The 72,089-nt window shown below is 38.6% G+C and overlaps 2 protein-coding genes across 2 annotated transcripts; both read right to left on the minus strand.

Moving 5' to 3' along the window:
- Positions 1–225: 225 nt before the first annotated feature.
- LOC119524250 (transcription initiation factor TFIID subunit 7-like) lies at positions 226–26,145 on the minus strand. The gene is made up of 13 exons (XM_037822888.1): positions 25,911–26,145; positions 15,031–15,098; positions 14,199–14,277; positions 12,332–12,465; positions 10,267–10,393; positions 9,962–10,017; positions 7,190–7,231; positions 6,298–6,370; positions 5,850–5,963; positions 5,203–5,427; positions 4,893–5,005; positions 3,316–3,375; positions 226–270 (listed from the first exon to the last, which is right to left on the minus strand). Exons 1-13 carry the CDS (start codon positions 26,143–26,145, stop codon positions 226–228), a joined length of 1,371 nt encoding a protein of 456 aa, XP_037678816.1.
- A 5,239-nt stretch (positions 26,146–31,384) lies between these two features.
- Positions 31,385–33,737, minus strand: LOC119524197 (E3 ubiquitin-protein ligase RNF14-like). Its single transcript, XM_037822838.1, is given in 2 exon segments — positions 31,385–32,868; positions 32,871–33,737. Coding segments are annotated over 2 exon segments (1,422 nt in total). The 5' UTR covers positions 33,406–33,737; the 3' UTR covers positions 31,385–31,981.
- Between the last annotated feature and the right edge of the window lie 38,352 nt (positions 33,738–72,089).

Below are 72,089 nucleotides of genomic sequence, written 5' to 3' on the forward strand. Positions count from 1 at the left end.
AAAGTCCCATGGTTGAATTGGGACTTAAGTCTACTACTTTTTACATCCTGCCCCTTTCTATATGACTACAAACTTTGAAGACATTATAACTAATAAAAACAGTTTAGAGAAACAAATACAATTGATTTGGCATAGGCAACTAAAGGATATAAACATGCACAATTTCATACAGTCTTCAGTCTGTGAGGTGAATCCAAGGTCTATGTGCCAGGCTGAAGGCTCTCCTCATTTCTCCATAAAATATTTCAATTGCTCCCTTAGTGAAATGAGCTGTAGGGAGAGGCAGAAAAGCATGAAAAATTCACCTGAAATCCTAAGTTCCATTACTTGATCTGGAATTTACTTATATGAACCAAAAAGAATGACTGTCATTTGGCATTTATAAGGTATCTTTCTCTTACAGTCTTCCACATTCAAGAATACATACAAGATGCTGCGGCAATGATGCTGTGCTTTATTATGTCAAAGTTATAAAAAGACACTTTAAAATTGGATATGCTTGCTGCTAAGAATTTGTGCTTCAGGGAAAAGTGTATAGAGATCACAACTCACTGTAGGGATAAAGGAGACGGAATCACTGTAGCCATGTGCTGAGTCAGGCGAGAAGGCAATTGGGATAGCCTCTTGTCCCATTCTTCCTAACCTTCCTAACCTCCTCATTCTTCTTGCCATGTCATAAGATACTTGGAAGCAGGGTCAGATTCTACTTATCTTTATGCTTTCTAAGTCAGAAGTCTTGAATCTTTAATGGCATAGGATTTTTTTTAAACTTGAAATGGTAAGGTGTCCAATAGCATCACGAGAGGCATACTACCTTTGGGACAAAGATTGTTTTTTACTATTATCCAATTTAGGTCACTCCATAACAGAATGGATTTTCATTCTGTTAAATGAAAGGAATGAAGCATTACAAAACAATCCTAAACTGCACATCACCTTCTAGACTGCTACAACTGCTACCTGCAGTAATTTAGAGGCTCTTCTCACAGTGATTCCTCACAGTGAACCAATGACTGCTCCAGTTCTTTCTCATCTGTGGGTTTTTCCCTCTTCCACTACCCCTAAAGGTAGGTTTTTCCCTGCATTGAGACTTCTTGCTGAACGGTCAATCGGCCTAACTTGTCTATCCCCACAGCCTCAATGACTATTTCTCTGCACTGGATTCTCTCTGATCTCCCATTTTCAAAGGTGCTTTCTACTCAACACTCCTCAAACTAAACTCAATGTCTTCCCTATCACTCTCCCCCCCAATAATCCACTTCCTGTCATCTTTATTTTAGTTATTGGTATACCATTTCCCAGATACTCTTCTTTATTTCCCTTCTTGCCCTATAAATCCAATCAATTGTTAAATTCTACTGATTCCTTCTATCTCTTTCATCTTCCTCTAGTCTCTCCTATACACTGCTGGCAGGGTAATGTTCCTGAGTTTCTCCCAAGATAAAAAGAAAAAAAAAAGCTTTGATGGATTATTATGACCTAAGCTCTTTAGCTTGGTGTGACCACTCTCAGCCTTTGTGCATGCTGTTTTCTGCATAGAATGCCCTTCTTTCCCTATCTTCTTATTAAAACCCTACCTATCTTTCAAGACTCCAAACACCATCTTCTCCATGAAGCTTTCCCTAATCACCACAGACAACACTCAACAGTGAGCTCTCATTCCTTTAAATATCCATCCCTCTCATGTATTTCTCCTCAGCTGAAAGCAAAGACTATGTCTAAGCATTTTGTAGCTCTCTGTAGAACCTAGCTTAAAGTAGGTACCCAATGAATCTATGTTGAATAAATTAGCTAACATAAAGAACTCTTAGGAGTGAATAAAGTTCATAGCTATATTTCTATGTTGAAAATAGCATTCCTCAATACTAACTACTTACATGGATGAAAACAAGATGCCTGGTGGGTACTAAAGCAATCTTTGCATTAACCATTCAACTTACTATTTATAAGAAGTATTTGAATGAGTGATTTGCTGATGGGAAGGGAATCTATAGAACATAAGGATTCCCCTGGCCTTGTAGCGATGGGGGTGGGGGAGAGTTCCTCTACCTTAAGAGCCCCATGCTAAGCTCATCCTCATAATACAACCTTTAGACTCTTTAAAAATTGTTACCTCTAACAGTATAAGGCTAGAGATAGCATAAATTTTCTATATTGCTGCTTGACCCTCATGTATTCCATATTGCCCTCTTCTCTTTTTACTCTTCACATTCTTGTGACTTTAAAAATATAGTTTTTCAAGTTAGAAATCTGTCATACATCCTTACCACTTCCTTCTCCTTTAACACCCAGTAAGAATCCATCACCAAGTCCCATCAATTCCACCTTCAAAATACAGTCTCTCATATATAGCAACATTATTCATAATAGCTAAAAAACAGACACGACCCAAATGCTCATCAACTATGAACAGTTAAACAAAATGTGGTATATCTATACATTGGAATATTATCCAGCCACAATAAGGAAAAAAGTACTGATACATGCTACAATATGGATGAACCTTGAAAACATTATGCTATGTGAAAGAAGCCAATCACAAAGACCGTATATTATATGATTCCATTTATATGAAATATCCTGAATAGGCAAAGTATATTAGTAGAACGCACAGGCTATGACTGGAAGGGATGGGGAGTTTTTTTTTGGAGGGGGGGGAGTGGTAGCTAAAGTGTATGGAGTTTCTTTCTGACGTAATGAAAATGACCTAAAATTGACTGTGGTGATGGCTGCTCAACTGTATATTTTAAATGGGTGAATTGAAAAAAGAAAAGAAATGTGTGAATTGTATGGTATGTGAATTTATATCTCAATAAAGCTGCTATAAAAATTTTAGCAGCCAAAAAATATGTCTATCTACATTGTCACCATCTTAGTCCAAGTTACCATTATCTCTTATTAGACTGCACACAGCCTCTTAATTGGTCTTGCTGCTTCTACACATGCCCCTCACCCCAAAATCTATTCTCCAGGTAATAATCAGGATAATTTTTTTAAAAAGTTTAAATTAGATGTGACTCTCCTGCTTAAAATTCTTTAAGGGTTTCCGATTGCACTTAAGACTAAAACTCATCCTCCTTATCATGGCCTGCAAGAAGCCATATGATCTAACCCCTGCCTACTTCTCCAACTTTATCTTAAGCCATTCCCTTCCTAGTTCTAAATACTCCAGAGGTCCTCAAAGGGGCCGAGTTTTTCCCAGTGTGGAACCGTGCATATGTTCCACCTGAGAGGCTTTTTATCTCACTCTTTGCCTGGGGTAGGGGGTTCTTTTTATCAAATGTTTTCTGATTGATTTGAAAACACACTTCTTACCTGCTCATTTTTTTCATTTTCCTGAAATTTAAGCTGCTCCAGCACAGACTGTAAATGATTCTGGAAAACAAATGTTTTAAATAATGAACGCTGAGACGCCGAAGAAAAGAGAACCAAAGGAAACAAATAATTTGGCAAATAATTTCATAAGTGGGAAAACTGTAAGCCACAACAAAAGAGTACTCTTTTTAAAGGATTTTGAGTATTAAAACTGCATCACTAACTATAGCTCCATCCTATTTGATTTTATACACTCTATAAAACAGTTTTTTCTTGCCCTAAAATAAAAAGTTGGATTGCCTTCATGTGACCTTTTTCTAGTTTAGCACAGATTCTTTGGCTGTGGTGGCCTATTAAAAGAGTTGTCTTGGACTTTGGTGCCGGCTCCTCCATTTCCCCTTGCTAGGGCAGAATATTACTATTCCTAACTAGTACAACATGCAACAACAACAATCATAATAATGCCATATATCTGTATCTTTCAAAGTATGTCTACATCTATTATCTCACCTTGGTTATCCTAAAAGATGACACCCTAAATAGGTATACTTCTGTGTAAAATTGCTCCTCTCCAATGATTATGGCTCTACAGAAATGAAATCTGGCAAGGAATTCTCCAGATGCTTCAGAATTCCCTTCATGGCCTAAACATACATTTTCCTTTAGTTGAAGCTTTTAAACATGTATTGATAAAATCAAAGCAAGTTATTTACTCTTGTTTAAGCATGTATCATAAAGTTTAAAAAATGAATCTAATTCTCTTTCACTGTAGTGAATACATTTTGATATAAATACTACTTCCTGTGGTCCTGGGAAAGTCACTTAACCTCTTTGAGTTTCAATTTCTTACCTATATGATCAGAATAGTGAAGTACCTATCCTTCATGGATTTGAAGATGAAATAAGATAATACATGTAAAATATTTAGCATAATTAAAGCTTAACAAAAATTGGATATTATTATGTCAATTCATCTGGTCCCTTCCTAAAAATGCTTATATAAGAGGATCAAAATTACTCAGATAAAAGGAAAGAAGGCTATCTTTTATTAGGTGTTTCTAAGAGGTTGTTTAGGTTCATGAATAAACAATATTGCTGCATAGAGATGACATGAGTGGAAACACAAAGATGGAATTTTGAAAGTGAGATATCAAAATTTCTTTATATGGGGATGGGGTAGAGATAGGGAATAGGGAGTTAAGGCTTAAAATGTACAGACTTCCTATTTGGAATGATGGAAATGTTTTGGTAACATGTTTTTGGTAATGATCGTGGTGATGATAGCACAACATTGTGAACGTAATTAACAACACTGAAACGTGTATCTGAATGTGGCTAAAAGCAGAAATGTTAGGTTGTATATATAGTAAAATAATAAAATTTTTAAAAAAATTCATGGTGAATTTTCAGTTAATTTTCAGTTAATTTTCAGTTAAGCCGTTAATAGTAAAATTATAAAAACGTGCTTTCCTCAATTGTGACAAATTGTAACATGATGCAAGGTGTTAATAGTAGTAAATATTAAATCTTCTCTAATAAAAAAAAAGATTTCTTTATATCAACCAAGAAGAACATACCTTAAGTGTCAGGTTTTCAACTTTCATGAGGAGACCTTCCTGTCTTTGTGCTTTTCTCTGAATCTCTCGGAGCTTCTTCTCTGTGTAATGAATCAGCTTCTGAATTTCCAGGACTAACAGAGATAGACAGAAACTTTATGTATCTAAATATAGCCTAAAATAGTGAAAGAGATCCAAATCAACTAAAACTCCACTACACATCTGAGCATTAACTTCTCAAACTTAGTCCTGCATCTAAAGCGTGATTAGAGTTAACTTTGAGCACTGCCACCCACCCTGTCCCACTCCTTTGTGTTTTCCTCTGATTTACCTTGCGAACTGGCTCCTTCTTGTGCCGTGAACTGGCTAGATTCCATGAACTTGGCCTGAAGTTCCCTTTCCAGATCCTCTTCAGAATCTTCTTTTTCCTCCTCCTCATTCTCTTCTTCCTCCTCTTCCTCATCCTCCTCTTCCTCTTCCTCGTCCTCATCATCTTCATCATCCTCATCACTGCTACTGCTAGAATCACTGAACATCTCCTGAAGCATAGCATATTCTGTTGATTTTAAACAAGAAGGTGAAACTATCCAAAGCTTTTCAGATGCTTCTTATAATTATACTACTTGCCTTCAAATTCACTGGGCAGTCAGTGAATTTTATAAATCATTTTTCTCACAGGAAGATTATTCCCTTCACAAAACAAGGACAGGAAATGTGAAACACTGTAATGTTCTTTGCATGTATTCAATGATAAAGGCATTTATAGAATCCAGGGGCCCATGGGAGGTTAGAATACTGGGGATGGATGAAAGATTAGAACACCAATCTAAAACCCCTAAAATACCGAAGGACCAGTAAGAGGGAAGACGGACAAAGACATTCTTTTTCTGTGATTGAAGTGTGAGTCCATGGAGAATGATCTTACACACAGTCAATACCTGTCATCTCTGAACTCCTGCTTTGCCTTTACTAATGTACCTGATGAGACATGACCCTGCTCATGGCCAATTATTCCTGGGGAGCTCTCAAAGCCTAGGATAGAGCCTTGACTTTCTATCTCCTTGGTTTCATCTTCAGCAATGACTTCCCATCCTGAAAGGAGGGTCAGTCAAGGAAAAGGTAGAAGGAAAAGAGAAGGCACAGTTGAAAGGGAAAAGGCTCTTTGGCTGGAAGTACTATTTAATTTAGTCCAACGTCAAGCCACTTGTATCTGGATTTCTAGTTTGAGAAGTGCCTTAAATTGAATTACACAACTAAATGAATATACATTACATGAATTTACTGCTCCTAGCTAAAAAGTAACATTTCCATAAATCTTAAGTTCCACACATCAAAACAGCACACAAATACCAGAAGTGAGGGCTTGTTGGCAGTTCTACATGGGGTGTAACAGAGTATACAGGAAAGGTTTGGTATAAAAGGATACGAATGCTGACAGCTTCGGCATCTGAACACAGCAGTCTCTTCACTTCCTTTTCCACGTCCGGAGAGTCAACATACTTAAACAAAGTGGGAGGCAAGTACCAGAAATATCATTTAACACTCTGTGCTCTGAAGGAATGCTCCTTTTCTTACATACAAATGAACTGAAATGATTAGATACCCATCCAACCAAGTTCCTACTTTAAGTAGAACTATTTGTGAAGGAATCTTTGTCTAGGGCCTGGATTTTTGTATGGTAAGCTTATTTTGTTCCAAGCAAACAAATTACTTGAGACATTTAATCTTTTCAGTGTGTAACTCTATGGTAAATACCTCTATCAGAGGTGTAACCTTTAAGCCTCAGTTATGAATTATTTGTCCTGAGTCATATTGGAAAAGAAGTATAATTTTTTATTAATTGTTTAGAAGTGATTTCACTTCCTCACATCTTTATTATTATAGATATTCCTACAAAAACTGGATCTTAGCTACATGTTCTCCCTTGAATCCAGTTTTAGATAATTATCTCCAAAGCAACCAATTTGTCATGCCATGAATAGAAACCAGGACGTTGAGGGAGAATACAAAATAGCAAACAACGAAAGTGAACCCCAGCCTCCAAGAAACAGCCTTTAAAATAAATATCAGAGAAAAAGGAAGATTAGAATACACTGGGTCACTGGCCAAATTGTATCTTTTCCCATAGGAGTTATCAGACATTAAACAACGAAGTCATTTTTCAGTGAACCAAATTCAGTGCATGTGTGTACAGGAGTGGGGGTGGGGGTAAGAGGTAAGAAGGAAGACTTGAAAGTAAACTTTATGATTCCTTTGAAACTAATGAGTTATGAAATAAAACACACTAAGGATAAACAACGAACTTATGGTTGCTCTACCTCAGCAAAGCTGATTTCTTCGATTTGTTTGAAATCAACGAGCTACGAAATAAAACACAACAAACAATGAAGTTATATTATGATTGCTTTACCTCAGTAAAGCTTAAGGAGCTCTACAAGTATTCTTAACTTAGTTTTACATTTAACAGGCACTCAATAAATGCTGTTGACTGACAGAGAACAAAAGCCAAGGCTACTGTATTCATGAATTGGAAGACCCAACACGGTAAAAACGTCAATTCTTCCCAAATTGATCTATAGGTATAATGTAATTCCTATCAAAATTCCAGAGAGGATTTTTTTGGGACATAGACAAGCTTATAGTAAAATGTATATGTAAAGGCACTGGCCCTAGAATAGCTAAAACAATCTTGATAAAGAAAAATAAAGTGGGAGGAATCAGTCTACCCAATTTCAAGACTTATTGTATAGCTACAGTGTGATATATTGGTGGAGAGATCAACACATAGATCAATGGAACAGAATAGAAGAACCCAGAAATAAACCACATAAATTTGCCCAACTGATTTTTGACAAAGGCACAAAAGAAATACAATACAGGAAGGATAGCCTTTTCAATAAATGGTGCTGGCGCAACTGGACATTCATAGGTAAAACAATGAATCTTGAACTAAACCTCACATCTTATATAAAAATTAACTCAAAATGGATCACAGACTGAGATGTAAAATGTAAAACTGTAACACTTTTACAAAAAACATAGGAGAATATTTGCAGGATCTAGGCTAGGCAAAGAGTTCTTAGACCTGACACCAAAAGCATGATTCATAAAGGGAAAAAATGATAAATTAGACCTCATCAAATTGAAGAACATTTCTGGCAGGCATGTAAAGTGGTATAGCCACTCTCCAAACAGTTTGGCAGTTTCTTATAAAACTAAACATGCATGCTCAGATGTGGCCCCCTCTCTTTAGCTAAGCCAACTTGGCAGATGTAATCACTGCCCTCCCCACTATGTGGGATCTGACACCCAGGGGAGTGAATCTCCTTGGCAACGTGGAATATGTCTCCTGGGGAGGAATGTAGACCCGGCATCGTGGGGATGGAGAACATCTTCTTGACCAAAAGGGGGAAATGAAATGAAATAAGCTTCAGTGGCAGAGAGATTCCAAAAGGAGCTGAGAAGTCACTCTGGTGGGCACTCTTACACACAGTATAGACAACCCTTTTTAGGTTTTAATGAATTGGGGTAGCTGATGGTAGATACCTTTAACTATCAAACCACAACACAGAACCCATGAATCTTGAAGATGATTGTATAAAAATGTAGCTTATGAGGGGTGACAATGGGATTGGGAAAGCCATAAGGACCACACTCCCCTTTGTCTAGTTTATGGATGGATGAGTAGAAAAATAGGGGAAGGAAACAAACAAACAAACAGACAAAGGCACCCAGTGTTCTTTTTTACTTTAATTGCTCTTTTTCACTTTAATTATTATTCTTGTTATTTTTGTGTGTGTGGTAATGAAGGTGTCAGGGATTGATTTTGGTGATGAATGTACAACTATGCAATGGTACTGTGAACAATCGCATGTACCATTTGTTTTGTATGACTGTGTGGTATGTGAATATATCTCAATAAAATGAATATTAAAAAAAAGAACAAACAAAAACAACAAAAAACTAAACTTGCAATTACCATACGACTCAGCAATTGCACTCCTAGAAATTTATCCCAGAGAAATGAAGCCTTAAGTTCACACAAAAACTTGTTTATAAAAGCTTTATTTGTAATAGTCATTACAAATAGAAATAACTCAGATATCCTTCAATAGGTGAATGGTTAAACAAACTGTGGAACATCCATACTATGGAACACAACTCAGCAATAAAAAGGAACAAACAATTGATACATGCAACAACTTGCATGGATCGTAAGGGAATGATGCTGAGTGAAAAAAGCCAATACCAAAATGTTACCATGTATGATTCCACTAATATAATATTCCTCAAATTAAAAAGTTGTAGAGATGGAAAACGGATTATTGATTGCCAGGGGTTAGAGACATAGAAGTAGGAGCGAGGTGAGTGTGGTTATAAAAAGACAACATGAGGGATTCTTGTGATGATAGACTGTTATTATCTTGACTGGTGGTGAATACATGAACCTGTGCTTGTGATAAATCATGTAGAACTAAATTTTTTGAGTGTAAGTCAAACTGAATAAGATTGGTGAATTGTATCAATGTCAATTCCCTGGTCATGATATGGTACTACAGTTTTATAAAATGTTAACTTGGGGAAAACTGGATAAAGGGTACCTGGGGACTCCTATTATTTCTTACAACTGCATGTAAATCCACAATTATCTAAAAAAAAAGTTTAATTTAAAAAAGTGAAAGCCAAGCCATAGTATCCCTGTAGTTTGCCCAATGTCCTACAAGTATGAGGTAAGGTTAGGAATGTAACCACAATTTCCAGTTCTTAGATTCTGGATTGGCTCACTTTTAAAACTAGATCTTGCAATTGGAAACTAAAAGCTTTAGCAAAAGTTTCAAATCAATGACACTTCCAGATTTCTAAGCAACAAGCCTATAACCTCAGGTCAGCTTTTGTTCACTGCTATATTCCGAACCACTAGCACACAGTGCCTGGCATTTAACTTGCACTCAATAAATGTTTATTAAACATTTATATTAAACATATAAATGAATGAATAAATTAATCCCCAACTGACTTTTTCCGTTTCCTTCCCACACATAATCCTCTTCCAATACATCCAGCAAAGACGCAAAGACTATGTAACCAACCTTTTTTGTTGTTTTCCGGAACCTTTTCTTTCTGACATTCTTAAGTGGTGGAGTAACTAAAATAAATATGACATGGTGAGATGTATATATGATTGATGGTAGTAACATATCTATCTGAATTTAATAAAAAGAAAGCTCATGCTGGTATAAGCCACTGGCTCAAGACATGACTCAATCCTCTAAAAGTGTTTGGGAGCCTAATGAACCAAACTCCCTTAGGAGGTAACAAGTTCCTGGTTCATCAGTAATTAGGAGTCAGCAGATACATGTAGTCAGCCAGAATGAACAAGGGACTGGTGACTTACTGCCATGCTTCCAGACATATTTCTTCTGTTTCTCCCGTTCATGTTTCCTGATTACATTAAGATCAGTCGAGGTAGCTGGTTCTTCCGGAGAAGAAGGGAGATCACTATCAGCAGTGCACAAAAGCATCTACATTTAACAAAGGCAAAAAAGTTGACTATGGCTCTGAATCTTGGGTTGGTAATGAATCAGGATCATTCCTACTACCAGAAATCCTGGGGCACAGAAGTTAAGGAGACTAATACTTGGCATTTCCAGAAAATCAAATCAAGTATTACATATTTTTTCTCTCTCTTTCTCTCTCAGTAAGGCAGCACTGCATATGGACTTCAAGGTGTTTTTTGTTTGTTTGTTTGTTTTAGCTGGAGTGTTTACCATCACTGAGGGAATATATTGAAAACAGGTATATCTTAGCATTTTGACTTAGAGAGGAAATAAGAAATAGCAAAAATTATGACTAAGAACCAATTTAAATATCCAGAGTTAACAACATACTGCTTTAGCAGAAAGTTCAGAAGACCCCAGCTGCTTACAGTTTTAAATTAATGAAAGACGTTATAAATAACAAATAGAGACTCTACAAGCTATTTGGATAAAATAAAGTAGTGATATACAGTTTGTTCAAATACCTTAATTACATGGAACTTTTAATAGGAAGTGAGACCTGGTAGGTTTGCATAGGTTAGCGTGAAATAGCAACACATCCCGAAGTAATTTGGACAGAGAATAAAAACATATATGCAGGGCTCCCCTGAGGAGCTGGGGGGAAATGCAGAGTGTTGGGCTTCCTCACCTGGATTGTTGCTGATATTCTCACAAACATTGAGGACTGGCAGTTTGATGTGCCGAGCCCTCTATCATGGGACTTGCCCTTATGAAACTTGTTATTGCAAAGGAGAGGCTAAACCTGCTTATAATTGTGCCTAAGACTTTCCCCGAGTACCTCTTTGTGGCTCAGATGTGGCCCTCTCTTTCTAGCTAAGCCAACTCAGGAGGTAACTCACTGCCCTCTCCCACTACGTGGGACCTGACTCCCAGGGGTGTAAATCTCCCTGGCAACGCAGGATATGACTCCCGGGGATGAACCTGGACCCAGCATTGTGGGATTGAGAACATCTTCTTGACCAAAAGGGAGATGCGAAATGAAATGAAATAAAGTTTCAGTGGCTGAGAGATTCCAAATGGAGCCAAGAGGTCACTCTGGTGGACATTCTTACGCACTATATAGATAACCCTTTTTTAGGTTTTAATGCACTGGAATAGCTAGAAGTAAATACCTGAAACTATCAAACTCCAACCCAGTAGCCTTGACTCTTGAAGATGTTTGTATAGCAATGTAGCTTACAAGGGGTGACAGTGTGATTGTGAGAGCCTTGTGGATCACACTTCCTTTATCCAGTGTATGGATGGATCAGTAGAAAAATGGGGACAAAAAAACTAAATGAAAAATAGGGTGTGGGGGGATGATTTGGGTGTTCTTTTTTACTTTTATTTTTTATTCTTGTTTTCACTTTTTCTGGTACAAGGAAAATGTTCAAAAATAGATTGGGGTGATGAATGCACAACTATATGATGGTACTGTGAACAATTAATTGTGCATTTTGGATGGTTGTATGGTATTTGAATGTATCTCAATAAAATTGAATTTAAAAAAAAATCACTTTGTAGTTACTTGTTAAAGAAAACTTTGTTTAGTCCTGACTTTATTATCTTGCTGTTTGACCTTGAACTAGTTATTTCACCTCTCTGGGCTTTATTTTATCTGAAAAATGTTCTATGTATTTCCTTGCATTTGTATTTATTTTTTAAAATCTTAAAATCAGATACTGTACAAATATTAAAGAATATGTATTTAAAATATAATAAAAGAAGAATAATGAAAAAAAGTAGTGAAAGATTAAGGATCAAACACCAAAGCAGAACATGATGTTTGATTCCTGATCTAGAAATTAGCAATGGCAAGCAGACATTCACCAAGTAGAAAGGAGCACTGAAGGAAAGAGAAAAGGAGGGAGAAAGGTACTCCTTGAAGGATGTGAGTTAGTAGATTAAAAAACTAGCCCATACCTGGGAAATATCTGCTGTTTTATAAAAGTTTTTTTTATCAAGAGTTTTCAGGCTTCCAATAACGCAAGGCAAATCAACCAGCTTAGCAGTTAGAGAGACATCTTCTACCTCAACAACTGCATGACGTCTATCAGCTGAAGAGAATTAAAGAAGATTAAAGTTACCATCTTCCCAATGAACTTTTAACCTTAACTAGGATTTGAGTAATGAAGACTTATGTGGGACAGACTAGTCTTTCAGTGAAACCTACTATTTCTCATAATGCCAGAATTGTGAACACAATTAGGAACTTGCCAGAGAAAAGAAGGCAGAGTATATGAAGCTCTCTTTTCCCAGTTTATGTCACTTGTTTAAAAGTAGCTAAATTTATTGTTAGTGATTGTGAACTAAATGCTGGTGAAGTGGTACATGTTTCACTCTCATCCTGAAAGGCAAATTCCATTCCTTTGAACTCATTCATTTTGACACTATTCAATCTGTCATTGTACATGTGTGTTTCAAAGGTTTCAGTGCAAATGGTGCTAATGAGTCCCAAGTTTTAATTTCTAGTTAGTGTCACAAAGATAAAATTCTATAAATAGCTATATACTTAACTCTGAATCCTTCCCAGATGTCTCAAAAACAAAAATGTCTTTGGACCCAAGAGGATTCAGGTGTAATCTAATACTAAGTGAAAAAAAGAAAGATGGAAAACTATGTTTGACATGATCCTTTTTATGTAAATGCATTTAAAATATATAAATGCTGGTATGCATAAAAGTTTTGTCCGTAAGGAAACAAAAGAAGAAAAGGTTGGAAGCAACCCAAGTGTCCATCAAAAGATGACTGGATAAAGAAAATGTGGTAGATAGATAAAGTGGAATGTTACTCAGCTATAAAAAGGAATGAAGTTTTAATACATGTGACAACATGGATGAACCTTGAAGACCTCATGCTGAGTTAAATAATCCAGACACAAAAAGGCAAATATTGTATATCACTGATATGAAATAACTAGAATTAGTAAATTCATAGAATCAAAAACTAGAATAGAGGTTACCAGGGGCCGGAGTGGGGGTAGGGAATGAGGAGTTAATGCTTAATTGGCACAGAATTTCTGTTTGGGGTGATGGAAAAGTTTTGGTAATAGATGGTGGCTAAATTGCATTGTGAATGTAATTAACTCCAATGAATTATATATTTGAATGCGGTTAAAAGGGAAAATTTTAGGTTGCATATATGTTACTAGAATTAAATTTTTTAAAAAAAATGACTGTACAACACAAAGAGTGAATCCTAATGTCAAAAAAAGATGAAGAAACAGGTAATATTAGTTACCTTTGGCATTGAGTTTGGGGCACTATGAGGGAGAAGAGTTTCATTTTTCTCCTTTTGAAACTTTTCTGTTTTATTTGAATTTTCTAACCATGAACTTGTATTATTTCAATATTTTAATGTCAATAGTGGTTAACTGAATGGTAGAATTTTTAAGGGCCATTTTTTGTTTTCTTCTTTACACACTTCTCTGTTTTTTTAAAAAAACTAATAAATATTATTTTAAATAAAGAAATGTCATATTTGTAAACAAAGAACAGTGCATTCATTTGTTCTTCCCTTAGACAGTAAAAAAATCACAAAGCTGGTATCTAGTAGGAGATAATCAGCAGTATTGAAAACCCCAGTTGACCCCTGAGTCCTTGAGTTCTTCCTTATACACTTCCTTAGACTCCCTCGAATGATATATGCCTCTCTGAACAGTGAGCTCATCAAGGCAGAGACTACATTCCATCCTTTTTCACATCCTTAGTACCTAGTGTAATGCCTGGCACACAGCAGTCCCTTAATAAGTTATTGTTCAATATATGGTGAATAGATATTAACTACTTACGATATAAGTCAATTCTTAGTTTATCCTTACTGGTGACATTTCCAGAATGTACTACTTTCCTGACAGAAGAAGCATATTCCTACAAAGGAGATAAATTGAAAAATCAGAAGGATGAATTGTCTACTTGACAGCTAATAGAACAGATATGTCAGAAGAAGGCCTTCCTTAAATTAAAAACTTTAAACTTCCCAAACCTTTATAATGATGCCATGTATCATGCACATTATATAAATCAGATTAGGATGAGATTGACTCTAATCTCGTTCTCTACAGTTAGTGGCTTCTCTAAGATCTACATTCCTGCCTCTCAGTTGTATTTTCAAGGAAATTGCTGAAGAGAACTGAGTATATTAACTAGGCCTAATTGGGGAAATACTTTTTTGAACCCTATTCCTAATATATTTTTTTAGATTACAAAATGCTTGAATACAGGTATCATTGTGAGAAGAGACCCTAACACAATGTCGAGATGAGCTTCAACAGTCTTGCATGGTGATGAATTTGTAGGAGACTCAGCACTGGTTCCCCGTGTTGTCCCTTTTGAGGTGTCAGAGAATTTCAGAAGAGTCTTAGCTCTCATTGTCTGTGGTAAGTGGCTGAATCCATCACTGTCTCAGCTGTTTGTCAGGAAATCAACCCACATAATCAGTGGAAAGAAGCACTTCCCAAAGAGAACACATTAGGATAGGACTGCCTGATAGAACATGATCCCTGGGAAACCAGTGTTTTGAGTTGTTATATAGCCTATCTTACATAGAAATGCTACAGAATCTAAGTAGAACTAATACTTAAGCACTGAAGACATTTGGGCTGACATGCAAGCGTTTCTTACCGGAGGCAGACGCAATATAAATTGGTTCTCAAGTTCGTGAAGAGGTTCATGTTGGTTTTCACTCATGTCTTGTTTTTGAGTTGATGAAAACAAACAAAAACAAAACCAAGTCACTAAAAATTTCTCTTGCTCCCTCTATTGACCACTGATGGTAGTGCTGGTTAAATTATACAGGACCTTGCTCAGTATCCTCACTGGAATATGTGTACAGCTCTGAAATACTTTATTTGACACAACTTGAGTATTTCTAAAAGTCACCTTATCGCCCGTCCAATATGTGCAGATTTTCCAAAACCAACCGGAATTAACATAACAATTCTTTTTAAATTAATAATTTATATCAAACGAGGCAAGAGCTATCATGAAACATGATTTCATTTTTTAAACGATATTATCAGACACTCAGGTAAAGGCCTACATTTCAATGACACAGGTAGTGGCTACCTTAGGTAAACTACATGATCTCTGCAGGGAAGAATGCTAAATGAAGATGGAAATCAACTTAGAAACCTCTGGCAGAAATGTTCCACACTGAGTTGAAGGAAACAAGAGCTTCATTTTCAATATTTCATTCACCTTAATGGATGGGTAGGAATTAAGCAGTGCATGGAAGAGAATGCAGATTTTTATGACTCTAAGGCCAGCATCAAGAGCCTCTGAGTTACTTTAGGGAAAAACTGGGAGTTCAGTTCTTATGGACAGATTATCTGTATAAGTGCACCTAACTTCATGCAATAAATGCGTCCTTGAAGGGTGACATAAGTAGAATTTAAAAGCTGATTTGATTTATTCATTACAAAATTTTCATGCATTTACTCTATGTGTCAGGTACTATATTGAGTGCATTCGGTCTATTTTTTCATTTAATCCTCATAATCACCATTTATTTGAAATACCCCTAAAAGTCATTTAAAGGAATCTCATAATGCATGCTTTTGTAAAGTGAATAATCTCCCTCAACCTTTATTTTTAATCTTATTTTCCATTTATTTGAAATGTATCTGTGGTGGCTTGCATTTAGGGTATTAGAGTTCGCACCTCTTCAATTGAAGATAATTTTCTTTCCACCTTTGAGAAATCTGACAAAGTTCTCTTACATTATACACCAAGTTACAAAATCCAGTTAATGTGCAGTCCCTAATACTCTGTAAACCATTAACTGGGCTTGGAGTTCTGAATTTGAATCTCATTTAAGAGCAACTGAGGCCCCCTCCCCCTGCCTTTTTTCAAACACATGCAAGTGGGTCTGGGACCTCAGGGTGAAATCACTCACTAGTTATGATTTCAGTCCCTTGGTTGGCTTTGGAAACAATCAGAAAGACAGAAAATACAGAAAGGTCAGCAGTTCACAGTAGCCTTTTCCCAGTGGAAAAGCAGACACTGGGAAAAGAGAGACTAAATGTCCGAGAAACTGAGGGGGTGGGGTGGGAATCACAATTGCATTTTTTGTGATAGTTATTACTTCTCTATTCACTTCATACAGAAACACCTATATAACCATTATATATAAACACAAAAAAAGAAATACAAACCTAAAAAAATGTTATTTAAAGTAAATTAAATAAAAATGCTGGGGCTGGGCACCTTGCCTAACGGAACAAACAATTAAACACCTAAAGCTGGGAGCAGAAACATTATTTGAAGAACTAGCTGCTAAGCAAGATTTTATCAGATCACTAGTAACTTTTAGATTTCTCAGCAGACTTAAGACTAGGGCATTTTGTTCATTGCAATTTCTTTTTGGCAACTCCTCTCTTATGTGAGAAAGAATGCAAGAACTGAAACTATTTCAAAGTATCCCTAATGAAACAAAAAACTGCCCTAATGAAACAAACAAAAAAAAAGGTCTGATGGGAGAGAAGTTGGACAACTTTGGATGAAATGAGTTTTATTTATTTATTTATTTTTTAATAATCATTTTATTGAGATACATTCGCATACCACGCAGTCATACAAAACAAATTGTACTTTCGATTGTTTACAGTACCATTACATAGTTGTACATTCATCACCTAAATAAATCCCTGACACCTTCATTAGCACACACACAAAAATAACAAGAATAATAATTAGAGTGAAAAAGAGCAATTGAAGTAAAAAAGAACACTGGGTACCTTTGTCTGTTTGTTTCCTTCCCCTACTTTTCTACACATCCATCCATAAACTAGACAAAGTGGAGTTTGGTCCTTATGGCTTTCCCAATCCCATTGTCACCCCTCATAAGTTACATTTTTATACAACTGTCTTCGAGATTCATGGGTTCTGGGTTGTAGTTTGATAGTTTCAGGTATCCACCACCAGCTACCCCAATTCTTTAGAACCTAAAAAGGGTTGTCTAAAGTGTGCGTAAGAGTGCCCACCAGAATGATCTCTCAGCTCCTTTTGGAATCTCTCTGCCACTGAAGCTTATTTCATTTCCTTTCCCATCCCTTTTTTGGTCAAGAAGATGTTCTCCGTCCCACGATGCCGGGTCTACATTCCCACGTTGCCAGGGAGATTCACTCCCCTGGGTGTCTGATCCCACGTAGCGGGGAGGGCAGTGATTTCACCTTTCAAGTTGGCTTAGCCAGAGAGAGGGCCACATCTGAGCAACAAAGAGGCATTCAGGAGGAGACTCTTAGGCACAAATATAGGGAGGCCTAGCCTCTCCTTTGCAGCAACCGTCTTCCCAAGGGTAAAACTTATGGTAGAGGGCTAACCCATCAAACCACCAGTCCCCTATGTCTGTGGTCATGTTAACAACCATGGAGGTGGGGTAGGCGAATACCCCTGCATTCTCCACAGGCTCCTCAAGGGGGCACTACATCTTTTTTTTTTCCTTGTTTTTCTTTCTTTTTTTTTTTTTTAACTTTCCCTTCTTTTTTAAATCAACTGTATGAAAAAAAAAGTTAAAAAGAAAACAAACATACAATAAAAGAACATTTCAAAGAGACCATAACAAGGGAGTAAGAAAAAGACAACTAACCTAAGATAACTGCTTAACTTCCAACATGTTCCTACTTTACCCCAGGAAAGTTACATAATATAGCAACATTTCTGTGAACTTGTTCCTACTATATCCATAAGAAATTAACAGACCATAGTCATTTCTGGGCATCCCCAGAACGTTAAATAGCTTATCTGTTCTTCTTGGATTATTGTTCCCCCTTCCTTAGTTGCTCTCTACTGCTAGTTCCCCTACATTCTACATTATAAACCATTCGTTTTACATTTTTCAAAGTTCACATTAGTGGTAGCATATAATATTTCTCTTTTTGTGCCTGGCTTATTTCACTCAGCATTATGTCTTCAAGGTTCATCCATGTTGTCATATGTTTCACCAGATCGTTCCTTCTTACTGCCGCGTAGTATTCCATCGTGTGTATATACCACATTTTATTTATCCACTCATCTGTTGAAGGACATTTGGGTTGTTTCCATCTCTTGGCAATTGTGAATAATGCTGCTATGAACATTGGCGTGCAGATATCTGTTCGTGTCACTGCTTTCCGATCTTCCGGGTATATACCGAGAAGTGCAATCGCTGGATCGAATGGTAGCTCTATATCTAGTTTTCTAAGGAACTGCCAGACTGATTTCCAGAGTGGCTGAACCATTATACAGTCCCACCAACAATGAATAAGAGTTCCAATTTCTCCACATCCCCTCCAGCATTTGTAGTTTCCTGTTTGTTTAATGGCAGCCATTCTAACCGGTGTTAGATGGTATCTCATTGTGGTCTTAATTTGCATCTAATAGCTAGTGAAGCTGAACATTTTTTCATGTGTTTCTTGGCCATTTGTATTTCCTCTTCAGAGAACTGTCTTTTCATATCTTTTGCCCATTTTATAATTGGGCTGTCTGTACTATTGTCATTGAGTTGTAGGATTTCTTTGTATATGCAAGATATCAGTCTTTTGTCAGATACATGGTTTCCAAAAATTTTTTCCCATTGAGTTGGCTGCCTCTTTACCTTTTTGAGAAATTCCTTTGAGGTGCAGAAACTTCTAAGCTTGAGGAGTTCCCATTTATCTATTTTTTCTTTTGTTGCTTGTGCTTTGGGTGTAAAGTCTAGGAAGTGGCCGCCTAATACAAGGTCTTGAAGATGTTTTCCTACATTATCTTCTAGGAGTTTTATGGTACTTTCTTTTATATTGAGATCTTTGGTCCATTTTGAGTTAATTTTTGTGTAGGGGGTGAGGTAGGGGTCCTCTTTCATTCTTTTGGATATGGATATCCAACTCTCCCAGCCCCATTTGTTGAAAAGACCATTATGACTCAGTTCAGTGACTTTGGGGGCCTTATCAAAGATCAGTCGGCCATAGATCTGAGGGTCTATCTCTGAATTCTCAATTCGATTCCATTGATCTATATGTCTATCTTTGTGCCAGTACCATGCTGTTTTGGCAACTGTGGCTTTATAATAAGCTTCAAAGTCAGGGAGTGTAAGTCCTCCCACTTCGTTTTTCTTTTTTAGAGTGTCTTTAGCAATTCGAGGCATCTTCCCTTTCCAAAGAAATTTGATAACTAGCTTTTCCAAGTCTGCAAAGTAGGTTGTTGGAATTTTGATTGGGATTGCATTGAATCTGTAGATGAGTTTGGGTAGAATTGACATCTTAATGACATTTAGTCTTCCTATCCAAGAACATGGAATATTTTTCCATCTTTTAAGGTCCCCTTCTATTTCTTTTAGTAGAGTTATGTAGTTTTCTTTGTATAGGTCTTTTACATCTTTGGTTAAGTTTATTCCTAGGTACTTGATTTTTTTAGTTGCTATTGAAAATAGTATCTTTTTCTTGAGTGTCTCTTCAGTTTGTTCATTTCTAGCATATAGAAACATTACTGACTTATGTGCATTAATCTTGTGTCCCGCTACTTTGCTAAATTTGTTTATTAGCTCTAGTAGGTGTATCGTTGATTTCCCAGGGTTTTCTAGATATAAGATCATATCATCTGCAAACAATGACAGTTTTACTTCTTCTTTTCCAATTTGGATGCCTTTTATTTCTTTGTCTTGCTGGATTGCCCTGGCTAGCACTTCCAGCACAATGTTGAATAACAGTGGTGACAGCGGTCATCCTTGTCTTGTTCCTGATCTTAGAGGGAAGGCTTTCAGTCTCTCACCATTGAGTACTATGCTGGCTGTGGGTTTTTCATATATGCTCTTTATCATGTTGAGGAAGTTTCCTTCAATTCCTACCTTTTGAAGTGTTTTTATCAAAAAGGGATGTTGGATTTTGTCAAATGCTTTTTCAGCATCTATTGAGATGATCAATTGATTTTTCCCTTTAGAGTTTTTAATGTGGTGTAATACATTGATTGTTTTTCTTATGTTGAACCATCCTTGCATGCCTGGAATGAACCCCACTTGGTCATGGTGTATGATTTTTTTAATGTGTCTTTGGATTCGATTTGCAAGTATTTTGTTGAGGATTTTTGCATCTATATTCATTAGGGAGATTGGCCGGTAGTTTTCCTTTTTTGTAGCATCTTTGCCTGGTTTTGGTATTAGATTGATGTTAGCTTCATAAAATGAGTTAGGTAGTGTTCCATTTTCTTCAATGTTTTGAAAGAGTTTGAGTAAGATTGGTGTCAGTTCTTTCTGGAAAGTTTGGTAGAATTCCCCTGTGAAGCCATCTGGCCCTGGGCATTTATTTGTGGGAAGATTTTGGATGACTGATTGGATCTCTTTGATTGTGATGGGTTGGTTGAGGTCTTCTATTTCTTCTCTGGTCAGTCTAGGTTGTTCATATGTTTCCAGGAAATTGTCCATTTCTTCTACATTATCCAGTTTGTTGCCATACAGTTGTTGATAATATCCTCTTATAATTTTTTTAATTTCTTCAGGATCTGCAGATATGTCACCCTTTTCATTCATTATTTTGTTTATATGTGTCTTCTCTCTTTTTGATTTTGTCAGTCTAGCTAGGGGCTTGTCAATCTTGTTGATCTTCTCAAAGAACCAACTTTTGGTGATATTTATCCTCTCTATTGTTTTTTTGTTCTCTATGTCATTTATTTCTGCTTTAATCCTTGTTATTTGTTTTCTTGTACTTGGTTTAGGATTGGTTTGCTGTTCATTTTCTAGCTTCTTCAGTTGATCCATTAGTTCTTTGATTTTGGCTCTTTCTTCCTTTTTAATATATGCGTTTAGTGCTATAAATTTCCCCCTTAGCACTGCTTTTGCTGCATCCCATAGGTTTTGGTATGTTGTGTTCTCATTTTCATTCGTCTCTATATATTTAGCAATTTCTCTTGCTATTTCTTCTTTAACCCACTGATTGTTTAGGAGTGTGTTGTTTAACCTCCAGGTATTTGTGAATTTTCTAAGTCTCTGATGGTTATTGACTTCTAATTGTATTCCATTGTGGTCCGAGAATGTGCTTTGAATAATCTCAATCTTTTTAAATTTATTGAGGCTTGTTTTATGTCCCAGCATATGATCTATTCTGGAGAAAGTTCCTTGAGCACTAGAAAAGTATGTGTATCCTGGTGATTTGGGATGTAATGTCCTGTATATGTCTGTTAAATCTAATTCATTTATCAGATTGTTTAGGTTTTCAATTTCCTTATTGGTCTTCTGTCTGGTTGATGTATTTATAGGAGAGAGTGATGTGTTGAAGTCTCCCACAATTATTGTGGAACATCAATTGCTTCCTTTAGTTTTGCCAGTGTTTCTCTCATGTATTTTGTGGCACCTTGATTGGGTGCATAGACATTTATGATTGTTATTTCTTCTTGCTGAATTGCCCCTTTTATTAGTATGTAGTGGCCTTCTTCGTCTCTCAAAACATCCCTGCATTTGAAGTCTATTTTATCTGAGATTAATATTGCTACACCTGCTTTCTTTTGGCTGTAGCTTGCATGAAATATTTTTTTCCATCCTTTCACTTTCAATTTATTTGTGTCCCTGTGTCTAAGATGAGTCTCTTGTATGCAACATATTGATGGTTCATTTTTTTTGATCCATTCTGCGAATCTATATCTTTTAATTGGGGAGTTTAATCCATTTACATTCAACGTTAAAACCGTGAAGGCATTTCTTGAATCGGCCGTCTTATCCTTTGGTTTATGATTGCCATATTTTTCCCTCTCTCTATTAATATCCTTTATTGTACCCATACCAAATCTCTTTAGTACTGAACCTTTCTCCAAGTCTCTCTGTCCTGTCTTTGTTTCTCTGTCTGTAGGGCTCCCTTTAGTATCTCCAGTAGGGCAGGTCTCTTGTTAGCAAATTCTCTCAGCATTTGTTTGTCTGTGAAAAATTTAAGCTCTCCCTCAAATTTGAAGGAGAGCTTTGCTGGATAAAGTATTCTTGGCTGGAAATTTTTCTCACTCAGAATTTTAAATATATCGTGCCACTGACTTCTTGCCTCCATGGTGGCTGCTGAGTAGTCACTACTTAGTCTTATGCTGTTTCCTTTGTATGTGGTGAATTGCTTTTCTCTTGCTGCTTTCAGAACTTGCTCCTTCTCTTCTGTTTGACAGTGTGATCAGTATATGTCTCGGAGTGGGTTTATTTGGATTTATTCTATTTGGAGTTCGCTGAGCATTTATGATTTGTGTATTTATGTTGTTTAGAAGATTTGGGAAGTTTTCCCCAACAATTTCTTTGAATACTCTTCCTAGACCTTTACCCTTTTCTTCCCCTTCTGGGACACCAATGAGTCTTATATTTGGACGTTTCATATTATCTATCATATCCCTGAGGTCCATTTCGATTTTTTCAATTTTTTCCCCATTCTTTCTTTTATGCTTTCATTTTCCATTCTGTCATCTTCCAGGTCACTGATTCGTTGTTCAACTTCCTCTAGTCTTGTACTATGAGTGTCCAGAATCTTTTTAATTTGGTCAACAGTTTCTTTAATTTCCATAAGATCATCCATTTTTTTATTTAGTCTTGCAATGTCTTCTTTATGCTCTTCTAGAGTCTTCTTGATTTCCTTCATATCCCGTACTATGGTCTCATTGTTCATCTTTAGTTCTTTGAGTAGCTGCTCTAGGTGCTGTGTCTCTTCTGGTCTTTTGATTTGGGTGCTTGGGCTTGGGTTATCCATATCGTCTGGTTTTTTCATATGCTTTATAATTTTCTGTCGTTTTTGGCCTCGTGGCATTTGCTGAACTTGATAGGGTTCTTTTAGGGTTTGTAGACCTATTGAAGTCCTTATCTCTAATTTATCAGATCTACAGCTTTGTGTAGTACACTTTCTCTAACTAACCAGCAGGTGGCGTCCACGAGCCACCTGTTCTCCACAAGCCAGTTCGCCCCGGTTTAGCCTTTTTGGTGAGTGGGGGAGTGAGTCTTGTGGGGCCCAATTGGTGTACCAAGCTTGTGTGTGTAGTTGGTGTTGCCTGCCCTGTTTGTGGGGCGTGTTTCTGGGCAGTCGGGGAGGGGGTGTGGCCCTAACAATCAAATCTCCCTGATGATCCTAGAGTTTTAAAGCTGCTGCAATAGTCTAATCCTTCAGTTCAGTCCTGCCACATTTGTCTCTGCCACTGACCCACAAGTCCTTGGTATTGGCGTATGGCTCCTGAGACTTGCAAGTGGGCCCCTCTTCCAGGCTGTGCATCCCGGGTCCTCTGTTGAGGGATGACTGTGCTATGTCACAGGTGAGTGCTGTCCCCCCAGGGCGGTTCTGGGCTGCTGGGCTGTGTAGGGAGGCTCCCAGTCTGCTGAAATGATGGCTGAATGGGGCTTTGTTAATTCACACTGCTCCACCTTCCCAACTCTGGGACAATCAGCTGAGGTTGCAGGGAAGGCTAATGTCCATGCCCAGTTTTGTGGTGTGTGCCTGTTATTTGAAGCACTTCCATCACACTGGGTTGTCTGGGGCAGCTCTGGGCTATGGGGCTGGTGATGGGCAGGAGTGTTTCCTGTCCACCAAGATGGTGGCTGTGAGCGGACATCCCCCTTTTCTTGGGAAGTTGTGGTGTTTAGTGAATTTTCTCAGCCACTGGATTATTGCCTTTAGTCTCAGAGCTCTCTTAGTTCTGCTCTTGACTTGAAGTGCCCAAATTGCAATTCTTTGAAGCTCTCTGTATTGGGCTTCTTAGAGTAATTGTTTTAGTAAAAGAAAAAAGGATTAAAAAAATAAAAAAAGGGCCCTCCTCAGAGATCTGATAGGTTATTGAAATGCTAATAGACAAAGCAACCAGGGCCATTAAGGAAAGGTCCACAGGGCAGAGAGATCAGCTTTTCTTCGGGATTTGCATATGCACCTCAAGGCCTGAGCTCCGCCCCTCCCCCCTCTGTGTTCACCAGAACTCCAAAAATCCTCTGCTTTTATTTTGGAGTTTTTCGTGTTATTTTTTTTTTTTTTTCTATGCCTGTCTCCTCTCTGCTGGGCTGGCTGCTCTCAGAGTCTCTGGTGTCTGGTCTCAGTCTATCTATGGTTGGAGTCTGGATCAGTAGAATGAGTTTCCGATAAGAGCAGCCACTGCAGTTCTCCCTTCTCCTTCCTGGAGCTGACAGCCCCTCCTCCCACGGGACTGAGCCTGGCAGGGAGGGGTGCGGGTCCCCTGGCCGCAAAAACCCACAGATTTCGCTGATCTCAGCAGTTCGACATTTTCATGAGTGTTGTATGAATTATGCCCGAAGACAGATTGCTCTGTGGTGTCCAGTTCACGCAGTTCCTGGCTTTTTACCTACTTTCCTGGAGGAGTAACTAAACTTACAGCTCACCAGTCTGCCATCTTGCCCCGCCTCCGAGTTTTATTTATTTTTAATTTGCTACCTGTATTTACCAAGAGAACTGGTTGCATCATATTTACTTTAAGCAAAGGCTTCCACTTTTTCCAGCAAGCGCTCTTTGATACCTATTTAAATTAAAAGGACCGCCTTCCCTCATTCAACCCTAGCTCCCCTGCGCTTTAGCAGAATAATAACTAGCGGGCTGGCGCGCGGCAGCATGGTCCAATCAAAATACCAAAGTTGGTATTTTCTCAAGTTCACAGCATCTGGCAGCGGTGTGGAGAGAATGACCACTCCATCCTTTTCCCGGGGGCATTAAACTTCCAAGGTTTTCCAGCTCCTAGGCTTTGATCCCATTTCCCTTGAAAACCTACCCTGGGGCCAAAGGGCCTGGACCTTTGTGCCTTCCTGCTGAGGCGGGCTGGAGAGGGGAACAGCCGGGCACCTTTGCCGAGCGCTGACCCGGTTCCCGGAGCCTTCCAGCCGAACCAACTCACCCGCTCCTCCGCTAACTAGCGCCGGGACCGGAAAGGGTGTGAGGACCCGGACCGCCTCTGCCCCGTGGGTTCCGGGCGGGGCGTGAGTGGGCCCCCGCGCAGGCCGGCGAGCGGGCGCTCGGCGAGTGGACTGCGCTGGACAGGTAGGAGACTCTGTGCTCGCCCGGCCCCGCCCACCCCGCCTCGGTGAATGCTCAACTCGGCAGCCAGGGCTGCAGTTGGCAGGCGGCTGCCCTGAGGCGCTCAGTCGGTTAGTCGCGTGCGAGGCGGGAAGGTTCGAAAGGGCGCCGAGCGGGAGGGACCTCGAGTAACAAGCCCAAGTTTCCACAACGCAATACGTTTCCACAGTGGCGACCTGTGAGGCGTCCAGACTATTTCCACCAGTATACAACGACACCTGTAAAAGGAGTGGCCCATTTGTTTGCCTCTTAAATCCGTTAGATTGGGCTGATTTTTCCCTTGGGCGAGGTGACCTAGCCTGGAGACAGATGCACCACACTAACTTATTAAATACCTAGTATCCGCGCAGAAACTACTCGCATGTAATTGCCACCCCCTCTCTCCCCTTAGCAGAGCCACTATTTTATATCTATTGGAGTGGAACACAAGTTAAGCCACTTATTTGCCCTAAAGATGGTCGCGGTTCAAATGCTAGCAGTTCCACTGTCCCAAAGAGGAGTCTTGGCTTGTGAAAAAAACTCGAAGCCACTTACTTTTCCCCTCTGGCAAGTTTTCCAGAGTAGTTTTGGCATCAGCTTGGGCACCGCAGTCGGCATCAGCTTGAGCTCCAGGGTCGGCAGGAATTTGGGATCCGTGGTCACTTCTAGTTTCGGCACCATGGGCATCAGAACTTTGGGCATCTTGGTAGCTTGTTACTTCTGATGTTGAAGCTGTTGGTGTTGAAATGTTTTCCGAGAGACTTGGGGGCTCTCCCTCAGGGAACTCCATGTTCCAACTCCTTGAGACAGTATAATGGCTTCCCGTTCAGTCATGTGATCTGGAGAGTTCTAGAACATTCATAAAAATGATGTCAAAGGTAACTTTGTTAAAGATATAGACATAATAATGGAGACATTACAGGTGCCAGTTAGAGATAGTAGTCGAGAATTCTCTTATTGCCTAAGGTCAAATAAGTTTAGATAAAACTTAATTCTAAAGAATAAATTGTGGATACGTGATTTTTTTTCCATTCAGGTATGCTACATTACCAGAGCTTGGTTCTCGACAAAATCGTTTTGGACCCTTTTGGAATCAGTCGATTCATTTTTATGAAATTGTGTGGTGGTGTCATAATACAAAATAGAACAATGAGATTTATATTGCATTGCCTGTAGAGTATTCTTGAAGACGGTTATATCAAAAAGAATCGTTTTATGAGCACTCAAAGAAAAAAATTCTATTTTCAGTAACTGAAACAGCTGAGCGATTTGTTTGTTTTCAATCATAAGGACAATGTGAATTCTGTACTTAACTTTCTTTCTGATGGTTGCTAGGAAGCTCAGGACCAAATTTGCAGTCCACTTCTAACTACTGTGATTCTTATGGGGATGTGTTGAACTTTGACCTATCTTATATAGTCATATCCTCTCCCACTTATTTACTTATTTTCCTCTTGTGTGGAACAAGATAACACTGAAAGCTGCTTGGAATTCTTTTTGGAAAAAAATCAGGTATAAACGTTAGGAATATAAAAATAGGTCTCTCGCAGAAATATCACAGCGCACTATGAGTGGAGAGGAAGGTGAGAAGCATAGTAACTCTTCACCTATAAATTCACTCATCCAAAAAATTTTAGTTGAGAATCTAATGTGCCAGATTTGATTTGAAACATTTTTAAATGCTTAAAATATAAGTGTTTCATAGGAATGACACAAAAATTACCCTTAGGAAATTTACAATCTAGTTAAACATACAGGCATACAGGGCTGTGATTTTCCCCTTTAATTATGACAAAGTCCAATTTCTCTCTCTTTTTCTTTTATTGCTTGTGTTTTTTATGTCATTTCTAAGAATCCATTGCCAAATCTAAGGTCATGGATATTTACTTCTATGTTTTCTTCTAAGAGTTTTATAGTTGTACTTATTACATTTAGGTCTTTGATACACTTTGAGTTAATTTTTGTGTATTGTGTGAGGAAAGAGGCCAACTTCATTCTTTCTAGTTTCAGTCTTTTTAAATTTATTGAGGCTTGTTTTGTTACCCAGCATATGATCTATTCTGGAAAAAGTTCTGTGAGCATTAGAGAAAAATGTGTAACCTGGTGTGCCAGTTTGAATGTGTTATGTCCCCCAGAAAAAGCCATATTCTTTGATGCAATCTTGTGGGGGGAGAGGTTTTAGTACTGATTAGATTGGAATCCTTTGAGTGTTTCCATGGAGATGTGCCCCACCCAACTGTGGGTGATGACTCTGATTGGGTAATTTCCATGGAGGTGAGTCTGAATTAAATTACTAGAGCACTATATAAGATCAACAGAAGGAGCAAGCTTGCTACAGCCAAGAGGGACACTTTGAAGAAAGCACAGGAGCTGCTGATGAGAGACAGTTTGAAGTCGACCATTGAAAGCAGACTCTTGCTCTGGAGAAGCTAAGAGGGGACAGATACCCCAAGTGCAACTAAGAGTGACATTTTTGAGGAACTGCAGCCTAGAGAGGAATGTCCTGGGAGAAAGCCATTTTGAAACCAGAACTCTGGAGCAGATGCCAGCCACATGCCTTCTCAGCTAACAGAGGTTTTCTGGACACCATTGGCCATCCTCCAGTGAAGGTACCCGATTGCTGATGTGCTACCTTGGACACTTTATGGCTGTAAGGCTGTAACTGTGTAACCAAATAAACCCCTGTATTAGTTAGGGTTCTCTAGGGAAACAGAATCAATGAGACGTGTCTCTGATTATCAAATTGTAAAAGTGACTCACGCAACTGTGGGTATGCATGAGTCCAAATTCTGTAGAGCAGTCAACAAACTGTCAACTCCAAGGAAGTTGTCCGATGAACTCCTCAGGAAATGAACCAGCAACTTCGACAAACTCCTCAGGAAATGCTTCACTGGGCAGCCGAAGAAGAAGTGAAGGTCCTCTATCTGTCTTGCTTATAAGTCTTCAACTGATTAATTGGATCAAATCCAGCCAATTGCATCCTTTCATTGTGGAAGGCATGCCCTTTGGTGAGTCATCAGTCACAGCTGCAGTCAATTGACTGATGATTTAATAAACCAGCCTGTTGGTTTATTAACCAGCCTCAAACGTCCTCACAGCAATTGTTAGGCCAGTGTTTGCTTGACCAGACAGCTGGGTCACCTGGCCAAGTTGACACATGAACCTAACCATCACAACCCCCTTTTATGAAAGCCAATCCATTTCTGGTGTTTTGAATTCTGGCAGAAGTGGCAAACTAGAACACCTGGTGATTTGGGATGGAATGTTCTATATATGTCTGTCAATTCAAATTCATTCATCACATTTTTCAGGTTTTCAGTTTCCTTATTGGTCTTCTGTATGGTTGGTCTATCTATAGGAGAGAGTGATGTATTGAAGTCTCCTACAATTATTGTAGAAACATCTATTGCTTCCTTCAGTTTTGCCAATTTTTTTCTCATGTACTTTGGGCCACCTTGATTGGGTACATAGACATTTACGATTGTTGTTTCTTCTTGTTGTACTGTCCCTTTTAATTGTGTATAGTATCCTTCTTTGTCTCTATGACATCCTTACGCTTAAAATATATTTTATCTGGGATTAATACTGCTACTCCTGCTTTCTTTTGACTGTAGCTTGCATGAAATATTTTTTCCATCTGTTCACTTTCAATTTCTTTTGTCTCTGGCTCTAAGATGAGTCTCTTGTAAGCAACATATTGATGGTTCATATTTTTTAATGCTTTCTGCCAATCTATATCTTTTAATTGGGGAGTTTAATCCATTCACTTTCAATGTTATTACTGTGAAGGCATATATTGAATCAGCCATCATATCCTTTTGTTTTTATTTGTCAGATATATTTTCCCTCTCTCTCTTTCTTTCTTTTAATGTACCCTTACTAAAGCTCTTTAGTTCTGAACCCTTATCCATACCTCTCTCTCTTTTCTTTGTTTCTCTGCCACTAGGGCTCACTTTAGTATCTCTTGTAGGGCAGGTCTCTTGTTAGCGAATTCTCTCAGCATTTGTTTGTCTGTGAAGATTTTAAGCTCTTCCTCAAATTTGAAGGAGAGCTTTGGTGGATAAAAAATACTTGGTTGGCAATTTTTCTCTTTCAGAATTTTAAATATGTCATATCACTGCCTTCTTGCCTCCATGGTGGCTGCTGAGTAGTCACTACTTAGTCCTATGTTGTTTCCCTTGTATGTGGTGAATTGCTTTTCTCTTGTGGCTTTCAGAACTTGCTCCTTCTCTTCAGCATTTGACAATCTGAGTAGAATATGTCTCAGAGTGGGTTTATTTAGATTTATTCTGTTTGGAGTTCATTGGGCCTCTATGATTTGCATATTTATATCATTTAGAAGGGCTGGGAAGTTTTCCTCAACAGTTTCTTTGAATACCCTTCCTAGACCTTTACCCTTCTCTTCCCCTTCTGGAACACCAATGATTCTTATATTTGTGTGCTTCATGTTGTCCATCATCTCCCTATGATCCATTTCAAATTTTCCATTTTTTCCTCCATTCATTCTTTTGTACTTTCACTCTCAGAACATTTTCTTGAAGTTTTCACCTACTCATTCTCAGAGTTCATCTAATCTGCTGCTATGTGTTTCCAAGATCTTTTTAATTGATCAAGTTTCTTTTATTTCCCTAGCTCATCTGTATTTTATTTATTCTTGCAAATTCTTCTTTATGCTCTTGTAGGGTCTTCTTCATGTTGTTCTTTATATCCTGAGCCATGGTCTTGTTGTTTGTGATTACTTCTTTGGTTAGTTCCTCCCAGTACTGTGTCCCCCCCCTTTTTTTTATTTGGGTGTTTGGGTTATACATAGCTTCTGGTTTCTTCCTATGCTTTAAAAGTTTCTGTTGTTTTTGGCCTCTTGGTTTTTGCTTATCTTGATAGGGTTCTTTAATATGCAGACTTATTTGAACAATTATCTGTAATTTGTCGGAGCCACAGCTTGGTGGAGTGCACTTTCCCTGATTTACCAGCAGGGTGCTCCCGAGCCACCTATTACCCTCAAGCCAGTTCTTGCTAACTTCATCTATATGGCAAGTGGGAGTCCAAACCTTGTGGAGGTCCAATCAGTGCGCCATATTTCTGTATGCAATAGGGACCTCCAGCCCTGAGGGTGGGGGCTGCGCCCTGAGAAGTTAGGCAGGGAAGACAGCTTTCAGACCCAAAACTCCCAGCCTTTTCTGGAGTCTTAAAGCTCTTGCATGAGTCCAACCCTTCAGTGCAGACTCCCCACAGTCTTTCTTTCTTTTTTTTTAATTATAAGACAGTTTTTTATTATTTTTATTTTTAAGATTAAGCATCCTCATTGACAATCCAGAAACACAACCCCTGCTGACTCTATGGATCAAAGCACATTCCCCACATGGTAAAAGCAATTCCCCAATTTTCAATGACAAGGTAGGAAAAAGGAACACATTCACAAGCTGCAGCTGAATTCCTCTGTTCTCTTTTCCAAAAAATTTTGCTACCAAGCCACTCATCAAACTGTAAGGAAAGACAGTTTTTCAAAAAGCCAACAAAAACCCAGAAACAAGATCTAGGTATCAAGCCAAAATTATTCCCCACAACACTGCTGTTGCAAAAAGGACAGGAAGCCACATTCAGAATACCTTACAGGAAAAAAAATAAATAAAAAGAATCCAGAAAGTTAGGGTTGAAACTACAGTGGTGTGGACAGTAAAGTTCAGCTTGTTCAGTTTGGGAATATATTGGGCTTTCTCCTATTCCTGAAGAGGAAATAAAAACATGAACTGCTGTTAAAGTAAATATTAAAATTGGCCTTACTAACTGAAGGGCAAGGGTGAATGGAGAGAATGTAGAACAAAGGGTAGCAAAAACCTTTTGAATCTAGACCCTTGAATCTAGTCTCTATTGCCCAGGAAAGTTGAAAAGGGCTGAAAATTCTTCTGAGCCAGAGATGTGGCTCAAAAACAGTGAACTATAAATCACTAATAAATATCAAGTGACCCACAGTGTCACCCAAGGTTAAAAATAAAAATATTTTTAAATTATCTATAAATTTCTATTCTCAAAAGCAGTTCAAAGAGACTCTGGGCCATCCAATTGGTTATCGAGTAAAATGCTCCCTCCAAGGAAAACTAACTCAACAGAAATTTAGGTTGGAAGAAATGTGAGTAACATGGAGGAAATGAAATCAGGCTTGTAAGAGGATGCAAGGATTCTCAGTACAACTTTAATAAGGCTCCTACCAACCCCCACTGTAAGGAGTAGTATGAGGGGGTTCCAATGGAAACACCTTAGAGGGGATGATTCTCAGGACAAAAGGGTCGGCAAGCTTAAAACTTGACCCTTCTCCTTACCTAAAGAAAATAAATATATAATTTTTAACTATTCAGAGTTGGGAGGACATTATAATATTTAAAATTCTCTAGTTTTCATTTTCTAAACTTTTGGTTTATAATTTTTCTCAGTTTATGTTACACTGAAAAATTTATGAATGTGCCTTAATCAACAGTACTAAATGAAATTATAAACCTGTTCTTCCATATCTGTTACATAGAATGAGTGATTGAATGATTCCCTAAATATCCTGCAAGGTTACTTTGTGTACTTGACAAAAGATTTGGGCAGACCACTCCACTTCCATAATCTTGAGCAGTAGGAGTTAACTAATCTTCAATCTCATCTTCCCAAATGTCTCCATTAACATCCACAGCATGGAACAACCGGTTGAAACAGGGAGAAGCAGGATCAGTGAAATGTTTATAAGGGTTTGCTCTAGAGAGAGAACCCATGCAAATCCAGCAGAAATACTGCATACAGCCAGTACATGTCATCTTGTTACATCCATCTAATTTCTCTATGGGAGTCCCACAACACGGGCAGCTCTTTGAATTCTTTTCTAGCCACTCCTTACTTTCCATCTCTTCCAGTGCCTTCTGAATCACCCTCTTACCATATCTCTGTTCCAATAATCTTTTATTGGCCTCATCTGCTTGCAAGTACTCATTTCGTAAGTCCATTAACTTCTCTGCCGTCAACTTACATGGAGAGACACCATGGTAAGTCAATCTGCACAAGGTACAGAAGGCAAAATTGCAGCTGGAGCAGATGCCCATGGTACTGCCAGGCTCCTGCATGACAGGCAGCTGGCAGCATGGGCGGGGGCAGTACACCACATCTGCCATCAGGTCCAAGGTAGATTGGAGGAGAAGGCGGTCATAACGAGCAAATAACTCTGCTTCCACTAGCTCTTTGACCTGACTGGGGGTGGCCACCGAAGGGCACTTTGGTTCTGGGCAGTTGAGGCATTGAACTTGGCCATCTCTGATCTGGATTTCAAAGTAGTCCTTCAGACAGTCTTTGCAGTACACATGCCTGCACTCCAAAAAGTACATGCATTCACTACCTAGCTTCTCACAGAAACAGATATTGCACAGGAACAATTTACTGTTAAAGCCCTTTTTCTGCTGAGCTTGATCAAAGTCCAAGATTTCCTGGATTAGATTCGACAATGATTCCACATCCTGCACAGCTCTTTTGTCCACCACTTCTCTTGGTCTACATCCGATCCAGCAGCACCACCAAAATCTAGTTCTGTGTTGGGAGATGCTTGAGCTGTCCTTCTCTGCACTTTTCCCTGTCAGCCCGTCTTGAGCTCAAAAGGAGAGACAATATTCAAGTATGCTAGGGTCTCTTCCTTAAGAAACTGCATCCAGGCAAACGGGATCACACTGCCACGGTGTTCTTCCCACAGATTGTCCAAGTGTTTGCACAGAGCAGATAGCTGAGTTGGTGACAGCCATTTGCCACTAAGTGTGAAGGAAGGTGGGGAGGAGGATGGATAATCTGGTGGCAGTTCAAAGTTCAGCACAAGTGGAGGCAGAAAGCAAATGGTGTATTCAAAGCCACTATTCTGGAGACACTCATTTGAATTGCCGCTCATAAACATCTTGAAATTTTGTGGCAAATCCAAATAGATCCTGGTTTCTCCACCTTGGACAGACTCTGCTTTTCTAAATTCATCCCCATCATAAATACTCGCCAAGGCCAGCAATTCATCCTCCTGAGCTTCTCGGTCTTCTGACGACATTTAATTTTCTGAAGAGCTGTTATTGACGACCAGAAGAAAAGGATATTAACACTGCAGTCTATGTTTCAGTTCAGGGAGTTTGGAATTCGTGCAAATCCCATTTATTCTCCAGCCAGTAGAGAGGAGACTGCTGAAGTTGGTTAAGAGGCCAAGATGTGGGACTCATACTAGATACACTATGAAAATCCTGCCATCTTCTGGCCGCCCCGCCGGGCCAGGCCCAAGAGTTCCGTTCCCCGCCCTAGCCTTGGCCTCCTCACTGCCACTCGCCGGCCCGGCCAAGCGACACCCCCCTCAATCTGCGCGCTGTCTCTTCCGCCCTCGGAGCTGTCAGCTGAGCCGGGCGGGGCTGACTGGAGCGGCAGCCGGCGTCTCCCCACAGTCTTTCTCTGCTGTGGGCCCACAAGTCCTTGGGATTGGTATAGGGCTCTTGGGACCTCTGTGCAGGACCCCGTCTCCAAGCCTTGCACTCTGTGGGCCTCCACAGAGGAAGACTGCACAACATCACAGGGAAGCAGAATCCCCAAGGGAAACTCAGCTGTGGCGCTGCAAAGGGGTATCTCCCAGCCCACTGAAAATATGGCTGTATGGGGATTGGTAACTTCCCACTTCTGTGGACCTCTGCCTGCTTCAGTGGGTCATTCCTAGCTCCAGGACAATTAGCTGTGGGTGTGAGAAAGGCTATCATCCATGCCAGATACTGAGGTGGGTGCCTGGGGCATGGAAGGCACTCCCCACCATGCTCGACTGTGTGGCTCTCACTGCTAGATCCACAGCCACTTTCAAGGTTTTTAAACTAACCTGCCTCCAAATGCTGACCTCAGGTTTCTACCCATCATGGTGCAGCTACCATTTCCCCAGCAGCCTCACTCACTCGATTCCAAATGTAGACTCTTGGTTTCACCAAGTGCAGAGTCACTGTGGATGTAGTGGACCTTGTCCAGCTGCTACAGCCCCGGAACTGGTATTCCAGAGCACTTTCTGTCTTTCATCTTGTGTTTTTCATGGAGAAGTATTTTGCTCTGTCTCTCCTAATCTGCCATCTTGGATCCTCCTGTCCTTCCTGTGATTTCAATATTTTAAAATTTACTGACACTTGTTTTGTAACCTAACATATGTTCTATCCTAGACAGTGATCCCTGTGAACTTGAAAAGAATGCGTATTCTGCTGCTCTTGGATTAAGTGTTCTAAATATGTCAACTAGGTCTAGTTGGTTTTATAGTATTGTTCAAGTCCTCTGTTTCCTTATTGATTTTCTTTATAGATTTTCTATCTATTATTGAAAGTGGTGTATTTAGGTCTCCTACTATTAATGCAGAACTGTCTATTTCTCCCTTTAAATCTGTCCATGTATGATTCATATATGTATGGGCTCTGTTGTTAGGTACATATATGTTTATAATCTTTATATTGTCTTCATGAATTGAGCCTTTTATCAATATATAGTGCTTTTCTTTGTTTATCCCTCTAATAGTTTTGAACTTAAAGCATATTTTGTCCATTAGTATAGTCCCCACTACTTTCTTTTATTACTGTTTGCATGGAATATTTTGTCCATCCTTTCACTTTCAACCTACTTGTGTCTTTCAATTTAATGTGAATCTCTGGAAGCAGCATATAGTTGGTGTATTATTTAGGCTTCTCTAGGGAAACAGAACCAACAGGAGATATCTGTAAATATGAGATTTTATAGAAGTGTCTCATGCAACTGTGGGGATGCATGAGTCCAAATTCTGTAGGGCAGGATGCACGAGTCCAAAATCCTTAGGGCAAGCAGCAAGCTGGCAACTCTGTTGAAGGTTTTCAGTGAACTCCCCAGGAGAGGCTGGCTGGCTGAAGAAGAAATGAAAGTTCTCTGTCTTCTCCCTTAAAAGTTTCCAGCTGATTGAATTCTCTCATTGCAGGAGACATGCCCTTTGTTGATGTCATCAGCCACAGATGCACTCGATTGACTGCCACAGATACAGTCAATTGACTGATGATTTAATAAACCAGCCTTCTGGTTTATTGACCAGCCACAAATGTGCTTGCAGTAATGGTTAGGCCAGTGCTTGCTTGACCAGACACCTGCGTGCCATATCCTGGCCAAGTTGACACATGATCCTAACCATCACAGTTACGTCTTGCTTTTTTATGCATTCTGCCAACCTCTGCTTTTTGACTGGAGAGTTTAACCCATTTTCATTTAAAATTACTACTGATAATGCAAGACTTTTGCCACTTTTTTCTTTGGTTTTGTAAATCATATTTTTTGTCCCTCCATTCTTTCATTACTCCCTATTTTTGTATTTAATTTACTTTTTGTAGCAAACCATTTTGTGTCCCTTCTCAATTCCCTTAGTGTGTATTTTTTTTTCCAGTATTTTCTTTGTGGTTACCATGAGGCTTAAATTTAACATCCTAAATCTATAGCGATCTTATTTGCTTTGATATCAAATTAACTTCAATAGCATACACACCCTATGTTCCTGTAGTACTCAGCACCTGCACCTTTATGTAGTCCTCACTACAAAATTCCATTTGTATAAAAGTCCAAAACCATTTATTTTTCACTACTTTTTATGCATTTGCATCTTAGATCCTGTAGATAGTAAAAAATGGAGTTACAACCAGAAATGCAATAGTACTGGCATTTATATTTACTCACGTTATTACCTTTACTGTAGATCTTTATTTCTTCATGTGGCTTTGATGTATTGTCTAGTGAATAGACAATATTTAACCTGAAGAACTCCCTTTACATTTCTTGTAGGGCCATTCTAGTGGTTACAAACTTCCTCAGTTTTTGTTTATCTGGAAATATCTAAATCTCTCTGCATTTTGAAAGATAATTTTGCCAGATAAAGAATTCTTGGTTGACAAGTTTTGTTTTCAGTGCTTTAAACATGTCATCCCACTGCCTTCTTGCCTACCCAGTTTCTGATGAATAATTGGCACTTAATCTTATTGAGGCTCCCTTGTATACTCGCTGCTTTACTCTTGCTACTTTCAGAGTTTTTATCTTTGGCATTCAACAGTTTGATTATCATATATTTTGGTGTAGTCTATTTGGGTTATCCTATTTGGATTTCCTTGAGCTTCCTCGATGTGGATAGTCATGTCTTTGGTTAAGTTTGGGAAAATTTCAACCATTATTTCTTCAAATATTCTCTCTATCCCTTTCTCTCTTTCTCCTCCTTCTGGGACATATATATGTGCTTTATGGTATCCCACAGTTGTCTCAGGCTCTTTTCACTTTTATTCATTCTTTTCTCTTCCTGCTGCTTAGACTGATTTCAGTTGTCTTATCTTCAAGTTCACTGGTTCTTTCTTCTGCCACCTCCAATCTACTGTTGAACACCTCTAGGGAATTTTTTTTATTCCTGTCACTGTGATTTCAGGTCTGCTTTGTTCCTTTTCAGAGTTTCTATCTCTTTATTTACATTCTTTTTGTGTTCATCTATTGTTTTCCTGATTTCCTGTAGTTCTTTACCCATGCTTTCCTTTAGCTCTTTGAGTATTTTTAGGACAACTTAAAAATAATCTTTGTCTAGCATTTTGCAGCCCTGGTCCTCTTCATTGATGGTTTCTAATGCTTTATTCTTTTCTTGTTCATGCACCATCATTTTATGTTTCTTTGTACATTTTGTAATCTTTAGTTGCAGCCTGGACATTTTGACATTTAATGAGTTTTCTCTGGATTTTAGACACTGAGGCACTTGTTCCTTAAGCTTGAATCCAGCTAGTTTATGACACAAATATCCTTGAATGCCAGGAGCTAACAAAGGAAAAAAAAAAGAAAGAAAAGAAAAGAAAACATTTTCCAGTCTTTGCAGATTGGCCTGTGTGAGTGCTCACCTTCAAAGCTTATCATTCCTATCAATAAGTTTAGAGAACAGCATGAGGCAAAGGTGTAGGTTCCTCCTTAGTCTTTTTCTGCACATGACTCTTGTCCTGGGCATGCATGCATGGCCCTTAGGAATTCCTGGTTTGGAGCTGTTATGTACCCCAGAAAAAGCCATGTTCTTTTAATCCATTCTTGTGGGTACAGACCTATTGTGGGTGGGACCTGTTAATTAGGTTGTTTCAATTGAGATGTGACCCAGCCCATTCAAGCTGGGTCTTAATCCTTTACTGAAGTCCTTTATGAGAGGATAAAAGGCAGAGACATTTGGAGAGAGCTTAGATAGAAAAATGCCCTGGAGATGCTGAGAGAACCCACAGATGCTCAAAGAGAAGGCCACTGGACTCAGAAGCTGAAAGCCACAAAATCTGGGAGCAAAGGACCATCAGACACTGGCCATGTGCCTTGCTACCTGACAGAGGAACTCTGGATGCCAGCATCCTTTCTTCAGAGAAGGTATCCTCTTGATGCCTTAATCTGGACATTTTCAAAGCCTTAGAATTATAACTTGTAACTTAATAAATCCCTATTGTTAAAAGACAACCCATTTCTGGTATACTGCATTCTGGCAGCTTTAGCAAACTAAAACAACACAGGTCCCAAATATCCTCTTTTATTTAGGAAGCAATGTTTCCTCATTGTCTTGGGCCACAGTCCTTAGCCCTTTGCTCCAGGCTGCTGCTATTGACTGTTCACCTATTGAGTTCTGTAAGAGAGCTCTGTGAGCTGCCTCTGTGCACAGGACAAGTGCTGGGATGGCAAGCCCAGGATGAATATCCTGGTTCTGTCCTTCATGCTACCACCAGACTGATTAACACAGATATACATACACCTAGTATGTGCATGAGGGTTACTATGCTTCCTCCATAGCCATACTAGGGACCCACACTGGGCCCATGGGCAGGCTCCATGCTGAGCTGGAGGGATTAGGTGAGTCACCAGCAAGGGCACCATGAGATCCTACTGTTTTTAAGTTTCTTTTTTTCTTTATATGGTACTTGCCCTATTTCTGCAACCCTTTAACTCTTTTCTGAAAATTTACAAAAGATGGTTCTTCCAGTTCTTGTTTGTTGTTTAAAGCTTCTGTAGGGGGATGGAACACTGGAGCATCTCACTCCCTTGCCTTGATCCCATGTGACTAATCAAGAGCATAGGTTGAGAAACATCTGAATTCAAGTCAAAGCATCATCATTGGCCATGTGATATGGGGCAAATCACCTAACAATATTTCTAAGCTTCACTTTTCTCATCTGTAAAATAGGGACAATAACAGTTTCTAACCCATAGTATTGGTATGAGGATTAAAAGAAATTATTCAAGTATGTCTGGACACTTGCCTGCACAGTGCCTGGCAGATGACTTAATAAGCAGTAGCTCACAATAAATCTAAGATGCAGGTTTTAACAGATGAGCAAATTGAGGTAGAGAGAGAACACTTTCCCAAGAGCTAATAAGTTGTGAGCTGGGATTTAAACCTAAAAAGTGACTTTACAACCTGTAATCATAACCACAGCATTAAAATGTTAGCTGTTATTTATGCTGCTGCTGTTGTTTAATGATAAGGGGAAATGCTTCTGGTAAAATATTGAGAAAAAAGTGGAATTCAAAATTATGGTTACAGTATTGATTTTTTTAAAAAAATTTGTAAACATACATAAACATGTGTGGACAAAAGACTGGGGGGAAAATATGCCAATATAGTAAAATCATTATCTTTTGGGTAAAGTGTTTAGAACAATCTTTTAAACAACAAAAAACTTATTCTCTTACAGTCTTGAGGCCAGAAGTCTGAAATCAAGGTGTCAGTAGAGCCACACTCCTTCCAAAGTCTCTAGGGCAGAATATCTTCTTGCCTCATCCAGCTTCTTGTAGCCCCTGCTGTTTCTTGGCTTGTGTGGCAGCATAACTGTAATCTTTGCCTCTGTTTTCACATGGGTTTCTTCCTTGTGTCATCTCTTTTTCTGCCTATGGAACATCTCATTGGGTTTAGGGCCCACCCTTATCCAATATGATCTCATCTCAAACCTTACCTTAATTACATTACCAAAGACCCTTATTTCAAATAAGATTGTATTCTGAGGTTCCAAGTGGATGTGAATTTTGGGGGGACACTTCTCAACCCACCACAGTGATCTTTTTTATGTAGTGAAGATTTATCAAAACGGTTTAAATGTGATATATTTTATCCTTCTCAGGACTATACTTCCTCAATACAAAGATTCACATCTTTAATTAATCAGTTCTGGAATCTCTCAGCTATTGCCTCTTCGAATCTTACCTTGTTCCATTTGTCCTCTATTGTATCTTTACCCATATTTCTTATTTTTATTTCTAATCTCTCTTTTATATCTATATTCCAGTTTGCCAATTTTCTCTTTAGCTGTTCCTAATCTATGGTTTAATCTGTATATACTGACTTTTAATTTTAAAATCTATATTTTTCATTTCTAGAATTCTTTTTTGAATCTGCTTTGCCTTTTATTTTTTTACAGTGTCTGGTTCTGTTATATTTTCAGTTATGTCTTTAGTCATTTTAAACATATTTTTACAGTGTGATTTAGATGATTCAATTATCTGAAGATCTTGGGGTTTAATCCTGCTGTTTGTTGTGTTTTCAGACATTCACTTGTGGTGGGTGTTTCATCATGTGTTTTGAAATTTTTTATTGAGAGTCGTGTTCATTCAGACTTTATCTGTGGGAATATTGTGGAGGATACATCCATCCAGAGCTGTTTTATGTTGCTTCTGCCAGGTACTTTAGTGAATATCAAAAGCTACAGCCCACTCTATGCTCATTTTATGACCTGGAGGATTTCTGGACCTTTCAGGAGGTATATACATTTTGAATTCCAAGCCCATATGAGAGCAGGCCTGAGGTTACAAATCCTCATGAGGATACCTTTATTCCACATTCCCAGCCCAGTTGTCTCCCTATGCTAGTAATGGATTTTTGTTTTGGCCATCCTTTTTGAAATTCCTAACTTTATATAGGTGTCACAGTTCCAATTCCCTGCTTCACATAGGCCCAAAGCCCTAACTTCTGCCTCTCCATGACCATTAAAACCTAAGCACCTGAGTGAGGTCATCAACATGGCAGCATAAGACATCTCCTGGAAAAACCTCTCCAGAGATTCAGCAAAAAAAAAAGGGACAAATCTCAGTTACTTAGAACTCTGTAGGAAGGTGGAGACTGGAGAAGGATTCCTCAAGTGCTGTAGTGAAGAAACAGAAAAATATCAGGTAGGAAACTTCTGTCCAGGACCAGCTGGTCCTCTTCCCTCCCCGTTGCTCAGTCCCACACAACTCAGGAAGTGTTCAGGGGCAGCAACTGGGATCCCTCTCACCTCCCATCAGGGTACTGGCTATAAAAACAGTCACAGCAGTGAATCAGATCCCCAAACATATCCAGACAAGGGCCCAAGTCCACAGAGACCCAGAACAGAACACAAGCTGCTGAGGAGTGTCGAAAATAAAGAGCATCAGGAAGGAGCTTCAAGAATGGGGGATTAGGAAGGGAGCAGCAGAAGCTACTTCTCTCCTAAAAGCAGTGAGTAGCCAGACAGAAACTGTCCAAATCAACTGTTTGGTGACCCAGGGACCAGGGAACATCATTACAATGCCCAGGGAAGTACAGGATGAAGAAACTGAGAAACCATGGTCAGAGACTGTGAGTAATTCCCTCTGCAGCTCCTGGCACTCTTTCCCCATCCTTGAGGGTCACCCAATCTTTGCCTGGGGGACAGCTGTAGACTGGGATGGCTGCAGGAGTCCTCTGCCCCAAGTACAGAGAGGGACACAGCCCAACACTGAACCAGGTATTGGCTGGCAATGTGAAAACATGGGATCCTGACAGTTTCAGCCCTTCCAGTCAGACACCAATGAGCACCATTGTTTCAAAAGCTTCAGAGGTGATTTTGGCAAAAAAAACAAAAAAGTCTGCTTTTGTAGGGCTGGTGGGAATAGTAAGTTGAAGAGCACCATCTGCTGCGCAGGATGGAAAGTACAGGTGAAAAAAGGGATTTTGGAGTCTTTCCAGACCCTATCACAGGGCCTATTGGATCTGGTCTACTACCCCTTCCTGGGCACCTGACCCTGTTTTGGCTGGGAAATTCTGATGATGCAACTGTCAAAGAAGAGCTCTAATACAAACAGAATCAAAAACAAAATCCTAGAAAAGAGAAAGAAATGACCTTCAAATAAACAATTAAGATAATCAGAGGACTAGATATCAGCAAAAATCTCAAGGCATACTAAAATTCAGGAAGATGTGGCCAATTCAAAGGAACAAATTAAAAACTCAGAGGAGACACAGAATTTGGAACAACTAATCAAAAATGTTCAAACAAATCTCCTAAACAAATTCAATGAGATGGCTAAAGAGATAAAGAATATTAAGAAAACACTGGGTAAGCATAAAGAAGAATTTGAAAGAATACATAGAAAAATAACAGATCTTATGGAAATGAAATACATTATAGAGGGAATAAAAAACACACTAGAGACACACAACAGCAGATTTGAAGAGACAAAATAAAGGATCAGTGAGCTGGAAGACAGAGCATCCAAATTCAAACAGACAAAAGAATAAATGGAGAAAAAATGGAAAAATTTGAGCAGGGCTTCAGGAAGATGATTGACAACACAAAGCACACAAACATAGGCATCATGGGTGTCCCAGAAGGAGAAGAGAAGAGGAAAGGGCCAGAAAGTATATTTGAGGAAACAATGGCTGAAAAATTTCTCACCCTTATAAAAGACATAAATATGAAAAACAAGAAGCCCAACATACTCCAAAGAGAAGAAATTTAAATACACCCACTCCAAGCCTTATTACTCAAACTGCGAAATGCCAAAAAGAAAGAATTCTGAAAGGAGTAATAGAAAAGTGGTTCACCACAAACAAGGGAAGGCAAATAAGACTAAATGTTGATTTCTCATAAGAAACCATGGAGGCAAGAAGGCAGTTGAATTTAAGAAATATTTAAGATACTGAAAGAAAAATTTCCAGCCAAGAATTCTTTTCCCAGCAAAAGCTGTCCTTCAAAAATGGAGGGTGGGTGGGTGGGTAGTTTACAATATTCACAGAAGCTCAGAGAGTCTGTTAACAAGAGACCTGTCCTACAATAAATACTAAAGGGGGTTCTGCTGGCTGAAAAGAAAAGACAGGAAGGAGAAGCATGGAGGAGTGTATAAAAATTAAGAATATCACAAGGTAACTAAAGGGATAAAAAGAGAGAAAAACTAGGTCTGACAAATAAAAGCCAAATGATAAAATCGTTGAAGTAAGTAATGCTTTTACAGTAATAAATTTAATTGAATGTTAATGGATTTCACTCCTCAAACAAGGGACAGAGATTGGCAGAATGGATTTTAAAAAAAGTATGATCCATTTATATGCTGTTTGCAAGAGACTCATTTTAGACTGAAAGATACAAATAGGTTGAAAGTGAAAGGATGGAAAAAGATATTCCACACAAGCAGTAAACAAACAAAAAAGCTGGGGCAACTATACTAATATCAGACAAAGTAGGCTTTAAATGCAATAACGTTATAAGAGACAAAGAAGGACCACTATATATTCATAAAAGGGGCATTTCACCAAGAAGAAGTAACAATCATCAATATCTATGCACCTAATCAAGGTGCCCCAAAGTACATGAGGCAAACACTGGCAAAACTGAAGGGTGTAGGGAGGAGGCGGGGCAAGATGGTGGACTGGTGAGCTGTATGTTTTAGTTACTCCTCCAGGAAAGTAGATAGAAAGCCAGGAACTGTGTGGACTGAACACCACAGAGCAATCTGATTTTGGGCCTACTTCATACAACACTCATGAAAACATGGAACTGCTGAGATCAGAGAAATCTGTAAGTTTTTGTGGCCAGGGGACCCGCACCCCTCCCTGCCAGTCTCAGTCCCGTGGGAGGAGGGGCTGTCAGCTCCGGGAAGGAGAAGGGAGAACTGCAGTGGCAGCCCTTATCGGAAACTCATTCTACTGATCCAAACTCCAACCATAGGTAGACTGAGACCAGACACCAGAGAATCTGAGAGCAGCCAGCCCAGCAGAGAGGAAACAGGCATAGAAAAAAACAACACAAAAAACTCCAAAATAAAAGCGGAGGATTTTTGGAGTTCTGGTGAACATAGAAAGGGGAAGGGCAGAGCTCAGGCCCTGAGCCTCATATGCAAATCCCGAAGAAAAGCTGATCTCTCTGCCCAGTGGACCTTTCCTTAATGGCCCTAATTGCTTTGTCTCTTAGCATTTTCAATAACCCATTAGATCTCTGAGGAGGGCCCATTTTTCTTTTCTTTTTTTTTTTTTTTACCTTTTTTTTCTTTTTCTAAAACAATTACTCTAAGAAGCCCAATACAGAAAGCTTCAAAGACTTGCAATTTGGGCAGGTCAAGACAAGAGCAGAACTAAGAGAGCCCTGAGACAAAAGGCAATAATCCAGTGGCTGATAAAATTCATAAAACACCACAACTTCCCAAGAAAAGGGGGGTGTCCGCTCACAGCCATCATCCTGGTGGACAAGAAACACTGCTGCCCATCGCCAGCCCCATAGCCCAGAGCTGCCTCAGACAACCCAGTGTGACAGAAGTGCTTCAAATAACAGGCACACACCACAAAACTGGGCGTGGACATTAGCCTTCCCTGCAACCTCAGTTGATTGTCCCAGAGTTGGGAAGGTGAAGCAGTGTGAATTAACAAAGCCCCATTCAACCATCATTTCAGCATACTGGGAGCCTCCCTACACAGCCCAGGAGCCCAGAACCGCCCTGGGGGGATGGCACTCACCTGTGACATAGCACAGTCATCCCTCAACAGAGGACCAGGGGGTGCATGGCCTGGAAGAGGGACCCACTCGCAAGTCTCAGGAGCCATACGCCAATACCAAGGACTTGTGGGTCAGTGGCAGAGACAAATGTGGCAGGACTGAACTGAAGGATTAGACTATTGCAGCAGCTTTAAAACTCTAGGATCACCAGGGAGATTTGATTGTTAGAGCCACCCCCCCTCCCTGACTGCCCAGAAACACGCCCCATATACAGGGCGGGCAACACTAACTACACACGCAAGCTTGGTACACCAATTGGACTCCACAAGACTCACTCCCCCACTCACCACAAAGGCAAAGCAGGGAACTGGCTTGTGGAGAACAGGTGGCTCGTGGACGCCACCTGCTGGTTAGTTAGAGAAAGTGTACTCCACGAAGCTGTAGATCTGATAAATTAGAGATAAGGACTTCAATTGGTCTACAAATCCTAAAAGAACCCTATCAAGTTCAGCAAATGCCAAGAGGCCAAAAACAACAGAAAATTATAAAGCATATGAAAAAAACAGACAATATGGATAACCCAAGCCCAAGCACCCAAACCAAAAGATCAGAAAAGACACAGCACCTAGAGCAGCTACTCAAAGAACTAAAGATGAACAATGAGACCATAGTATGGGATACAAAGCATATCAAGAACAGCCTAGAAGAGCATAAAGAAGACAATGCAAGACTAAATAAAAAAATAGATGATCTTATGGAAATCAAAGAAACTGTTGACCAAATTAAAAAGATTCTGGACACTCACAGTACAATTATAGAGGAAGTTGAACAACGAATCAGTGACCTGGAAGATGACAGAATGGAAAATGAAAGCATAAAATAAAGAATGGGGAAAAAATTGAAAAAATCGAAACGGACCTCAGGGATATGACAGATAATATAAAACGTCCAAATATAAGACTCATTGGTGTTCCAGAAGGGGAAGAAAAGGGTAAAGGTCTAGGAAGAGTATTCAAAGAAATTGTTGGGGAAAACTTCCCAAATCTTCTAAACAACATAAATACACAAATCATAAATGCCCAGTGAACTCCAAATAGAATAAATCCAAATAACCCCACTCTGAGACATATTCTGAGTACACTGTCAAACACGGAAGAGAAGGAGCAAGTTCTGAAAGCAGCAAGAGAAAACCAATTCACCACATACAAAGGAAACAGCATAAGGCTAAGTAGTGACTACTCAGCAGCCACCATGGATGCAAGAAGGCTGTGGCACAATATATTTACAATTCTGACTGAGAAAAATTTCCAACCAAGGATACTTTATCCAGCATAGCTCTCCTTCAAATTTGAGAGAGAGCTTAAATTTTTCACAGACAAGCAAATGCTGAGAAAATTTGCTAACAAGAGACCTGCCCTACTGGAGATACTAAAGGGAACCCTACCGACAGAGAAACAAATAAGGGAGAGAGAGACTTGGAGAAAGGTTCAGTACTAAAGAGGTTCGGTATGGGTACAATAAAGGATATTAATAGAGAGAGGGGAAAAATCTATATAACAAACAAACCAAAGGAAGATGGCTGATTCAAGAAATGCCTTCATAGTTATAACGTTCAATATAAATGGATTAAACTCCCCAATTAAAAGATATAGATTCACAGAATGGATCAAAAAAAATGAACCATCAATATGTTGCATACAAGAGACTCATCTTAGACACAGGGACACAAAGACATGGAAAGTGAAAGGATGAAAAAAAATATTTCATGCAAGCTACAGCCAAAAGAAAGCAGGTGTAGCAATATTAATCTCAGATAAAATAGACTTTAAATGCAGGGATGTTTGAGAGACAAAGAAGGCCACTACATACTAATAAAAGGGGCAGTTCAACAAGAAGAAATAACAATCATAAATGTCTATGCACCCAATCAAGGTGCCACAAAATACATGAGAGAAACACTGGCAAAACTAAAGGAAGCAATTGATGTTCCCACAATAATTGTGGGAGACTTCAACACATCACTCTCTCCTATAGATAGATCAACCAGACAGAAGACCAATAAGGAAATTGAAAACCTAAACAATCTGATAAATGAATTAGATTTAACAGACATATACAGAACATTACATCCCAAATCACCAGGATACACATACTTTTCTAGTGCTCACGGAACTTTCTCCAGAATAGATCATATGCTGGGACATAAAACAAGCCTCAATAAATTTAAAAAGATTGAAATTATTCAAAGCACATTCTCTGACCACAATGGAATACAATTAGAAGTCAATAACCATCAGAGACTTAGAAAATTCACAAATACCTGGAGGTTAAACAACACACTCCTAAACAATCAGTGGGTTAAAGAAGAAATAGCAAGAGAAATTGCTAAATATATACAGATGAATGAAAATGAGAACACAACATACCAAAACCTATGGTATGCAGGAAAAGCAGTACTTGGGGAAATTTATAGCACTAAATGCATATATTGAAAAGGAAGAAAGAGTCAAAATCAAAGAAGTAACGATCAACTGAAGAAGCTAGAAAATGAACAGCCAACCAATCCTAAACCAAGTAGAAGAAAAGAAATAACAAGGATTAAAGCAGAAATAAATGACATAGAGAACAAAAAAACAATAGAGAGGATAAATATCACCAAAAGTTGGTTCTTTGAGAAGATCAACAAGATTGACAAGCCCCTAGCTAGACTGACAAAATCAAAAAGATAGAAGACCCATATAAAAAAAATAATGAATGAAAAAGGTGACATAACTGCAAATCCTGAAGAAATTAAAAAAAATTATAAGAGGATACTATGAACAACTGTATAGCAACAAACTGGATAATGTAGAGGAAATGGACAATTTCCTGGAAACATATGAACAACCTAGACTGACCGGAGAAGAAATACAAGACGTCAATCAACCCATCACAAGCAAAGAGATCCAATCAGTCATCAAAGATCTTCCCACAAATAAATGCCCAGGGCCAGAAGGCTTCACAGGGGAATTCTACCAAACTTTCCAGAAAGAACTGACACCAATCTTACTGAAACTCTTTCAAAACATTGAAGAAAATGGAACACTACCTAACTCATTTTATGAAGCTAACATCAATCTAATACCAAAACCAGGCAAAGATGCTACAAAAAAGGAAAACTAACGGCCAATCTCCCTAATGAATATAGATGCAGAAATCCTCAACAAAATACTTGCAAATCGAATCCAAAGACACATTAAAAAAATCATACACCGTGACCAAGTGAGGTTCATTCCAGGCATACAAGGATGGTACAACATAAGAAAATCAGTCAATGTATTACAACACATTAAAAATTTGAAAGGGAAAAATCAAATGGTCATCTCAATAGATGCTGAAAAAGCATTTGACAAAATCCAACATCCGTTTTTGATAAAAACACTTCAAAAGGTAGGAATTGAAGGAAACTTCTTCAATATGATAAAGAGCATATATGAAAAACCAACAACCAGCATAGTGCTCAATGGTGAGAGACTGAAAGCCTTCCCTCTAAGATCAGGAACAAGACAAGGATGCCTGCTGTCACCACTTTTATTCAACATTGTGCTGGAAGTGCTAGCCACATTATTCCGGCAAGACAAAGAAATAAAAGGCATCCAAATTGGTAAAGAAGAAGTAAAACTGTCATTGTTTGCAGATGATATGATCTTATATCTGGAAAATCCTGAGAAATCGATGATACAGCTACTAGAGCTAATAAACAAATTTAGCAAAGTAGCGGGATAGAAGATTAATGCACATAAGTCAGTAATGTTTCTATATGCTAGAAATGAACAAACTGAAGAGACACTCAAGAAAAAGATACCATTTTCAATAGCAACTAAAAAAATCAAATACCTAGGGGTAAACTTAACCAAAGAAGTAAAAGACCTATACAAAGAAAACTACATAACTCTACTACAAGAAATAGAAGGGGACCTTAAAAGATGGAAAAATATTCCATGTTCATGGATAGGAAGGCTAAATGTCATTAAGATGTCAATTCTACCCAAACTCATCTACAGATTCAATGCAATCCCAATCAAAATTACAACAACCTACTTTGCAGACTTGGAAAAGCTAGTTATCAAATTTATTTGGAAAGGGAAGATGCCTCGAATTGCTAAAGACACTCTAAAAAAGAAAAACAAAGGGGGAGGACTTACACTCCCTAACTTTGAAGCTTATTATAAAGCCACAGTTGTCAAAACAGCATGGTACTGGCACAAAGATAGACATATAGATCAATGGAATCGAATTCAGAATTTGGAGATAGACTCTCAGAACTATGGCTGACTGATCTTTGATAAGGCCCCCAAAGTCACTGAACTGAGTCATAATAGTCTTTTCAACAAATGGGGCTGGGAGAATTGGATATCCATATCCAAAAGAATGAAAGAGGACCCCTACCTCACACCCTACACAAAAATTAACTCAAAATGGACCAAAGATCTCAATATAAAAGAAAGTACCATAAAACTCCTAGAAGATAATGTAGGAAAACATCTTCAAGGCCTTGTATTAGACGGCCACTTCCTAGACTTTACACCCAAGGCACAAGCAACAAAAGAAAAATAGATAAATAGGAACTCCTCAAGCTTAGAAGTTTTTGCACCTCAAAGGCATTTCTCAAAAAGGTAAAGAGGCAGCCAACTCAATGGGAAAAGATTTTTTGGAAACCATATATCTGACAAAAGACTGATATCTTGCATATATAAAGAAATCCTACAACTCAATGACAGTAGTACAGACAGTCCAATTATAAAATGGGCAAAAGATATGAAAAGACAGTTCTCTGAACAGGAAATGCAAATGGCCAAGAAACACATGAAAAAATGTTCAGCTTCACTAGGTATTAGAGAGATGCAAATTAAGAACACAATTAGATACCATCTAACACTGATTAGAAGGGCTGCCATTAAAGAAACAGGAAACTACAAATGCAGGAGGGGATGTGGAGAAATTGGAACTCTTATTCATTGTTAGTGGGACTGTATAATGGTTCAGCCACTCTGGAAGTCAGTCTGGCAGTTCCTTAGAAAACTAGATATAGAGTTAACGTTCGATCCAGCGATTGCACTTCTTTGTATATACCCAGAAGATCAGAAAGCAGTGACACGAACAGGTATCTGCATGCCAATGTTCCTAGCAGCATTATTCACAATTGCCAAGAGATGGAAACAACCCCAATGTCCTTCAAGAGATGAGTGGATAAATAAAATGTGGTGTATACACACGATGGAATACTACGCGGCAGTACGAAGGAACAATCTCATGAAACATATGACAACATGGATGAACCTTGAAGACATAATGCTGAGCGAAATAAGCCAGGCACAGAAAGAGAAATATTGTATGCTACCACTAATGTGAACTTTGAAAAATGTAAAACAAATGGTTCATAATGTGGAATGTAGGGGAACTAGCAATACAGAGCAATTAAGGAAGGGGGAACAATAATCCAAGAAGAACAGATAAGCTATTTAACGTTCTGGGAATGCCCAGGAATGACTATGGTCTGTTAATTCCTGATGGGTATAGTAGGAACAAGTTCACAGAAATGTTGATATAGTAGGTAATTTTCTTGGGGTAAAGTAGGAACATGTTGAAAGTAAAGCAGTTATCTTAGGTTAGTTGTCTTTTTCTTACTCCCTTGTTATGGTCTCTTTGAAATGTTCTTTTCTTGTATTTTTTTTTTTTATACAGTTGATTTAAAAAAAAAAAAAAAACAAGGAAAAAAATATGTAGAGCCCCCTTGAGGAGCTGGTGGAAAATGCAGAGGTATTCGCCTACCCCACCTCGATGGTTGCTAACATGACTGCAGACATAGGGGACTGGTGGTTTGATGGGTTGAGCCCTCTACCATAGGTTTTACCCTTGAGAAGACATTTGCTGCAAAGGAGAGGCTAGGCCCCCCTATAATTGTGCCTAAGAGCCTCCTCCCGAATGCCGCTTTGTTGCTCAGATGTGGCCCTCTCTCTCTAGCTAAGCCAACTTAAAAGGTGAAATCACTGCCGTCCCGTCTATGTGGGATCAGACACCCAGGTGAGGGAATCTCCCTGGCAACGTGAAATATGACTCCCGTTGAGGAATGTAGACCTGGCATCGTGGGACAGAGAACATCTTCTTGACCAAAAGGGGAATGTGAAAGGAAATGAAATAAGCTTCTGTGGCAGAGAGATTCCAAACAGGGCCGAGAGGTCACTCTGGTGGGCACTCTTACGCACAATTTAGACAACCCTTTTTACTTTCTAAAGAATTGGGGTAGTTGGTGCTGGATACCTGAAACTATCAAACTGCAACCCAGAACCCATGAATCTCGAAGACAATTGTATAAAAATGTAGCTTATGAGGGGTGACAATGGGATTGGGAAAGCCATAAGGACCACACTCCACTTTGTCAAGTTTATGGATGGATGAGTAGAAAAATAGTGGAAGGAAACAAACAAACAAACAGACAAAGGTACCCAGTGTTCTTTTTTACTTCAATTACTCTTTTTCACTTTAATTATTATTGTTATTATTTTTGTGTGTGTGCTAATGAAGGTGTTAGGGATTGATTTAGGTGATGAATGTACAACTATGTAATGGTACTGTGAACAATTGAATGTACGATTTGTTTTGTATGACTGTGTGGTATGTGAATATATCTCAATGAAATGAAGATAAAAAAATAAAAAAATAAAAAATAAAGGAAAATAATAAATAAATAATGGGAAAGGGAAAATTAAAAAAAAACTAAAGGGTGTAATAGAGGTCTCTACAGTAGTAGTTTGAGACTTCAATACACAACTCTCTTCAATGTATAGAACATCTACACAGAGGATCAGTAAATAAAGGGACCTAAATAATAGAAGTGAACTAGACCAGACATATAGAACATTGAACCCCCAAACAGCAGGATATAGGTTCTTCTTAAGTGCCCATGGAACATTCTCCAGGATAGACCACATACTGGGGCACAAAACAGGTCTCAATAAAATTTAAGAGATTGAAATTATACAAAGCACCTCTTCTGATAATAATGGAATGAAGCTGGATATCAATAACAGCCAGAGAACTGGAAAATTCAAAATGTATATGGGAGGAGAGAGTGAAGATGGTAGCATAGAGAGTAGTGGAAGCTAAGTAGTCCCCCTGGAACAACGAAAAAAAAAAAACAGAAGCAACTAGTAAATAATCCAGAATAACTGCGGGAGGACAAACGAGACCATCCACTCATCATACACCAACCTGAATTGGGAGGAATGCCTGAGATCACAGCATAAAATCTGTAAGTAATACCTGCAGATCCAAGTCATGAGACCCCCTCTTCCATAGCCCGAGCTGCAAAGACTCGTGGTGCCAGAGAGAAGCTGTCTCCCAGCAAGTGAATAGAGCTTGGCTGAGCTCCAACTGGGGTTTTAAGTAGTGAGTGTGAACTGCTCACTACAGGTATGAATCCCCCAAAAACAGACAGAGGCTTTGGGTGGCAACTGACCTTGGAGAGCTGGAGGATAACCTTGGACTAGTTCTGAAAGGGACTATCTGTTCCTTTTTTGGCTCGTGGAGAAAGCCCCAGCCATTTTCAGTTCCCAGTGCTGTGACTCAGAGAAGGGTGGAGATAGCACAAGCAGAGAGAGAGAGACCATTGAAATGCTAACAACCTCCCCCAGGGGGTCTATCTCTAAGAGGAAAGGGGTGGGGCCCTTTCCATTCACAACCAGACCTCAGAGCCTGGGGGAGCATGGCCATACCTCCTCACACCAGTCAAGAATTATAGGCTAACAGGCGCCACCTGTTGGGGAGAAAAACACAGTTACCTGAGGCATCACAGGGTGGAGCAATTTTCTAAGACACACCCTCAGGGAAACCAGATACTGAATTATTTCTTCCCTCTGGGACTTGAACCTGTTCTGGTCTGGGAAAACCTGATTGGGGTAACCAAGGAAACCAAGCCTAGACAACAGAAAATTACAACCTACTCTAAGAAAAATGAAGTTATGGCCCAGTCAAAGGAACAAATGTACACTTCAACTGAGATACAGTTATTTAAACAACTAATGCTAAATCAATTCAAAAAGTTTAGAGAAGATTTCACAAAAGAGATAGAGGCTGTAAAGAAAACACTGGGCATATGTAAGGCAGAAATTGAAAGTTCAAAAAAACAACTAGTAGAATCTATGGAAATGAAAGCCACAACACAAGAGACAAAAGACACAATGGAGACATACAACAGCAGATCTCAAGAGGCAGAAGAAAACACTCAGGAACTGGAGAACAAAACACCTGAAAGCCTACACACGAAGGAGCAGATGGAGAAAAGAATGAAAAAACATGAGCAACATCTCCAGGATCTTAAGGATGAAACAAAGTTCAAGAATGTATGCATCATTGGTGTTTCAGAAGGAGAAAAAAAGGGAAAGGGGGCAGAAGCAATAATAGAGGAAATAATTAATGAAAATTTCCCATCTCTTATGAAAGACGTAAAATTAGAGATCCAAGAAACACAGCGTACTCCAAACAGAATAGATCTGAATAGGCCTACACCAAGACACTTAAGAATCAGATTATCAAATGTCAAAGACAAAGAGAGAATCCTGAAAGCAGCAAGAGAAAAGCAATCCATCACATACAAAGGAAGCTTAATAAGACTATCTGCGGATCTCTCAGCAGAAACCATGCAGGTAAGAAGGAGGTGGGGTGTGATATATTTAAGATACTGAAAGAGGAAAACCGCCAACCAAGAATCCTATATCCAGCAAAGCTGTCCTTCAAATATGAGGGAGAGCTCAAAATATTTTCCGACAAACAGACAATGAGAGACTTTGTGAACAAGACACCCGCCCTACAGGAAATACTAAAGGGAGCACTACGGAGTGATAGGAGAAGACAGGAGTGCATGGTTTGGAACACAATTTTGGGAGATGGTAGCATGGCAATGTAAGTACACTGAAGAAAGATAACTATGAATACGATTGAGAGAGGAAGGTTGGGAGCATGTGAGACACCAGGAGAAAGGAGGAAAGATAAAGACTGGGACTGTGTAACTTGGTGAAATCTAGAGTGTTCAACAATTGTGATAAAATGTGCAAATATGTTCTTTTACGAGGGAGAACAAGCAAATGTCAACCTTGCAAGGTGTTAAGAAGGGGGAGTCATTGGGGGAGGGATGCAATCGACGTAAACTAGAGACTGTAACTAACAGAATCATTGTATTATGTTTCCTTTAATGGAACAAAGGTGGTATATAAGGTAAATGCAGATGGGGGGGATAGGGGAGGCATGTTAGACAATTGACATTGGTGGTGTTGTCTGACTCTTTACTTTGATTTAAGGTTATTTTTCCTTTTGCTGCTTCCTAGGTGTCATTTTTTCCCCTTTTTTTCTTTTTCTTTTGCCTCTCTACCTTCTTTGACTCTCCCTCCTGCCTTGTGGAAGAAATGTAGATGCCCTTATATAGATAGTGGTGAAGGTGGTGAACACATAAATATATGACCATACAGAGAACCATTAATTATTTACTTAGAATGGAATGTATGGTGTGTGAACAAAACCATATTTAAAAAAAAAGGGTTGATGACAAAACCTTGAAGTCAATGTACTGAGTGAAATAAGCCAGACACATAAGGACAAATATTGCAGGGTCTCACTGATAGGAACTAATTATATGTAAACTCATAGACATGAAATATAAGGTACCAAGATATAGGACAAGGCTTAAGAATGGGGAGCGGTTGCTTAGTATGAGCAAAATGTTCAACTAGGATGAACTTAAATGTTTGGAAATGAACAGAGGTATGGGTAGCAAGATGTGAGTGCTGAATGGTGTGTGAATGAGGTGGAAAGGGGAAGCTCAGAGTCATATATGTCACCAGAAGGAAAGTTGGAGATCAAAAGATGGGAATGCATAAAACTGAATCCTATGGTGGGCAGTGTCCACAATTAACCATACAAATATTAGAAATCTCTTCCATGAACCGGAACAAATGTATGACAATACAATTAGAAATTAATAATAGAGGAGCATATAGGGAAGAAATATATACCTATTGCAAACTATATACTATAGTTAGTATATCAACATTTTTTCATAAATTGTAACAAATGTACTATACCAACACTACGAGTCAACAATTGAGGGGGTTTAGTTAGGGATATGGGAGATTCAAGTTTCCTTGTCTTTTTTTCTTTTTTTCATCTTTCTCTTTATTTCTTGTCTGTAGTAATGAAAAGGTTCTAAAAACTGAACAAAAATTAAGTGGTGATGGATGCACAGCTGTGTGAGGGTACCAGGGGCAATTGATTTTACACTTTGGATCTTTGGATAATTGTATGGTATCTGAACAATCCCAATAAAAAATTAAAAAGGAAAAAAATGTATATGGAAGTTAAACAACACACTCTTAAACAATCAGTGGGTCAAGGAAGAAATTGCAAGAGAAATCAGTAAATACTTGAGATGAATGAAAACAAGGACACAACATATCAAAACTTATTGGAGTCAGCAAAGGCAGTGCTGAGAGGGGAATTTATAGCCCTAAATGGCTACAATAAAAAGGAAGAAAGCTAAAATCAAAGACATAACTGAACACCTGGAGGAACTAGAGAAAGAACACAAAACCAATCCCAAAGCAAGCAAAAGGAAAGAAATAACAAAGATTAGAGTGGCAATAAATGAAATTGAGAACAAAAAAACTATACAGAGAATCAATAAAACAAAAAGGTGGTTCTTTCAGAAGATCAATAAAAATGACAAACCCTTAGATAGACTGACAAAGATAAAAAGACACAAGATGCAAATAAATAAAATCAGAAATAAAAGTGGGGTCATTATCAAGACCCTGTAGAAATAAAAAAATCATAAGGGGATCCTATGAACAGCTGTATGCCAACAAACTAAACAACTTAGATGAAATGGACAATTTCCTAAAACACACAACCTACACTGACTCTAGAAGAAATAGGAGGCCTCAACAAACCAATCACAAGATACTGAATTAGACTTCAAAAACCTCCCAAAAAATAAAAGCCCAGGATCAGATGGCTTCACAGATAGATTTTACCAATCATTCCAAGAAGAATTAATACCATCCTGCTCAAACTCTTACAAAAAATTGAAGAGGAGGGAATACTTCCTAACTCATTCTGTGAAGCCAACATCACCCTAATACCAAAGCCTGATAAAAATACTAGAAGAAAAGAAAACTGCAGACAGATTTCTCTGATGAATATAGATGCAAAAATCCTCAACAAAATACTTGCAAATAGAATTCAATAGCATATTTAAAAAATTTTACACTGTGTTCATGCGGGTTTTATCCCAGTATGCAAAGGTGATTCAACACAAGAAAATCAATTAATGTTATACAGAACATTAACAAATGGAAAGGGGAAAACACCATGATTGTCTTGAGTGATGCAGGAAATCCATTTGACAAAATCCAGCATCCTTTCTTCATAAAAACACTTCAAAAGACAGGAGTAGAAGGAAACTTCCTCAACATGATAAAGGGCATATGTGAGAAACCCATAGCTCACATCGTACTCAATGGTGAAAGACTGAAAGATTTCCCTCTAAGATCTGGAACAAGATAAAGATGCCCCTTGTCCCCACTGTTATTCAACATTGGGCTAGAAGTTCTATCTAGAACAGTTAGGCTACACTGAAGTAAAAGCCATCCAAATTTGAAGGAAGAAGTAAAACTCTTACTATTTGCAGATGACATGATACTATATTTAGAAAGTTCTGAAAATTAAAAAAAAAAACTGTGAGAAAGCTACTAGAACTAATAAACCAGTTCGGCAAAGTGGAGAGATACAAGATCAACTCTCACAAATCAGTAGTGTTTCTATACACTAGTAATGAGCTATCCAAAGAAGCAATCAAGAAAAAAATTCCATTTACAATAGTACTAAAAGAATAAAATATCTAGGAATAAACTTAGCCAGTGTTCCAGTTTGTTAATGCTGCCTTTTTGCAAAACACCAGAAATGGATCAGCTTTTATAAAGGGGGTTTATTTGGTTACACAGTTACAGTCTTAAGGCCATAAAGTGTCCATCAACAAAGGGTACCCCACTGGAGAAAGCTCATTGGCATCCAGAAAACCTCTATTAGCTGGGAAGGCACATGGCTGACTTCTGCTTGCTCCCAGGTTGTGTTTCAAAATGGCGCTCTCCATAATGTCTGCATAAGCTTCCAACAGCTGCCTTCAAAGTGTCTGTCTCAGCTACTGTCTCAGCTCCTGTGCATTCTTCAGTGTCCCTCTTGGCTGTAGAAAGCTCTCTCCTTCTGTCTGAGCTTATATAGTGCTCTAATAAACAAATCAAGGCCCATGCCGAATGGACAGGGCCACACCTCCATGGAAATTATCCAATCAGAGTTATCACCTATAGTTGGGTGCGTCAAATCTCCATGGAAACACTCAAAGAACTACAATCTAATCAACACTAATACATCTGCCCACACAAGATTGCCATCAAAGATAAGGGTGTTTTGGGGGATATAATACATTCAAACTGGCACAGCCAATGATGTAAAGGACCTGTACATAGAAAACTAAAAAAACATTGCTAAAAGAAATTTTTAAAAGACTGAAATAAATAGAAAGACATTCCATATTCATGTATTGGAAGGCTAACTGTCATTAAGATGTCAACTCTACCCAAATTGTACTACTGATTCAATGCAATCCCAATCAAAATTCCAACAGCCTACTTTGCAGAAATGACAAAGCAAATTATCAAGGTTATTTGGAATGGTAAGGAGCCTTAAATAGCCATAAACATCTTGAAAAAGAAGAATAAAGTGGGAGGACTCATACTTCCTGATTTTAAGGCATATTATAAAGCTACAGTGGTCAAAACAGCATGGTACTGGCATAAAAATATAGATAGGTAGATAGCTAGATAGATAGACAAATGGAATTGAATTGAGACTTCAGAAATAGACCCTCAGATCTTTGCTCAAATGATTTTTGACAAGGTTCCCAAATCTACTCAACTGGGATAGAACAATCTCTTTAATAAACGGTGCTGAGAGAACTGGATATTCATATCCAAAAGAAAGAAAGAGGACCCCATCTCACATTCTTTACAAAAATTAACTCAAAATGGATCAAAGACTGAAATATAAGAACCAATACTTTAAACTCCTAGAAGAATGTAGATAAGCATCTTCACAATCTAGTGATAGGCAGTAATTTCCTATCCTAGACCTTATACCCAAAGCACAAGCAATGAAAGAAAAAGTAAGTAAATGGGACCTCTTCAAAATGGAATACTTCTATGCTTCAAATGACTTTGTGAAAAGGATAAAAGGCAGCCAATTCAATGGGAGAAAATATTGGGAAGCCACACATCTGACAAGGGTTTGATATCCAGAATATATAAAAAATCCTACAATCAAAATTAAAGGACAAACAACCCAATTTAAAAATGAGCACTAGACATGAATAGACGTTTTTTCAAAGACGAAATGCAAATTGCTAAAAAGTACATGAGGAAACTAAGACGGCAGCTACCTGAGACAGGGTGAAAAAACGCCTCCGTGAAAAACACTAGCTAAAAACCAGAAAGTGACCCAGAATACCGGTTACAGCAGTGTGCCAGCTGGACGAGGGCTCCTAGCTCCAGAGGGGCTGTATACTTGGTGAAACTGGGAGTTGGCATTCTGAAATGAGTGAGTAAGCTGGCTTGAAGACCCACAGCCGCGTGGCGATCTGGGGAAGCCAGGGTTCAGTGTTTGGAGACCGGCTGGCTCTTTTTTTTAAAAAAAAAAAGGGAAAACCCAGGAGCGGCTGCAGCTGCGATTGTGGGAACCATGCAGTAAAACACAGCAAGAGGGGGCTGGGCCAGCCTCTCGTGTCTGGCCGGGAAGATAGCCCACTGCAGATACCCTTGGGTCTAGGGGAACGGAGGGGAGAGCCGGAAGCAGAAAGAAACCCCGTGGCTAGCAGCTGGCTCCCCGGAGGGCTGGATAAACTCCTACCCAGGGCCGTGCCCACAGCCCAGAGCCCCACCAGTTGTCCTGGAGCTGGGAAGGAGGAACTGTGCGATGAGGAGGGGGCTGAGATGTTCCGTTCGGCCATTTTTGCTTCAGGCTGAGAGCGTGCCGCCGCATGGCCCAGTGGCCCGGGGCTTACCTTGAGGGACGGTGTGCACTGGTGACGTAGCACGGCTTTCCCTTGGCTGAGCTGCTGGAGGATCGCAGCTGGGGGGGGACCCGCTCGGAGAACCCAGGGATGCTACGCCAAATCCGGTGATTTGTGGATCAGTGAGAGAGAGGGTCTGGGGCTGAACTGAAATGAAGGGTTAGACTCTTGTGGTGGCTTTGAATCTCCGGGAACCTGGGAGATTTGAACATTAAAACTGCCCTTCTTCCCTGGCCACCTGTACACACTCCCCACATTCAGGGCGGACAGCTCCAGCAACACACCCAAACTAAGTTCTCCAACTGAACCCACAAGAATCATTTCCCCACAAACCGTGGGAACAAGGTTGAGAACTGACTTGAGGGATATAGGTGACTCACAGACGCCATCTGCTGGTTAGTTAGAGAAAGTGTACGTCACCAAACTGTGTTTCTGAAAAATTAGATCGATATCCCTTTTTTTTTTACAACTTGAAAGAACCCTATCAAGCAAAACAAATGCCAAGAGGCCAAAAACAACAGAAAATCTTAATGCATATGATAAAACCAGAAGATATGGAGAATCCAACTTCAAACACACAAATCAAGATATCAGAAGATACACAGTACCTCGCAAAATTAATCAAAGAACTACAATCGAGGAACGAAAACATGGCAAAGGATTTAAAGGACATCAAGAAGACCATGGCCCAGGATATAAGTGACATAAAGAAGACCCGAGAAGAGCATAAAGAAGACATTGCAAGAGTAAATAAAAAAATAGAAGATCTTATGGAAATAAAAGAAACTGTTGGCCAAATTAAAAAGACTCTGGACATTCACAATACAAGACTAGAGGAAACTGAACAACATCTCAGTGTCCTAGAAGCCCACAGAGCAGAAAATGAAAGAACAAAAGAAAGAATGGAGAAAAAAATCGAAAAAATCGAAATGGATCTCAGGGATATGATAGATAAAATAAAACATCCAAACTTAAGACTCATTGGTGTCTCAGAAGGGGAAGAGAAGGGTAAAGATCTAGAAAGAGTATTCAAAGAAATTGTTGGGGAAAACTTCCCCAACCTTCTACACAATATAAATACACAAAGCATAAATGCCCAGCAAACTCCAAATAGAATAAATCCAAATAAACCCACTCCAAGACATATTCTGATCAGACTGTCAAACACTGAAGAGAAGGAACAAGTTCTGAAAGCAGCAAGAGAAAAGCAGTTCACCACATACAAAGGAAACAACATCAGACTAAGTAGTGACTACTCAGTGGCCACTATGGAGGTGAGAAGGCAGTGGCATGACATATTTAAAATTCTGAGTGAGAAAAATTTCCAGCCAAGAATACTTTATCCAGCAAAGCTCTCCTTCAAATTTGAGGGAGAGCTTAAATTTTTCACAGACAAACAAATGCTGAGAGACTTTGCCAATAAAAGACCTGCCCTACTTCAGATTCTAAAGGGAACCCTACCAACAGAGAAACAAAGAAAGGAGAAAGAGATATAGAGAATTTGAACAGACAAATATAGTACCTTACATCCCAAATCACCAGTACACTTATTTTTCTCTAGTGATCACAGATCTTTCTCCAGAAGGGACCATAAGCTGGGAAATAAAACAAGCCTCAATAAATTAAGAAAAAAAATTGAATATACTCAAAGCACATTGTCCAACCACAATGGAATACAAATAGAAGCCAATAATTTTTGAACTGTAACTCCACTATTTACTTCTTACATGATAGAAAATACACAAACTCTAAGGACAAATCAGTGGTTTTGAACTCAATGTAAAATATGTAATTTTAGACAACTGTATAAAGGTGGGGGAATGAAGGAGTATAGGGACATAGTTTATGTGTCCTATTGAAGTGAAGGTGGTATCAAAGAAAAAGAAGATTGATATGGATTTAATTTTAAGCCCCACAGTAAACGCAAAGGAATTATCAGAGAATATAACCATAGAGATGAAAAATAGAGTTTGGGTTAAGAGAAATGGGGGAAAGGTCAATGGGGAGTTAAGAAATGAGTGTAGGGCTGCTGTTTGAGGTGAAGGGAAATTTCTAGTAATGGATGGTGGGAAAGAGCATTACAACATTCTAAATGTGATTAATCCCACTAATGAAAGGCTAGGGAGGGAGTGGAATGGGAAGATTTAGGCTGTATATATGTTTCCACAACTGAAAAAAAAAGACAGTCTAACTAGATGACAATTGAATGCTAAGGATGAACTTGGATGGGATTGGAGGATAGAGGACAGGTGGCTTAAAGGGACACAGTTGAGACATAAGAAAAAGGAAATATAGAATGTAAGCTTTGTATCATTGTTGAATCTCTTGTACTTCTTAGCTGCACTTAATGGAATTGCATAAAAGAATGTTCTTGTTCATGGGAAAAAAAAGTACATGAAAAGATGCTGATCTTCACTAGCTATTAGGGAAATGCAAATGAAAACCACAATGAGATACCATTTTACACCCACTAGAATGGCTGCTGTTAAACAAACAGGAAACTACAAGTGTTTGGGAGGATGTGGAAAATAGGAACACATTCATTGCTGGTGGGAATGTAAAATGGTACAGCCACTGTAGAATATGGTTTGGCAGTTCTTCAGAAAACTGAATATAGAGTTTCCTTATGATTCAGCAATCCCACTACTCAGTCTGTCCCTGAAGATCTGAAATCAGGGATGCAAACAGACACTTGCACACAAATTTCATAGCAGCATTATTCACAGTTGCCAAAAGATGGAAACCACCCAAGTGTTCATCAACCGATGAATGCATAAACAAAATATGGTATATACATATGATGGACTATTATCCAGCAGTTAGAAGGAATTAAGTCCAGAAGCCTGTGACAACATGGATGAACCTTGCAGACATTATATTGAGTGAAATGAGTCAGGCACAAAAGGATAAATATTGTATGATATCACTAATATGAACTAATTATAACATGTAGACTCATATTCATAAAATCTAGAAAATAGGTGTTCTGGATTGCTAATCATGCGAAATACCAGAAATGGATTGACCTTTATGAAGGGGATTTATTTCTCTACGAATTTACAGTTCTGTGGCCATAAAAGTGTTCAAACTAACGCCTCAACAAGAGGATACCTTCACTGAAGAAAGGCCAATGGCATCTGGAAAACCTCTGTTAGCTGGGAATGTACCTGGCTGGCATTTACTGATCCTTTAATCCTGGGCCCTGGTTTCAAGTGGCTATCTCAGAAATGTCTCTGGGCTTGTCTGTCTTAGCTTCCCTGGAACAAACTCTGGGCTAATATCTCCAAATGTCTCCAAGCATCTCCAAGTGTCAGCGTCACTGTTAGCTCTTAGGTTCTCTCCAAAATACCCCTCTCAGCTGCTCTGCATTCCTTCTGTATGTGAGCTCTCTAATAGGACTCCAGTGATTTAGTTAAGACCTACCCTGAATGGGCGGGGTCCACACCTCTGTGGAAATAATTTAATCAAAGGTCTCACCCACAGTTGACTGTGTCACATCTCCATGGAAACATTTAATCAAAGGTTTCCACCCAACAAGATTGGATTAAAGATTATGGCTTTTGTGGGGTGCATAATATATCCAAACCAGCACAAAGGTTACCAAGAGATAGAGTGAGACTAGAGAACAGGGAGCAATTGCTTAATATGTGCAGAATTTGTAACCAGGTTGAACTCAAATGTTTGGAAGTGGATATAGATGATGGTAACATGTTATTGTGAGTAAAATTAATAATTCTGAATTATATATGAATGTAGTTGAAAGTAGTAGTTTAGAGTCATTTATGTCACTACAAGGAAAGCTAGAGGTTAAAATATGGGAATGTATAACACAGTGAACCTTGTGGTGGGCAGTGACTATGATTAACACTACAAATATAAATAAGTTCCTTCATGAACCAGAACAAATATATGACATTTTTACAAGGAGTTAATAGTAGAGCGTATGGGGGCAAATGTACCTATTGCAAGCTATGGACTGTAGTTAATAGTAATATCTTAATATTCTTTCATTAACAGTAACAAATGCACCACACCAATACTAGGGGTCAACAATAGTGGGATAAGGGTGGGGAGATAAGGGTATGAGATGTTTTGGGTTTTCTTCTATATTTTTCTTTTTGGAGTAATGCAAACATTCTAAAATTGATTTTGGTGATGAATGCACAACTATGTGATGTTATTGTGAGTGTATGATATGTGAGCATATCTCAATAAAATTGCATTTTAAAAAAGGAATGGAAGAAGAAATGCAAATAAAACATAAAAGTGAATGAGTGTGCAAAGATGTACACACAAATGCAAGCAGGTTGTGAGGCTGGCAGACATCTCCACACTGGAAAATTTTTCATCAGAAAATAAAGTATTTGGTAATTTAAAAAAATGTAAAAACCTAAGCACCTTACTTAGTGAGATAACCAAGCTTCCCTCACCCCACCCACAGAGTAGATAAAACTTCCAACTCTCACTAAATGCCCTGGCTTTTGGTTCTACTTTGTGTTTTGACCCTTGGTGTTTACTTACTTCCAAGCACAGCTGTACATTTAAAAGGATGTTCTGCAGAGGAGAAACTAAACCTACTTATAATTATGACCAAGAGTCACCCCTAGAGAACCTCTTTTGTTGCTCAGATGTGGCTTCTTTCTCTCAGCCAACTCTGCAAAGAAACTCACTACTCCCCCCACCATGTGGGACATGACTCCCAGGGGTGTAAGTCTCCCTGGCAACGAGGGACAGGACTCCCAGGGATGTGCCTGGCCCTGGCGCTGTGGGATTGAGAATGCCATCTTGACCAAAAGGGGAAAAAATTAAACAAAATAAAGCTTCAGTGGGTGAGAGATCACAAAGAGTTAAGAGGTCAATCTGGAGGTTATTCTTAACACATTACATAAATATTCCTTTTTAGTTTCTAGTTTATTAGAATAGTAGAAGGAAATACCTGAATCTGTTAAACAGTAATCCAGTAGACTAGAAGGAAATACCTGAATCTTTTAAACAGTAATCCAGTAGACTTGATTCTTGATGAAAATTGTATTACTATATAGCTTTTGTTGTGTGACCTGTGATAGTGAAAACCTTGTGACTGACACTCCCTTTATCCAGTGTATGGGCAGATGAGTAACAAAATAAAGACAAAAAATATATAAATAATGGGGGGGGGGTTATGGGGGTATGGGATGTTTTGGGTGTTTTTTTTTATTTTTATTTTTTATTTTGGAGTAATAATGTTCTAGAATTGATTGTGGTGATGAATGCACAACTATATGATGATACTGTGAGCCATTGATTATATACTTTGGATGGATTATATGATGTGTAAATATATCTCAATAAAATTGCATTTAAAAAAAGATGTTATATTTTTATGTATCTCTAAGTATTTTCTAGTCTGAAAGGCTTTCAGATTATTTTGTCCTCTGTATTACAGAAATAGTATCAATGATTATTTTTAAAGGAAAATAATCTTAGGATGGCAAGCAGCCTTGGGCTGGATGTTAATTGTTTGTTTAGAAGGCTAACAATCCTTTCTTTCCTGGAAGAATGTAAATGGATTTTTTTCTACCCTATTTCAATCATTATTGAATATTTCTGCTTGCCTAAAGAGAAGACAAAACTGTCAACTTAACCAGTTACCTGAGATCTGCTTCCTCTCTTTTTATCCTAATTTTGGCACATTTGGAAAAATATCAAATTTCTTGCCAGTTTCTTAAAAAAAAAACTTTATTGAAAAAGACTATAGTGAGGGTGATGAGAAGGATACATCTCATGTGTGCATATATATTCAGGATGTGTCATTTTTAATATGAGAAAAATTGATCAGATTAATGATTCTTTATTTCTTTTTTGGTGAACTCTGCAACAAAAGCAAGAAACAATACACCCAATGTAAACTATTGAGTATAGTTAATAATACAATTTTAATATTCTTACACCAATGTTCATAACGGCATTATTCACAATTGCCAAAAGATGGAAGCAACTCAAGTGTCCGTCAACTGATGAATGGATAAACAAAATGTGATATCTACATACAATGGAATATTATTCAACCATAAAAAGATATGAAGTCCTGATGCATGCGAAAACATGGATGAAACTTGAAGACATTATGCTGAGTGAAATAAGCCAGGCACAAAAGGACAAATACTTTATGATCTCATTGATAACTAAGCAAATTCACAGAGTTAGAATCTAGGATATAGGTTACCATGGGGATACACAGTGGGTAGGGAATGGGGAGTTGATGCTTAATTTGTACAGAATTTCTATTTAGGTTGATTGTAAAGTTTTGGTAATGGATGGTGGTGATGGTAGCACATTATTGTGACTGTAATCAACAACACTGAATTGTATAGGTGAATGTGGTTAAAAAGGGAAACTTTAGGTCATGTATGTTACTGGAATAAAAATTAAAAGATAAAATATAGGACTGTATAACACAGTGAACCCTATTGTAGACAATGTACTATAGTTAACAGTACAAGTATAAGAATGTTCTTTCCTTAACTGACATGGTGGAACTGTAACATATGCTTCAAAATTTGTTCTATAGCTACTTGTTAAATTGTACTTTGAAAGTTATTGCCTTTCTGTATATATGTTACACTTCACAATAAGGAAATAACTGAAATTGTAGAAGTGTAACCTATAATATTCTTTGAAATTTGCTCTCTAACTACTTGTTAAATCATACTTTGAAAGTTATCACTTTTCTGTATATATGTTATATTTCACAATAAAAACGTAAAAAAAGAATGTTCTTTTCTGAATTATAACAAAATATATGATACTAATACAGAGTTCTAAAATGGGGAGAAATTTTAGTTATTTTTTAAAATATTATTTGTGTTTTTGATAGGTAATGCATTTTTACATGATTCAAAGTTCAAAAGTCATAAGGAAAATATGTATACAAAGCTAAGTATGTGGGTGCCACAAGGTCCTGCAACCTCATTAGGGGGCATTTACTTGGAGGAGCTGAGAGCAGGGACATGAATGGACATGTGCACACTGGTGTTTATGGAAGCAGTATTCATGATTTGCAATGGCTGGAGGTGGCTTAAGAGAACACTGACTGAGGAACAGAATAGTGAACTGTGGTGTGTGCAAACAATGGAATATTGAGAAACTGTGAGAAGAAGTGAAGCTGAGAGACACGCAACAAGGTGAATGGAACCTGTAGACAGCATTTTGAGTGAACTATGCCAGAAACAAAGGCAAACACTATAATACCTCACCAATATGGACTAACTACAATGTGTAAACTCAGAATTAAACCTTAGAGCACAGCTTATCAGGGGAACACTTATTGTAAGGGTCCCTGAATTGTAAGCTTTTATAGCAGTCACATCTATTCCTGAATTGTAATGGCTATCTCCAGATTCCAAGATGCTGATCCCTTTTGTGTATAATCTGATCGATCCCTGGAACTTTGGGTATCTGTGTGATACCTGAAATTCAGAGCTAGAACTTGGCAGATATGAACGTCAGTATTAGCACATATAGCAACTGTTAAAAAAGCTGAAAAAGAGTCCAGACTTAACTAGAGATATGAATGAAGCAGATGTGGTTAGGACTAGGGCAAATCGGGCCAAAGGGTAAAGGACAATACTGACGGCATTTTAAAACTTCAAATTCCATGTGAGTCCAAGGGAAGAGATGTTTAGTTGGTGCAAGATCTATTTCCTAAACATTTTAACTCGTAGAGTTTGTTCAAATACCATAATTACATGGAAATTTAATAGGAAGTGAGACCTGGTAGGTTTGCATAGGTTAGTGTGAAATAGAGACACATTCCAAAGTAATTTGGACGGAGAATAAAAATATATATGCAGGGTCCCCCTGACAAGCTGTGGGGAAACGCAGAGGTGTTGGGCTTCATCACCCGGATTGTTGCTGATGTTCTCACAAACATTGAGGACGGGCGGTTTGATGTGCCGAGCCCTCTATCATGGGACTTGCCCTTATGAAGCTCGTTACTGCAAAGGAGAGTCTAAACCTTCTTATAATTGTGCCTCAGAGTCTCCCCCTGAGTACCTATTTGTTTCTCAGATGTGGCCCTCTCTAGCTAAGCCAACTCTGCAGGTGAACTCACTGCCTCCCCCTTTCGTGGGATCTGACACCCAGGGGGGTAAATCTCCCTGGCAACGTGGGATATGACTCACGGGGATGAATCTGGACCCAACATTGTAGGATTGAGAACATCTTCTTGATCAAAAGGGAGAATTGAAATGAAACAAAATAAAGTTTCAGTGGCTGAGAGATTCCAAATGGATCCAAGAGGTCACTCTGGTGGGCATTCTTATGCACTATATAGGTAACCCTTTTTAGGTTTTAATGCATTGGAATAGCTAGAAGTAAATACCTGAAACTATTGAACTCCAACCCAGTAGCCTTGACTCTTGAAGACGATTATATAACAATTTAGCTTACAAGGGGTGACAGTGTGATTGTGAAAACCCTGTGGATCGCACTCCCTTTATCCAGTGTATGGATGGATAAGTAGAAAAATGAGGACAAAAAACTAACTGAAAAATAGGTTGGGGGGTGATTTGGGTGTTTTCTTTTTTACTTTTTTTTTAATTCTTTTTTTCACTTTTTATGGTACAAGGAAAATGTTCAAAAAATAGATTGGGGTGATGAATGCACAACTATATGCTGGTTCTGTGAACAATTGATTGTACACTTTGGATGATTGTATGGTATGTGAATATATCTCAATAAAATTGAATTTAAAAAATATAGCATGCCACGTGTGGTTTAAAGCTGTTATATATCCCAGAAAATCATGTTTTTAAAGCTAATCTATTCCTGTGGGTGTGACTGCTTTTTAAGTGGGATCTTTTAGTGAGTAGGATATTAAGATGTGACCCACCTCATTCAGAGTGTGTCTTAATCCTCTTACTGGAGTCATTTATAAAGGGATGAATACAGAGAGACAGAGAGAAAGACACAGAAACAGAGAGGAAGCCACTGAAGTTGGAAACTGGAAGCAGTGAAACCCAGAAGAGAAGGGAGAGACCAGAAGATGCTGCCATGTGCCTTACCATCTGACAGAGGAGTCCAAGATCACCAGCAGCCTGTCTTCAGGAAGACGTTATCATCCTGTTGGTGCCTTGATTTACACATTTTCATGTCCTCAGATCTGTGTAAACTAATAAATTGTCATTGTAAAAGCCAACCCATTTCTGGTATATTGCTTTTGGCAGCCTAGCAGACTAAAACAATATGTCTTGAATCTTGCTTTTTAAAAAATTTAACAATTTAATTGTATTGGAGCTCATTCCATATCAGTAAAGAGGTTCCTCCTCATTTTATTTTATTTTATTTTAGTTTTTTAGTTGCTGCATAGTATCCCATCGTAGGAAAAGAAATTATTTGGCCGTTATTTTATTGAGACACACTTAGGTTCTTTCCAGTCCTTTTCTATTACAAACAATGCTAACAGTACTGCAATGAATAACCTCGTTCATATGTCATTTTGCACAAATGTGAGTAAATCTTGTGGATAAATTCCTGGAAGTCAGTTTTCTGGGATAGAAGGTTTGCATATTTACAATTTGGTAGATATTACTAAACTGTCCATGGAGGTGGTACCAATTTACACTCTCACCAGTAATATAAGAGCATCTATTTCCTTACACCCACACCACAACAGTATGTTATCAGACTTTTGCTTTGCCAGTCTAATAGGTGAGAGATGGTATCTCAGTGTGGTTTTAATATTTTAAATGTGCTAATATATATAACATAAAATTTGCCATTCTAACTATTTCAAAGTATGCAATTCAGTGGCATTAGTTACTTTTACAGTGTTGTACTACCATCACAAAGTTTTAGTTTTTATTTTTCTTATGATTAAACATCTTTTCAGAAGTTCAAGAGCCCTTTGTATTTCTGGTTCTTTGAACTGTCTTTTTATATCCTTTGCCCAAATATCTACTGAATTATTGGTCTTTTTATTATTGATCTGTAGGAACCCTTTATATAATAAGGAAATTAGCCCATTGTGCAAATGTTTCAGTTATTTGTCCCCAGTTTGTTGTTTTTCTTTTAACTTTGATAATAGACATTTTATCATTCAGAAAAAATTAACAACCTTTCGTTTTTTGGCTTCTGGGTTTTGTGTCAGGTGGGGGGTGGTTTGCTGAAACCCCTCACTCAAGAATAAAGCTCTACTTGTTACTGCAAAGAGAGGCTAAGCCTACATATAACTGTGCCCAAGAGTCTCCCACAGAGAACTCACTGCCCTCCCCCTACGTGGGACATGACTCCCAGGGGTGTCAATCTCCCTGGCAATGCAGGATATGACTCCTGGGGATAAGCCTGAACTGGGCATCATGGGATTGAGAAAGCCTTCTTGACCAAAAAGGGGAAGCGAAATGAAACAAAATAATGTTTCAGTGGCTGAGAGATTTCAAATGGAGTTGAGAGTTCACTCTAGAGGGCATTCTTATGTGCTATATAAATATATAGATATCCCTTTTTATTTTTTAGTGTATTGGAATAGCTAGAAGGAAATACCTGAAACTGTTGAACTGCAACCCAATAGCCCTGATTCTTGAAGGCAATTGCATAACTATGTAGCTTATATTGTGTGGCTGGGTGATTCTGAAAACCTTGTTGTTCACACTCCCTTTATCCAGTGTATGGACAGATGAGTAGAAAAATGGGGACAAAAACTAAATGAAAAATAGGGTGGGATGGGGGGGATGGAATGCTTTGGATGTTCTTTTTTACTTATATTTTTATTCTTTTTGGAATAAGGAAAATGTTCAAAAATTGTTTGTGATGATGAATGCACAGCTATGATGATATTGTGAACAGCTGATTGTACATCATGGATGATTGTATGATTTGTGAATATATCCCAATAAAACTGAATTAAAAATTTTAAAAAGCACTTTAGAATAAGCTATAGTTCTCCTTGAAGTCCTTTGAGAATGATAATCCTGTTAGGTCATTATATTATGGTAAGTAACACAAGCTGCTGTAACAAACAATCCTTCAATTGCAGTGGCTACACACAATAAAAGTTTATTTTTGCTTAAGAAAAAGAATAAAGCTCTTAATAAAAAGACAATCCTGTTTAAAAATGAGTGAAGACAGAAATGTTGCTATATTAGGTTACATTCTTGGGGTAGAGTAAGAAAACGTTGGAAGTAAAGTAGTTATCTTAGGTTAGTTGTCTTTTTCTTACTCCCTTGTTATGGTCTTTTTGAAATGTTATCTTATTGTATGTTTTCTTTTATTTTTTTATTTTTCATACAGTTGATTAAAAAAAAAAAGTTTAAAAAAAAAACAAAAAACAAGAAAAAAAATATGCAGAGCCCCTTTGAGGAGCCTGTGGAGAATGCAGGGGTATTCGCCTACCCCACCTCCATGGTTGCTAACATGACCACAGACATAGGGGACTGGTGGTTTGATGGGTTGAGCCCTCTACCATAAGTTTTACCCTTGGGAAGACGGTTGCTGCAAAGGAGAGGCTAGGCCTCCCTATAATTGTGCCTAAGAGCCTCCTCCTGAATGCCTCTTTGTTGCTCAGATGTGGCCCTGTCTCTCTAGCTAAGCCAACTTGAAAGGTGAAATCACTGCCCTCCCCCCTACGTGGGATCAGACACCCAGGGGAGTGAATCTCCCTGGCAACGTGGAATATGACTCCCGGGGAGGAATGTAGACCCGGCATCGTGGGATGGAGAACATCTTCTTGACCAAAAGGGGGATGTGAAAGGAAATGAAATAAGCTTCAGTGGCAGAGAGATTCCAAAAGGAGCCGAGAGGTCACTCTGGTGGGCACTCTTATGCACACTTTAGACAACCCTTTTTAGGTTCTAAAGAATTGGGGTAGCTAGTGGTGGATACCTGAAACTATCACACTACAACCCAGAACCCATGAATCTCGAAGACAGTTGTATAAAAATGTAGCTTATGAGGGGTGACAATGGGATTGGGAAAGCCATAAGGACCACACTCCACTTTGTCTAGTTTATGGATGGATGAGTAGAAAAATAGGGGAAGGAAACAAACAGACAAATGTACCCAGTGTTCTTTTTTACTTCAATTGCTCTTTTTCACTCTAATTATTATTATTGTTATTTTTGTGTGTGTGCTAATGAAGGTGTCAGGGATTGATTTGGGTGATGAATGTACCACTATGTAATGGTACTGTAAACAATCGAAAGTACGATTTGTTTTGTATGACTGCGTGGTATGTGAATATATCTCAGTAAACTGAAGATTAAAAAAATGTGTCTTATGAGGGGGGACAGTGGGATTGGGGGGGCCTTAGGGATCACACTCCTGTTTGTCTAGTTTGTGGATGGATGAGTGGAAAGGTGGGGGAAGGAAACAAACAAACAAACAGATAAGGGCGCCCAGTGTTCTTTTTCACTTTAGTTTCTCCTTTTCACTTTAATTATTATTCAGGTTATTTTTTTGTGTGTGGTAATGAGGGTGTCGGGGATTGATTTTGGTAATGAATGTACAACGATGTAATGGTACTGTGAACAGTCAAATGTACAATTTGTTTTGTATGACTGCATGGTATGTGAATATATGTCAATAAAATGAATTAAAAAAATGAATGAAGGACTTTAATAGACATTTCTCTGAGGAAGATAAACAGATGGCCAAAGCAGATGAAGAGATGCTCAACATCTTTGATCATTAGGGAAATGCAAATCAAAACCACAACCACAAGGAGATTCCACTTCATACCCACTAGTATGGGTATAATTTAAAAAATGAAACAGAAAAAACAAGGTGTTGGTGAGGATGTGGAGAACTGGAACTGTCATGTATTGCTGGTAGGAATGTGAAACGGACAGCCACTGTAGAAAGCAGTTTGGTGGTTCCTCAAAAAGTTAAACAAAATTACCATATGATCCAGCAATTCCACTCTTAGATATTGTGGTGTTTTGAAATTGTATGTAGCCCCAGGAAAAAACATGTTCTTAAAGCTAATCCATTCCTGCAAGTGTACACCCATTGTAAGTAGGATCTTTCGATAAAGCTATTTCAGTTAAGGTGTGACCCACCTCATTCAGGATGGCTCTTAATCCTGTTATTGGAGATCTTTATAAAAGGGATAGAGAGAGAAAAAGAGAAAGAGAGAGAGAGAGAGAGACAGAGAGAGACCACAGAAGCAAAAAGATGAAATCAGTGAAACCCAGAAGAGAAGGGAGAGACCAGCAGACACTGCCATGTACCTTGCCATGTGACAGAGAAGCCAAGGATTGCTGGCAGCTGGTCTTCTGGAAGAAAGCATCATCTTGATGGTGCCTTGATTTGGACATTTTCTTGGATTCTAACCATAAGTGAATAAATTCCCATTGCTTAAGCCAAACCACTTCTTGGTATCTGCTTTAAGTAGCCTAGAAACCTAAAACAAGCATATACCAAAAGATTTGAAAGCAGAGACTCAGATACTTGTACATGAATTTTCATAAAAGCATTATTCACAGTGGCAGAAAAGTGGACACAACCCAAGTGTCCATGAATAGATAAATGGATAAAGAAAATGTGGTATATAGATAAAGTGGAATGTTATTCAGTTGTAAAAAGGAATGAAGTTCTGATACATGCTATATAATATGAGTGGACCTTGGATATGTTGTACTAAGTGAAATAAGCCAGGCACAAAAAGACAAATATTGCATGATTCCACTTATATGAAATATCAAGAATAAACAAATTCATAGAGACAGAAAGTAGATTACAGGGAATAGGGAATTATTACTTAATGGGTGCAGAGTTTCTATTTTGGGTGATGAACCAGTTTTGGTAATAGATGGTGGTGATGGTATCAAAACATTGTAAATGTAAATGTTACTAATGCCACCAAGTTGTACACTTAAAATATTTAAAATGGCAAAA

The sequence above is a fragment of the Choloepus didactylus genome, chromosome Y (assembly GCF_015220235.1).
Source record: "Choloepus didactylus isolate mChoDid1 chromosome Y, mChoDid1.pri, whole genome shotgun sequence".
Taxonomy (NCBI): domain Eukaryota; kingdom Metazoa; phylum Chordata; class Mammalia; order Pilosa; family Megalonychidae; genus Choloepus; species Choloepus didactylus.

Coding starts and splice junctions, on each gene's coding strand:
- LOC119524250 (XM_037822888.1), bottom strand. CDS start 26,145: ATGGAGTTCCCTGAGGGAGAGCCCCCAAGTCTCTCGGAAAACATTTCA. Junction 5,964..6,297: donor TGCCGAAGCTGTCAGCATTC/GTATCCTTTTAT, acceptor CCCTCCTTTCAG/GATGGGAAGTCATTGCTGAA. Junction 271..3,315: donor AAAATGAAAAAAATGAGCAG/GTAAGAAGTGTG, acceptor CTCTCCCTACAG/CTCATTTCACTAAGGGAGCA.